Source organism: Phalangium opilio, unplaced genomic scaffold (assembly GCF_054372755.1).
Source record: "Phalangium opilio isolate 3A_F unplaced genomic scaffold, DU_Popi_V2 ptg000225l_1, whole genome shotgun sequence".
In the NCBI taxonomy this organism is placed as follows: Eukaryota; Metazoa; Arthropoda; class Arachnida; order Opiliones; family Phalangiidae; genus Phalangium; species Phalangium opilio.
Genome location: NW_028324219.1, coordinates 197,374 through 263,885, shown reverse-complemented (window position 1 = coordinate 263,885; position 66,512 = coordinate 197,374). Strand labels below are relative to the sequence as shown.

Genomic DNA, 66,512 nt, shown 5'->3' with positions numbered 1-66,512 from the left:
CGGAAAGCAGTGATTCTTGAACGATAAGCCTGAAGACGAAGCCGCTGGAGTTCTACCTTAGTTTTGATAAGGTCCTACACTAAAGCAAACTTTGTTTCTCGATTTATTTTCTAATTTTGGCATTTTAAACTAAGTTTAATAAGTATCACCCAATAAAACACAGCTCGTCAAGGCACACCACTGGTGAGAGAAGCGGAAACTGTCAGTGTCAAAATTTTCTGCAGCTTAACTCTCACACTTCGTTTATTCTATTGAATCTTGTGTACCAGCGTTTCCCACACTACCAGCCTAGCAACGTTCCTCGAACATTATCAAAGTTTTGGTTCAGCCAATAAGCATTCGTATTTCACTAGGCTACGTGACTGTAGCCTGTCAAATACAATTTGTGTTTACAGTAGTGATGCCGCGAATATTGATTTTGCCGAATACCGAATACCGAATATTCGGCCATGCTCTCGGCCGAAGCACCGAATATTCGGGCCTGAGATATGTGCAACTCGCGCGAAACCGGTTATGAGCTGTAACCCGTTTCGCGAAATACGTACATCCCCGCACGGACCGCAATGGGACAGGTCTCATCATGGAAGAAGAAGGGTATGGAATGGTGAGGTGAATAGGCAGACGGCTACGCGAAATGTAGGTCACGTGGGAAAACTCTCCTCTCCTCTCGGCACAAGCTGTAACGCGATTACTGCTCTGCGCAATATTGGCGCGCAAGCAGAGAGAGGGATACACTGTTTAGACATGGAAGAACTCGCGTAGTTCTTCCATGGTTTAGATCCGCTCTCTACCACCTCTGCTACAGCGCGCCTGCGCGGAAGCTTTCAACGTTGGTGATAAACTCGGGAAGGAGGGAATGAAAAGGGAGACGTTACGATTTTTCAACGCGCTTTCTTTAACACTATAGGACCCGTCTATAGCGTCTTAAGGTTTTTGATTCATTTGCGAGTAGATCGTGTCACTATATGCTTTTTTTATTCATCACAACTTAGCACTGGTAGATTATAAATATTAAAGTAAAAATTGTTATTGAAATAAATAATTTTTGAGTAATTTTTCTGTTTTTTTCCTTCATGATTAGAGATTCGGTATTCGGCCGAATACCGAATACGAAAAAAATGGCCGAATAGGCCGAATACCGAATAGTAACCGAATATTCGTGGCATCACTAGTTTACAGCATGTTCAAAGCTAGAGAGCCTTGTCTCCACCTCTATGAATCACTAACCTTCGCCTTGGCTTAACAATATACCCCCGTTACTATTTCAAAGCACCGTAAGGTTTCTTTATTTCCCTCCCTTGTCTCCCTTGCTATTTGTGGATTTATCGATTATGACTTATCCTAAATGATCTTTTCTATCATATGGCGAGTGAATTTTAAACTGGAAATAAAAAATTACTTCTTTGAATTAATAGATTTTATCATTTTTAGCGTGTGCAAAGCTTTGTTTATCGCCAACACATGGCGTAAAAGCCGTTATAGAGAGCGATGGTACAGAAGTTGATGAATGGGACATTTTATCACATTTTAGAAGTGAAACTATTATGATTCTAAATGGAAATTAAATTTACAAATCAAATGCAATTGAACCCTCACCGAAACAATTGAATTCCTCAGAAGTTCAGGTCTCTTCTGATTTTTAGGTATAGAAATTTAAGTGAATTGTTGAAAAAGGGTTTAATTTATTCGGTTTTAAAATTGACATATATATTTTTCTTGCAGACTATTTTTGTTCAAGATGTTTCGGTTGATATATCCAATTTAGATGTTCCTAAGGATGGATACTCTATTATGGCACCTGTTGAACCGGCATCTCCGATTTCATTAATTGCGGAAGATCAAATAAAGATCGTGGTAATGATTATATTTGATTAAACGTTTCATAAGCTATACCGTCTTTTTGATCAAAGACCCATTTGAGACTTGAGGACACCAGAAATGGGGGAAAAACTAAGCTCGCGGCACTATAGTTTTCTATTTACCCTTTTTTATGCAAAACATTTTTAATCACAGGATATCACTGACAATACTGCATCCATCCAAAAAGAGCAAGATCCTCTACACTTGCCGGAGTTTTCAGACTACATTGAAAAAAGATTAAGGTAGAGGGAAAGCCTATAGGGGTTTTTAGAGATCTCGTTGAGGAACTTGCGTATATGGGCTTCTCGGGAAATTCGACATAAGAACAAAACATCAGTACGAAGTTATAGGCAAAATGATGCTTCGAAAATATCCATGCATACACGTTGATTAGAGCAGTCACGTCAGTAAAAACATTTTTTATGAAAATTATGGTATTTTATTTCATTAAGTATTAATTTTTGTAATAGTTTTCTCAGAGGTTTTTAATCGACAAGCTCTCAACAAAAATAAGGCATATTTGGATGCTGGAAAAATTGAGAGAAAGGAGGTTTGAAGAAAGAAGTTCGGAGGTGACCAAACATGGATACAGAAAACGTCGAAAAATTCTTGGCAAAGGAACGTCTTACACTGTTGAAATCGAAACTTCTGAAACTGAGTTGTCGTATGAGGATGCCATTCTTCAAATTCAAGTAGAATTTAGCAAAATTGATAAGGATATTAGTAAGCTGCTCAAACTAACCCGCCAAACATTCACGAAGAGGCGTAACTGGATTGAAAAAGAAACCATTATATTTGAAGACATTGTTGAAAAATTCCCTCATTTTAAGGATGTGCGCTTTGTAAGTGGTTTAAAACCTAAATGCTTAAATGTATAACGCTATTTACTTGGTGAAATACATTGACCATAGCTTGAAGCTGAAATGGATTTACTTCTAAATATAGAAAATTCAAAGAGCACGTTTTGCCAAAACTTTCAAAAACTCTCATCCATTCTAGAGGAATATTTGGAACTGGTAAAAGTGGGAAATTATTAATGACTTATCAATTTTAAATATCTAATTTGCTTAGGATAATGATGCTGAAAAGAATAGAGAAACAGCGCTGATTTTTTACTTGGAAAGTAAAATAAACTCTACACCTCGAACCAAAGGCTCAAAGAAGCCTAGCGATAAAACTAAAAAGAAAAAATCGGCTCTATTCTCGATTATTAATGCTTCAGATGTTAGTATTATCAAACCGTGTTAAGTTAAATATTCCTGCATTAACCCAAGCCTTTACAATCTATGACTTAACTATTTGAACCTATAAGAAAGAAATATTAATACGTGCATAAAGTAATGAATAATTTTTCTCTATAGTTTAAATCATTCGCCCATTATCTATCAATTGTATTATAGAAGGTACGAGCAATTAAATTTTCTTGGGAGTTTGAAACTAAATACGTTCAAAACCTAAACGTTTGACAAAAGAATGCGTTAACAACCTAAACGTTTGCCAAAAGTATGCGTTTAAAAGCTCAACTTACAAAAGCGGAACGTGTTTCAAACCTAAACATTTGAAACTAAATGCGTTTACAACCTATACGTTGGAAGACTAGATGCGTTTCAAACATAAACATTATCAATCTATACGCGTTTGAAACGTAAATATTTCAGCACCAAACGTATATAGGCTGGGCACGTGCTTAAAAATGCGTTGCATTTTCCCGTTTAGGAAAACGTTTAGAAACTAAACGTTTTTTCTGTGTAGTTAAAAATCCGCTAGATGGTGCTACATGACATTTTTAGTTCCTTCAATGTTGTATAGATGGCGCGATTATTTACTTTTAGGGCTTTATGATTAAAAAAAGAGCCAGAAGCGTTGACGTTGTGGATCAGTCTTTGGCGACTTGACTGCTCTCAATCATGCATACGAGGAGGTAGGACAACCCTAAGCGTTTGTACCAAAAACTTTTTGTTTTAGGACCAAATACGGATGGGTCAGTTTAAGGGTTAAAAAAAATGTTCTAGAAGTTTCTCGGGCCAAGTACCAGGATAGTAACTCAAGGTCTTGTTGCTTGGGGTCTAAATCAGCGTGACATTACTCTGGGTTCTTGGAAAGTATTTTAGTTGCTAGGTATTTCATTTTGCACTATGGATATAGGGGTATAGGATAGTTCTAGAAAGTTATGTGTCAACATTGAGGGCTGGTTCCTCATCTATTGTACGAAAGAATTTCTTTTCAGTTTATTTTAAAGGGATAGGTTTAAGTTTAAAGGGCTAATATTATCTTTATAGTGTTAATTTAAGGTATTTCGTTATTAATTTAATGATTAATCGAAAATTTAATTTGATTTTTGAGACAAGATGGTTATAGAATGACTTCATGTTTTTTGAAGCTCTATTTTCCGCCTTCATTAAAAATGGCGGCCTGAAATGCATTAATATATCTCGCTGGACAACGCCGATTTTTTTTGCTACTCTGTGAATACTTAATTTGATTGTTTTGAAAACATTGAAGATGCATTTTTTATTCTAAATATTCAAGTTGGAATTCTCCTGAATATTCAACATAAATTCTTTTCTAAATATTTATTATATAATTTCAGTAAAACTTCATCTGCGAATAAAATACATAAATAAAATAAAATTTCTATCCGAACAACCTTGGAGAAGCTTCAACCTTTGACAGGGTAAGAAAATGGTATTTAACTCTATGCATGGGCGCCCGTTAAATTTCTCATTTCAAGTAAAAATATCCAAGGCGTCTTAGATTATTGTGTATATCTAAGTGTCCCTCTATCCATATAGATTATGAAACGTAAACTTCAAACTACAAAAGAACAGTATCAAATTATTTTAGGGGAAATAGTCAAGGTTAATAATGGAAGGAGACTCAATTTAGTTTTTTTCCAAATTAACGATAGTAAAATTGAGATATTAAATTCTCAATGTCACAAACCAAGGCGATTACCGACTCTATTATAACAGGAAAAGTATGGGCTATTGAGTCTGATTGTTTTCCGATGATCATTGAAACTGCTCTACTCTAAGCTAAAAAATAGATAGAGCAACTTTCATACGATGAGACACGACACAATTGCAAACGCTGTGCTGTTTATCATTTGTAGGGCCTCTCTCTCTCTCTTTTTTGCTCTATGTTCCAAAAACAGCCATCATTTTCAAAAAACAAAATTCTTCAGTAAAAATTAAAGGGATAGTTATCACGTTTAAAATGTGCTGGGAATAAGAAAACTTGCAGAGCAAAGCCGAGAAAGCGGGAAACATGTTAAAATTTTCCACGTCGTAATATTTTTTCGTGTCATAAGAACTTGCGAATAATTTAACCTGTATATATATTATTATAATTCAAACCATTCTCATCGGATATAAATATCCACTTTGAATTGAACAATGTGTCTTCTCAACCATCCTCATGAATTCGCCGTCAAAATATTATTCCCACAATTATATTTTCAGAGCATTTCTCAACATCCAATTCTCAGGCGTCCAAACATTAATTACCGAACGCCAAATAAGTCCTGTTACACCTGTATTTTAGTCATGCCACCTATTTTGCTCCTTAAACTTTCTCAAAGAATATTCTTGAAACACTGTCCATCATTCAATACCGCGGCTTGTCCAACTTTTAATAGCGATTCAAAAGATAACGTCGTCTGCCGTAAAATATCCTTCCAAAGAATTATCCCCAAATATCCACCCGCTGTATTAGCAACTAGAAAATTATAAAAAATCATTAAACATATCCAAATCTCTATCTCAATATTTAGACGTTTACAAACCTCCACCAACAAGCCTCCATTTCTGAACACTGAGTATAATTCATAAGTTCTCATTTCTCATATGTCAGTGTGGAACTAAAAATTCTCGGTTTGGAACATCTTGTTTTTCTGATCGTAATATTTAATACGGAGCTAAGTTGATATAGATAAAATTAATAATCGTTGTTTTAACGTCACGTTTTTTGTCGTAACTTTTTATTTTCTGAACCGATTTACAATTTGAAAACAGTTTTCGATTCTACGTGACAAGACGCGTGCAACGATAGCATTGTTGATACATTTGAAGCATTATTTCGTAACGTCATTTTTGGGGAGCTTTACTATTTTCACTATGGGTATTAGCGCCACAGTGTAATTTTTAATTTTAAAACAATTTTGAGAAGTCAGCCTTTTTAAAAAGTCCTATTATGTTTCTCTAGCTCAAAAAGGAACAAAATGGCAGCCAATGAAAATGTCCAGAAAATTTTGTCCGGGACTGTTCAGTGGTCTTACATTTTTTTTGGGTGTAGCCAATTCCACAACACATAAAGCACCTTTGAATTCTAAAGTACTCCTTTATAGGGCAAATCTCTCACCCCAACTTAACCTTCCCCATCTCAAGTAGACCTTTAAACTTATTCGGAACTACCTCAAAGACAAAATTCATGTTTAGGTTCTTAGAAGCATAACTGAAGAGCAACTTTAGGTCGTCTGTTATAAATGCCCCATTCCCCTGTGCAATGATGGCTGCGACGACTCGCTTTTCTATTAAATCAGGACTAACCTCCTTAACTATTATTTTAGGATTATACCTACTGGAGCTATAAACAATTAATTTATCCTTTAGGACATCCGAGGATTATATGGCCGCCTAGAGTTTCACTAAATTATCTAGAGTCTCTAAGTGGATAAATACCCCGTTTTTCCTACATACCCTAGGAGATGCCTAGATTACCGGGATCAAGCAACTTAATTATATCCTCAGAGGTGGTCACAACAATACTAGTCCGGTCCCATCTATTAGTTTTTCGCTTGCCATAATTACATCGCTACTAGTCCCTTGTACGGACGGGTTCTTCATTCGAATTCGTTATATTAACTAGGGGTTGCTCCTTTGGATAAACTATATAGGGTAAAGTCCTCTAGAACGAACTTAGGCTGCTTAGTTTTCCCTTTGCTTGTTATTGCGGTGTAATTTTTATCTTTATTGTTTTTGTTATTGTTATTGTTGCTTTTTTATCATTGGTATCTACACTATTTTTATTATCCCTAGTTTTTTTAATCTTTAAGCTTTTTTACCCTTGTTACTGTTCCTATTTATATTATTGCTCGGGGTGTTTGACTTTGCAACTGATATGTTTCGCTTTTTCCTAGTAAGAGAGTATAGACCACCGTATACGGACAAGATTGTCCGTATACGATGGTACTTAGTGTAGCTGGGAGGAGGGGGGTCGTTTCATCCCCTCTTTTCTATCTATCTCTTGCCTCTCGCTCTAGATGGTACCGTGCCAGAGGGGGGGAAATATGGTTGGGAGGGGGTTGACGACACTTATCACGTGATGTTGTTGGCGGGAAATTCGAATTTAAAGAGGATTTTTGGTGTATCGTATCGGTATGACGTCACGTGACTTGGTGACGGCGCTCAGTGTCCATTGTGGTATTATTTTGGTGTATCTTTAGGATTTTGTATACATTTAGTGGATGATTTATTGGTAATTCTATAGGTTCAGTAGACCCTTTCTACACCATCCTGTAATGCTATTCTCTGTATGATTTTGAGGTCTCCATGTATGTTCATGTTTCTCTTATATTATAGAACCAGTTTTAATTGAGATAAGGTCTACGTAGTTTATTGAAAAGGGTACAAATTAAGTAGGGGTGTGCGAATACCACTTTTTGGGTATCGAACCAGTTATCGAATACCAAAAAATTTTCCTTATCAAATACCGAATCGAATAGTTTATTCCAAATCGAATACCGAATAGTTGGGCCTTGGTAATTTTTTTCCTTCCCGATTAATCGCGAATAGTTAAGCCTAGTAACCGCGAATATTTAACCCTAATATTCGCGAATACTAGGCCAGCTATTCGCGGTTAATCGGGTAGTAACCCTAATATTCGCCAATAAAATTACAAAGCAAGGAGAAGAACATTTAGAAGCTCCTAAATTTCAAAATACTTCTCCTCATTGGTGGTCAAGTATTTCTTAAAATTTTCCTATGCACTTGCTGGTAGTTTTTGATGGGAGACAAATAAAATTGGGATGACATTTTTTTAAATAAGGTGGGTCTCTCTAGTGCCAAGGACCAAAATACCGAATAGTCAGTTCGGTATTCGATATTCGAATCGAATAGTGAAAATAGGGTTATCGAATACCGAATCGAATTATTCGGTTCGGTATTCGATCGAATTATTCGATTGAAACGGTTAACCGCACACCTCTAAAATTAAGCTACGATGATGTTCTAGGTGTACTCCTGTTTTGTGTATTGGTTATCAAGTTACTGGGTTAGAACGATAGTACATTTTAGTATCATAAACGTGGCAGAAATACGGCTGTTTTTACACAACTTGGTAGCTTGTAATTAGTTAAAATGAACAAATATTACTAAAAAAAACTCAGAACATAAGGATTACATTAGTTTTAATACGATTTGGTAGTTGATGAGTAGTTAAAATGCTGATCCAAACAAAAGTATACACGAATATAGCTTGACTGTCTCATATGTTTTCTATTTAGCACACATTTTAAGTGACATTTTAACCAAAAAAGAATTACATATACCGTAACACATGATTTGTTACAAACCTTGTCAACAACCTTTCTCTCCAGAGTTCGGAAGTGAATTGACTCTCTATAGTTTACAAAATTCCCTTTTGGACACCCAACAGGTATATATTATATGACATTAAGGGGGAGGATGAGGTAGAACTTGATTCATAACAAAAGAATTTATCCCCATCTGTTTCTATTTATACGTAAACACGTTCAAACGTGTCTAAAGGGCTTTTGGGGGGGATGTGTTAGTGCCTCTAGATTCCTTGCATTGCTATCAATTCAATTTATTTTTCATTAATTGGACCACCCACCAGGTTTTATTAAAGGGGGGGCTTAAACCTTTATCCCCATCTAGTTTTTATTTATACGTAAACATGTCCAGGCGTGTCTTAATGGCTTTGGGGGGGGGGGGGGGTTGAACCAGTTGTATTGAATCAATGGAATTTATATTTAGAGTGATTTATAACTCACACAAATGTGTTATGTCCAAATATATGTCATTGAGGGGGGCGGTGACACATTCTATAAGGGGGTTCAAGCATTTAATTGATTACAGGTGGTTGCCCCGAGGGCATTATTAGGACAAGTCTCAACAAGTTTAAGATGTTTCCGTTGCGTCAACAGAAAGGCAATATATCATTAAACTGAAACATTAACCTAAACGTACTATATTTATCAAAATTATCGGCAACGTAATCAAACATTTGTGGAAAACGTAAAACGGTATTGAAAGAAGCATCATTCACAACGCATTTCGTGTTAGAAGTAAAAAACAATCGAAACGTTTTTGATCAACTACGGTACAATTGACCGACACGAAAACGATAATTTAAAATACCTAAAATCCCATAGGAATACATGGGGAAACGAATAATCCACCGAAACGAAAACAGTCATGTACATTGCATTTTAGCAACACGAAACGAGTCATTTGAAAAACATTTCAAATGCTTAAAAACGTTTCGATAAATTTTAGCTAAATTTATCAAAATTACTCTATGTTTCACCAAAAACACTTTTGATTTATTAAAATTCCACCAATTTTTTTCTATTTAAATAAAAATTTGTTACGAGACTTACACGCCCAGGCGCTAAACGAAACAGGCTTGGAAGCCATTTTACTATTCGATTCAAATGGCTTAATTTTATTTTTAGACGCATACAATGTTATTGATTGACCGGCTCCCAGAATAAAATTGAGCCATTTGAATCGAATAGTAAAATGGCTTCCAAGCCTGTTTCGTTTAGCGCCTGGGCGTGTAAGTCTCGTAACAAATTTTTATTTAAATAGAAAAAAATTGGTGGAATTTTAATAAATCAAAAGTGTTTTTGGTGAAACATAGAGTAATTTTGATAAATTTAGCTAAAATTTATCGAAACGTTTTTAAGCATTTGAAATGTTTTTCAAATGACTCGTTTCGTGTTGCTAAAATGCAATGTACATGACTGTTTTCGTTTCGGTGGATTATTCATTTCCCCATGTATTCCTATGGGATTTTAGGAATTTTAAATTATCGTTTTCGTGTCGGTCAATTGTACCGTAGTTGATCAAAAACGTTTCGATTGTTTTTTACTTCTAACACCAAATGCGTTGTGAATGATGCTTCTTTCAATACCGTTTTACGTTTTCCACAAATTTTTGATTACGTTGCCGATAATTTTGATAAATATAGTACGTTTAGGATAATGTTTCAGTTTAATGATATATTGCCTTTCTGTTGACGCAACGGAAACATCTTAAACTTGTTGAGACTTGTCCTAATAATGCCCTCGGGGCAACCACCTGTAATCAATTAAATGATTGAACCCCCTTGTAGGATGTGTCACCGCCCCCCTCAATGACATAAACTTGGACATAACACATTTGTGTGAGTTATAAATCACTCTAAATATAAATTCCATTGATTCAATACAACTGGTTCGACCCCCCCCCCCAAAGCCATTAAGACACGCCTGGACTAGTTTACGTATAAATAAAAACTAGATGGGGATAAAGGTTTAAGCCCCCCCCCCCTTTAATAAAACCTGGTGGGTGGTCCAATTAATGAAAAATATATTACATTGATAGCAATGCAAGGAATCTAGAGGCACTAACACATCCCCCCAAAAGCCCTTTAGACACGTTTGAACGTGTTTACGTATAAATAGAAACAGATGGGGATAAATTCTTTTGATATGAATCAAGTTCTACCTCATCCTCCCCCTTAATGTCATATAATATATACCTGTTGGGTGTCCAAAAGGGAATTTTGTAAACTATAGAGAGTCATTTCACTTCCGAACTCTGGAGAGAAAGGTTGTTGACAAGGTTTGTAACAAATCATGTGTTACGGTATATGTAGTTCTTTTTTGGTTAAAATGTCACTTAAAATGTGTGCTAAATAGAAAACATATGAGACAGTCAAGCTATATTCGTGTATACTTTTGTTTGGATCAGCATTTTAACTACTCATCAACTACCAAATCGTATTAAACTAATGTAATCCTTATGTTCTGAGTTTTTTTTTTAGTAATATTTGTTCATTTTAACTAATTACCAGCTACCATGTTGCGTAAAAACTGCCGTATTTCTGCCACGTTTATGATACTAAAATGTACTATCGTTCTAACCCAGTAACTTGATAACCAATACACAAAACAGGAGTACACCTATAACATCATCGTAGCTTAATTTTAGAGGTGTGCGGTTAACCGTTTCAATCGAATAATTCGATCGAATACCGAACCGAATAATTCGATTCGGTATTCGATAAGCCTATTTTCACTATTCGATTCGAATATCGAATACCGAACTGACTATTCGGTTAAAGTTCGGCTACCATAAATTTTGGTCCTTGGCACTAGAGAGACCCACCTTATTTAAAAAAATATCATCCCAATTTTATTTGTCTCCCATCAAAAACTACCAGCAAGTGCATAGGAAAATTTTAAGAAATACTTGACCACCAATGAGGAGAAGTATTTTGAAATTTAGGAGCTTCTAAATGTTCTTCTCCTTGCTTTGTAATTTTATTGGCGAATATTAGGGTTACTACCCGATTAACCGCGAATAGTTGGCCTAGTATTCGCGAATATTAGGGTTAAATATTCGCGGTTACTAGGCTTAACTATTCGCGATTAATCGGGAAGGAAAAAAATTACCAAGGCCCAACTATTCGGTATTCGATTTGGAATAAACTATTCGATTCGGTATTTGATAAGGAAAATTTTTTGGTATTCGATAACCGGTTCGATACCCAAAAAGTGGTATTCGCACACCCCTACTTAATTTGTACCCTTTTCAATAAACTGCGTAGACCTTATCTCAATTAAAACTGGTTCTATAATAAAAGAGAAACATAAACATACATGGAGACCTCAAAATCATACAGAGAATAGCATTACAGGATGGTGTAGAAAGGGTCTACTGAACCTATAGAATTACCAATAAATCATCCACTAAATGTATACAATATCCTAAAGATACACCAAAATAATACCACAATGGACACTGAGCGCCGTCACCAAGTCACGTGACGTCATACCGATACGATACACCAAAAATCCTCTATAAATTCGAATTTCCCGCCAACAACATCACGTGATAAGTGTCGTCAACCCCCCCAACCATATTTCCCCCCCTCTGGCACGGTACCATCTAGAGCGAGAGGCAAGAGATAGATAGAAAAGAGGGGGATGAAACGACCCCCTCCTCCCAGCTACCCTAAGTACCATCGTATACGGACAATCTTGTCCGTATACGGTGGTCTATACTCTCTCTAGTAAATAATTTAAAATCAGCGTTGTTTGGTGTTTGCAAAACGCATTACTCCTCCATCCCTGGACTATCTAACAAATTAATATATTCTCTAACTATTTCAGATCTGACTTCGGAGGTGGACGTGGCTCTAAAATCACTTAAAAGTGCTACCTGACTCCCTAATTTAGCGATATCTAGGGTTTGCAGCTGAAACACGGTGAAAAGCTCTTCGAAAATCGCGAGTATTTCACCACCTATAATTTTAGGGACCCTTTTCTCGGGGTTCATAATTACCTTTTGTAACCTGCACCTAGCGTCAGCTCTCCGCTTCACTGAATAAGTAAAGAAACGATGAAAGTAGTGGTATTTCACCGGCGGCCGCGAGTGACTACCCACATATGCTACACCTCTCATCTCTCTTCACAGAGTCACACTAGAGTCAAGCTCACCAGGTTTTCTTTCCCCGCTGTTTTGCCATGCCCGTTCCCTTGGCTGTGGTCTCACTAGATAGTAGATAGGGACAGTGGGAATCATGTTAATCCATTCATGCGCGTCACTAATTAGATGACGAGGCATTTGGCTAGTTTCATACTGTCACGCTCCTTGAAGGGAACTACGTAGATTCGCCACTAGATGGTAGGGCTCACCAATTAATGCTCTTTTTTTGGGAAAATTGGGGGGGGGGGGAGTCAATTAGAAAAAGTGCCGAATGGAAAAAAAACAAAAAAAGGTAGAAAAAGTTACAATTTGGACATAGCGTTAAATAAACGGAAATCCAATTAATAATGATGCTTTAACCCGCATCAAAGTTTCCTCTTCATTGGCTCATCGCCGGTCTTGTGACCGTCGTCACACGATTAAACCAAGTCCAGCACCTTAAGGAACCTTGAATCGCGCCCAACGATAGATAACGGAGTTAAGCGTTCGATAAACCAACATGTTCGGACAGGTAACGTTTCGATTGGCTGCACGTCAGCGTTACCACCCGAAAATCAACAGATGTTTTTGTGGTTAGAGCGCAGATCTGGTCGCGCAATGGAGACGAACGGCGGTACTTTTCCATCATTAGCTCGTGAGCCCGATTAAGGTTGGCGGCATCGGCGACTACCTGGACATCCAGGCAGATGGCTTTGGGTCCATCCCTCGCAGCGAGAACGATGTCTGGCTTAAGAATGGAGCCATCCGGGAGGTGATGGTGGGCCCCATCCACACCTTACGGTGTCGCCTCTTAGCGAAGTCGCAGAGACGCGCCACGATTTTAATACGGGCTGCACTGCAGCACATGGGGTAAAGTTTCCTTCGCCGACACACCACCTGGAAGGCGGAAGCCAGCGCGGCAATGGGTAGAACCAGATTTCCCTCTAGTCGTGCGGGCTCGGGTAGGCAAACAATAAATCCTAAGCTTTAAGGCCTGGATATATTCGTTCCCACTCGTGTTACCCCCGCCACTGGTGATCCAAGAATTAGAAGATGGGACCTCTCGGCAGTAGCGGAGGCCTTAACCAATAACCATCAACGGACCGATATAAGAGTTTGGACCGTCGACTGCCGAGAGCTCGATTCTACGAAAATGGGTTTGAAAGAACCTAGAATCAGTTATCCCATGCAACGCAGCATCGTGAGATGTTTGAAGCGATGACAAGCGTGCGAATGTGAGAGAAGGGATCTTCCATCGAAAAGGCGGAATACCCAAACCCCCAGACAGACAGGCGCATGAAAGTACGCCAACGGCACATCGTGGGGCATCCGAAACCAAGATCTAACGTGATGTCTGATCTGCGTGTCGAGCTTTTTTAACAAGCCGATGGTTACACGTCCGAGAACAAGCTCGTGAGTATAACGCGGCAGAAGGTGGAATATGAGCAAAATAAGCCGTTGGTGTGGCTTGAGAGGGGCCTTCCGAAGAAGGACTAATTTGTCTTCCAGGTCAAGTTTACCTACCGACGACAATCCTAAAGGACGAAATTCAACCCTGAGATAAGTCCAACAATCTTCAATCCCAACCGCGCGGAGAGAGGCCCCTGGATCGAAAATGGGGCCCCATCAGTCACCACTTTGCACATGACGGGGAATAAGCCTGTCTCATCATCGTCCAGCTAACTAGCTTGGGGCCACGGTTAAGGGAACGAAATTAGTTCAGACGGATATAACAGGATATAATTCAGAGAGAGTGTTTATTAAGCGTCTGACAGAAAGTTTCACTAAGGGTAAATCGAGATTATTCCTAGGTGTACTATTTCGGGCAGGTCTGTCTGGTAGGTAAATCGCGCACAAAGGGCAGTCTTATAAATAATGAAGAGAATGAGCTTCCCATTGACCACAGAAGCACATATCGTCCTCTCTAAGACTAAACTTGTTCAAATATTTAGGAAATTGCCAGTGCCCACTCATAATCTGTCAGAAAACGCCCGCCATTTCACATAGCGCGTCATTTATACTCGGATATCTTAAAACTTCGGATTTAAAATTTTTATATTTAAATTAAATAACTTAGGCTCTTTGACTTTGATGAAATTATTAGTGTCAAAAAGATCTGTATATTGATATTGATCTTTTGAGAGCTATAGGCCTACAGAAAGTAAATTTTTTAAACTTCGTAAACTTTAAAATTAAGCTACATGTTTTTTTCAGTTTTCATACGGTTTTTTTATCGGCTATCAACGATTTTCTCTCTATTTATTCTCTTTATATTGCCGAGTTCTCAACTTAACTCTAAATTTTGAGAGAAAATAAAATTAAAACGCTTACTATTTAGAATGATGCTCATGTGTGATGATAAAATATTTTTACTAATGTAATTTTGGTGAAAACTAAGATGGGAACTTTTTCAAATAATTGATGTTTTATAATAATGTCTTCAAAACAAAAAATTTTAATATCTGCACTTCAGGCAATTAACTTTCAACACTTATCTTTTACACTTTCCTGTCTTTGTCTGGTAAGACCGATTTTTATTAATTCAATATTGACTCAACGTGTTTCAATGGAAAAATATATTATGCATGACGACAGGGGTGATGGTGTCTAACCCTACTCCACTATAATTCAAGCAGAAAAGTCCAGATAAATATTCCATGTAGAAGAAATCTTTGTATTCCGAGTAGTTTAATAATATGCAAACACAAATTTCCATCGAATTAGTAGCGCAGAAAAAATGGAAAGGCATGAGAGATACTTAAAACGGGAAAAAATAGATTACAACTGGCACTAGTGAGATGAAAAATAGATTAGAACTGGCACTAGTGAGATGAAAATTTCAAATAGAAAATGTACAGAATTTTAGAGTGTTTTGCGCGGCTCTTTGCGGCGTAGAGAAAGTTGTATTATGGAATATAATCTTAAAACAAACATTTTTATATAGTTTGTTATCAATCTGTGATATGGAATTAATAAGGGTCAGTATTTCTACGGAACAAAAAGCTAATAAAGCACCTTACAAAGATCAAACCAATTAGATAACCAATTATTAAATCAAATGGAAAATATCTGTGACTATAGTGATCTCAGCGAAAGTGAGGCCCACCTGAAAAATTTTAGCGAGGTTATGTCTGCAGATAATTTGGAGCTTTGAGTTTTTTCACAATCTTTGTGCAGTCTGTCCTTTCCTACTATGGAGTGATAATTATGCGTTGCTGTATGATACTTCATTATTGCATAAATTTCTAATATATATTTTCCTTTAGGGTTACTATTGAAATTGACGACATGGATTCAAACGTATCAGTAAATGACGCAAATACAAATAAAAATAAGAACACTGTATCTGGAAATAAGTGTTGGAAGAGACAAAAATTCTGCATCTGAAAGTTAAAAGCGCAAGATATTTGATGCCCTAAACTTTACACCAACTAGCGCTTCGGAAATGAGTTCGCTCATTTCATTTGCAAAGGAGAACGTAGAGAAAGAAATTTGCTCCAATTTCCCAGCCTGTGAGTTCATAAGAAAAAATAACCTTATATTTCTCCAGTCAGGCTAAAAGATTTCGACGTTTACCAACGAAAAAAAAGACTCTTCGAATGAAAGTGGAAACTATATTTTTGAAGAGGAAGCAGAAGAAGAGTGACATTCATCTTAAGGAAACTATGTAGCCAAACGATATCATTTATTTTAAACAAAAGGGACCTCAAAATAACAATAAAGCCTAACAGAGGCGAGCTCCTTTCAAAATGTTTTTGTTTTTATGAGTTGTTCAAAAATTTTACAACATTGTAACCGTAAAGTTAAAGTGTAGGAAGGGGGCCTAGCTTCACGATTCAGAAAGAATTTAAATTGAAAAAGAAGACTAAGAAGTTATTTCCCAGGTTCCCGTTTAAATGACTTATTGTCCATGTCATATGTACCAAATGATCCATAGCGGCAGAGAAAATAAAGACGCAGCCCGTAAATGACAGAAAAAATACTTGGGTTTATTGCATTAACAAAACAAAACGTGTCTCGACACTTCGATGACAGGAGAGAGAGAGAGTGTAGTCCACTGAGACTGAGACTATGTGTTTTTTTACAACAATCCGCGCCCCTTATGACGTACCCCTAAAACAGAAGATGCCACTTCGGGAAAAGTTTATCCAAAAAATTAGAGGAATAGAAATGTGACCCTTAAGGCAACACATATTGAAACAATAGCAGACGACGTGTAGGAGGTAGTGCGTGGCTCCATCGTTACATCCTCCAAGGATTATTTAAAATGCCTAAGGATAAAACGCACACGCAGATTTCTATAGTATGGGAATGTTTTCTAGTTGTTCCGAAATTTTAACCCATCCCCCTCTTCTCCACAGACTGTTTTGATGCGTCAAACGGAAAACGAATAGCGATATGGCGCCACCTATCTTATAATCGCGAAAGCATAGACGAAAAAGAAATAGTTTTCGAAAGCATGCCGTATAGTTCTAGTTCGAATTGTTAACGGTCGTTAAGAACATTTAGTTCAAGGATCAAAAATGAGATGAGTTTCTAATTATCATAATTTAATTTTATTAATTGACAAGACCAAGGCTAGAAGTTTATTAATATTATTTGAAGACTAAAGCAATAATCGTTGATTAAAGCAAACATTCAGTTCAAGAATATATGAGGTGAGTTTACATTTGTTTAATAGGCAAGGTTTGAGTAGATCTGCTAGAGCAGACGAGAGTGACAAAACTTTCAAGAACCCGATCACGTGTTGACGCTTCAAAATAAATGGCTTTCCGGTTTGCCGATTGCGCCCGCTAGGTACCGTTTGGAACATCTACCTTCGATATTACCCCTCTGCGTTTTATCCTTAGACATTTTAAATAATCCTTGCATCCCCCAGGGGGATTCGGACTCGTGGGAGTCATGCGGCTCAGGCGACCTCCCTTTGGCCGCAGTCGCGCTTTCCTTCTTGAACGGATGGCGGCGGTGGGCATTGTAGGCCTCGCTACGTTTGGGCCCTTGGCTTAAAACAATTGTTTTCGTGATGACGGCGGCATTGGTAAATCTCTCGTCGGGTACTATGTTCGCCGGGGCAGTCGTTGGTCTAACCGAACCTTCCGCAGGGAGAGGCGTTGCCGACGCGGAACCTCCATTACCACTGTCTTGGGAGACGGTTAGCCGTTCTTCGGGTTTGGTCTTAGCAACAAGAGTCCCAACCCTCTACCACGTCCTCTTGTGGGGAGTGACGCCGCATTGGGTACGGTTCCCTTGGCCCGTCCTCGTCCGTGAGGAACGGCAGTCATAGGGGCCAGAGCCGAGATGTCCGGCACGAGCGACACTGGCGAAATCCGAGGGTCGACAACGAAAACTCCTGAACTTCAGCGGCGGCCTGTGGTGTGCCGCTGCAAATGCCTTGGATTGAGGTGTTGATTGTTCTCGAGGGTCCGTTTGTTCTTCGGCCACTGCGGTGGTTGCTATCTCGAATAAGGGTCCTCTTTGAGGGGCGTTCAAGGCGCGTGCGATGCACGGCGCGAATAATAGTCACTAACATCGAAGGCAGGGGCAGATCATTGCGCGCAATAGGCGCAGTTAAACCAGATCCAGGATGAGGATTGGATGAAACTGGCTTAAAACTTACAGAAAACGATAAAATTACTAACACGTTTTGTTTGGTCTCAATACTAATTTTATTTTATCAGCGATCAATGATTTTCAGTATATTTTATTCTCCTTATAGAGCCGAATACTCAAACCTAACTGTATATTTGTAATAGAAAGCAAAATGCATACCCGTAATGTTTTTAAAGCGATGCAGATATTTCACAATAAAATATTTTTACTAAAGGTATTTTGGTGAAAAAATCGAAGATAAGCATATTTTTTAAATTTTCAATGTTTTATATTCATGTCCACAAAAGTCAAAATTTGAATTTCTGTTACCTCCCTTGTGTACCATTCGACCGAATCCCATTCAACCGAACGCGTTTCCCATTCAACCGAAAACAGCCCAAATGTGCGGTTTTGGGAAAATATATATCAAAATTTAAAAAGCAAACGTTTTCACTTTTTTTGCCCTACAGTTTTCGTTGTATATAAGTATAGATTTATGTTTGAAATGCAAAATTTAATTTTAAGAGTGATTGATAATGGAGAGAATTGCATTGTTTTGGAAAAGGTGGCAGCTAACTATTAGGAGAATATTTTGGAAAAGGTGGCAGCTAACTATTAGGAGAATATTTTGGAAAAGGTGGCAGCTAACTATTAGGAGAATATTTTGGAAAAGGTGGCAGCTAACTATTAGGAGAATATTTTGGAAAAGGTGGCAGCTAATTAGTAGGAGAATGTTTAGAAAAAAAGGTGGCAGCTAACTATTAGGAGAATGTTTAGGAAAAGGTGGCAGCTAACTATTAGGAGAATATTTTGGAAAAGATGGCAGCTAATTAGTAGGAGAATGTTTTGGAAAAGATGGCAGCTAATTAGTAGGAGAATGTTTTGGAAAAGGTGGCTGCTAATTAATAGAAAAATATTTAGGAAAAGGTGGCAACTAATTAATAGGAGAATATTTAGGAAAAGGTGACAACGAATTATTGGAACCACTGTTTTGGAAAAGGTGGCAGCTAACTATTAGGAGAATATTTTAGAAAAGGTGGCAGCTAACTATTAGGAGAATATTTTGGAAAAGGTGGCAGCTAATTAGTAGGAGAATGTTTAGGAAAAGGTGGCAGCTAATTAATAGGATAGTAACCTAACCTAACCTAACCGAACCTGACCTAACCTAACCAAACTTACAATTTCCTTCTCTGGGTTTGAACCCGAGCCTCTGAATTAGAAGCCTGATATTCTACCATGCTGCTGCGGTGATTCGAAATCCTCACAGACATTTAATTAACTAATTCTTTCAAATAAATTCCCATTCAGCAGAAACCCGCCATTGGGCTGGAAATTTAAATATATTCTACATAAAAAACCAAAAAGCGGTTTCGGTCCAAGGGGACTATATCGTTACTTCCGGCAATTATCCCTTACTTTTTCTCATCTTTGTCTGCAAAGACAGTTTTTATTATAATTTAATTGGTATCCATCTGGATTATGCTCTTTCGAAAAAATGGACGTTGAGGGTGGATTTCAAATTAAATGTGCTCAGTAAAGCTAAAATCAATGCTGTAGTGTAGAGCAATAGCGTTAGTTCAATTTATAGTGTAGTTTAGTTTTCGCCGAACATCCTGAATTTTTCAATTTTGCGCCATTTCATGAATTTAGATGATAGTGTAAATTTATTTAAGTGCTAAGTAAAAAAGGCAATTTGAGATTAGACGAACTACTAGTGTAGTTATCATTTTAGTCTTTTACCCTAGTTAAAAGTTATCCATGAATTTTACCCAAAAAAGGTTGTTTTCGGTTCATTCCCCTTTAATTACGCCAAATTAATATGAAATTAACACTTAAATGTGATTCCACAGGAATGGTTTAGCTTATAAAATGAGTTTCAAAAAATAATTTTACCTAATTATCTTTTGCCGAACATTCGCGCCTTAAATGATTTTCTATGATAATGTAAATTTATTTAAGTTTTAAATGAAAAAATCGGTTAGACGAACAACTCGTGTAATTTTATTATGAATTATTTAGTTTCTTTAAAAATTATTCCTGTCTATTCAGAAAATATTGTGGTTTTGCGTTAATATCTCATTAATTATACTTATTTAAGCTGATATTAACGCTGTACCTTGGTTTTAGTCGTGCTTAATTACTTTACAATATGAGTTTGATTTCTTTGAAAAATAATTGGAGTTTTAGTCTTTGCCGACGTGCTTGTATTTTTGCTTTTAAGTATACCTTTAAAAGGGGGAAATTTATGGTTAGTCAGTGATATTTTGGAAAAGGCGGAAATTTGTGGTTAGTCAAAAATATTTTGGAAAAGGCGGCAATTTATGGTTAGTCAGCGATATTTTGGAAAAGGCAGAAGTTTATGATTAGCCAGCAATATTTTGGAAAAGGCGGAAATTTATGGTTATCAGCAGTATTTTGGAAAAGGCGGAAATTTATGGTTAGTCAGCGATATTTTGGAAAAGGCGGAAATTTATGGTTGGTCAGCGATATTTTGGAAAAGGCGGAAATTTATGGTTAGTCAGCGATATTTTGGAAAAGGCGGAAATTTATGGTTAGTCAGCGATATTTTGGATAAGACGGAAATTTATGGTTAGTCAGCGATATTTTGGAAAAGGCGGAAATTTATGGTTAGTCAGCGATATTTTGGAAAAAGCGGAAATTTATGGTCAGTCAGCAATATTTTGGAAAAGGCGAAAATTTATGGTTAGTCGGAAATTTTGGAAAAGGCGGAAATTTATGGTTATCAGTAGTGTTTCGGAAAAGGCGGAAATTTATGGTTAGTCAGCATTATTTTGGAAAAGGCGAAAATTTATGGTTAGTCGGCAATTCATACTATTTTCTCCATCATTGGTTCCGCTTTTCCTCGTAGGGAGAATACTACTATTTTTACTACTATCCTACTAAAAAATTTCCACTGTGAAAAACGACCTCTAAAATAGGAATGACCCCTGAAGGGTTCGTCTCCAAGGTGGGGATTTCGTTCCGTAAGCGGGAGATTTTGTCTCCAGTTTGGGGGGATTTTGTCTCCAGTTTGGGGGATTTTGTCTGCAAATGGGGGGATTTTGTCTTATGCCCATTTGGACGGGGCGAAATTTTTGGAGGGATTATGTCCAGGGGGATTATGGGAGTCACCCCTCTCAACACGTACTCCCTTCAAAATAATTCATTTCGGAAAATGTAATTGTTCTTGAAAAAGCGTAGATATGTAATTTTTCAATTAATTTAAAGGGAAAGGATCGATTAACAGTAAAATCAGTTGATTGAATTTAATATTGATTAAGGATTAAATGGATAAAAATAACTAAAACAATTGCAATATCTGAACTTCAGTCAAATGACCAACCTCACACATATCGTTTTCTTTATCGGCCTTGGTCCAAATTAAGACGGTTTTTATAATAATACTTAAAGTTATGCTACCCTACTACAAGACTTGAAAAAAACTACAAAAAACTTAGCAATTTTGACCTACTAAAAACTCGGATAAGCGAAACAAAACCATATGACCATGGATACCAATAAAATAGGGGCTGTTTCAATGTTATAAAAGTAATGACCAACTATTTACACCTATATAGTAATATAATACTAAGTTATGCTACCCTACCACAAGATTAGAAAAAAAACTAAACAAAAATTTACGTTAATTACGGAATTTAACTAACAACAATAAAAAATTATGAATAGGGGTATCACTTCAAATTACTATTTCAAAACATGCTTTCTAGTATTCCTTCTACAAAACATTACACTTAGCGTTACGTTTAAAATAAAAATGAGTTTCAATTATTGACACCCACGGACTCCCATAATGCGACACTATTTTTAGGCATGGTAATAATAAGAATACATTGGTCGTTTGTCTAGGGGAATTAATATTTAATATTTAAAACAGTGTGGGCATTGATTTCATAATAACAGTTTAACATTAGGCTACTTAAATAATTACTACTGGCGGTTACCCGCGGCGTCGCTCGCGTGTAATAAGAACTTCCATCAAAATGATATAAAGAATGGGTAGATTTTACTGATGACTGATATTTTTGTAGCACCAAAGAGGAGAGAGAGGGGTTACAGAAAATTCCTCACCTCTCTTAACTACCTTAACCTTCAATGCAGTGTTGCCAGGCCCTATTATGTGAGTAAAGTTGGTCATGTACTGACTCAAACTTAACTGCTAGCCTTTCTTTCTGCAATCTCATGAATCACCAATGGCCTGGCAACACTGAGAGGACAGCAAAAAAACCTTTAGTTTAAAATTTGTGGGAAGGGATACATTTTATTATATTATTTTGTTACAAAATATTTCTTTATTTGAGCCCTTCCCCCTAAGCTTGTTACTTGACAGTAGAATTAAGGCTAGGAAATACCTTTCATTGTCCTTTCCCCTGTGCCCTAACACAAACGTATCAATAGGTGAACTTTACTTTCCTCCTTATCAGTGGTAAAAACCCAACAACAAAGTACAGTCCGGTAAAATGACCACGATACTTCAAGTAGCCGGCTATAAAAGCGAAGGACTTGGGCATTTGGGTTCATCTTGACTTTGGTAGTCCTTGTTATCAGTAACAATTCAATCTTATGCCGCTGTGCCATCCAGCTAGTTTAAAAATATTCCGGTGAGATTCAAATGGAGAACATTGAACAATTCGTAAGAACTTTTTTTTTTTAATTTCCAATTTTTTTATATATAAATTATTAGCTATATAGAGTGGCATGTAAACTTGGTAAAATAATGATCCTTATGGCTAGTCATTAGTTGAAAGTAAGATGTTAATCAGGGCCCTTCGTATCAGGGTTATGCCTAAAGAACGCTTTGGCCGTTAAATTCTCTTTCCCTATCAAGTGTCCCTAAATAATATTTTAAAATCTAGTATTTTAATGATAAATTTCTACTTTTTAGTGTCTGAACTGGAACAATTAAGAAGACTTGTTCCGTACGAGATGCTCAACCGCTTAAATCCCGAGGTGGAACCTTTCATACCCGCGTGGATGAGAAAACGTAAGATTTGATCTGGAAGTTGGTTAATTTTACTTCATTATACGAAAAACTAATTTCTTATAATTTCCTGGATTTTAAGTCCAAACTGGGGTGGTTAAATGTACTTAATTGTACGCAAAACTAATTTTAAATCAAATTTGTTTCCGATTCAGGCGTTCGTCAAGCAAGTACGGGCCTCAATCCCGAAAGGCCGGCCTTCGCCCCACGCGGAGTGGCTTTTGGTGTGGCAGGCGATCTTAAACGCAAAGTGAAACGATCATCTCTCGTTCACCAAAAAATTCGTAAGTTTCAAATATTTTAATATAATTTACTGCATTTAAATTGACAGTTTTTGGAATGTGATGTGGTTAAAACTCAGAAGTTAAAAGTACTTAATTGTACGCAAAACTTATTATAAATTAATTTTCTTTCCGATGCAGGCGTTCGTCAATTACGCCCTGTCCTCACCTCCGAAGCGGCGGTCCTCAACCCGGAAAAGGCGGTCCCCAACCCGGAAAAGGCGGTCCCCAACCCGGAAAAGGCGGTCCCCAACCCGGAAAAGGCGGTCCCCAACCCGGAAAAGGCGGTCCCCAACCCGGAAAAGGCGGTTCCCAACCCGGAAAAGGCCGCCCCCAACCCGGAAAAGGCGGTCATCAACCCCGAAAAGGCGGTCATCAACCCGGAAAAGGCGCTCCTCAATCCCAAATCACCAGTCTTCGTATCTACTTCGTGCCCTGGTAGATAAATGTTTTTACCATCGTGATTGGGCATAAAAATAAGCTAGATCTTTGGAAAACTCAGTGCTATGACGTATCTATGTTGTAGTGGTTATCACTTCCGCCTAACACGCGGAAGGTCCCAGATTCGAGCCCTGGTAGATTGTTTTTACCATCGTGATTGGGCATAAAAATAAGCTTGATCTCTTGAAAAACTCACTATTACTACGTATCTATGGTGTAGTGGTTATCACGTCCGCCTAACACGCGGAAGGTCCCAGGTTCGAGCCCTGGTAGATACATGTTTTGACCATCGTGATTGGGCATAAAAATTAGCTAGATCTCTTGGAAAACTCACAATTACTTCGTATGTATGATGTAGTGGTTATCACATCCACTTAACACGCGGAAGGTCCCAGGTTCGAGCCCTGGTCGATACATGTCTTGACCATCGTGATTAAGCAAAAAAATAAGCTAGATCTTTTGTAAAATTCATTGCTCTCACGTATTTATGGGGTAGTGGTTATCACGTCCGCTTCACACGCGTACGGTCCCAGGTTCGAGCCCTGGTAGATACATGTTTTTACCATCGTGATTGGGCATAAAATTAAGTTAGATGTTTTGGAAAACTCGGCGCTATCACTTATCTATGGTGTAGTGGTTATCAAGTCTGCTTCACACGCGAAAGGTCCAAGGCTCGAAACCTGGTAGATACATGTTTTTACCATCGTGATTGGGCATAAAAATAAGCTAGATCTTTTGGAAAAATCAATGCTATCACGTATCTATGGTGTAGTGGTTATCACGTCCGCTTCACACGCGGAAGGTCCCAGATTCGAGCCCTGGTAGATAACTGTTTTTACCATCGTGATTGGGCATAAAAATAAGCTAGATCTTTTGGAAAACTCAATGCTATCATGTATCTATGGTGTAGTGGTTATCACGTCCGCTTCACACGCGAAGCTTCCCAGGTTCGAGCCTTGGTAGATACAAGTTTTTACCTTCGTGATAGCGCATAGAATTAAGCTAGATGTTTTGGAAAACTCGGTGCTATCACGTATCCATGGTGTAGTGGTTATCACGTCCGCCTAACGCGCGAAAGGTCCCAGGTTCGAGCCCTGGTAGATACATGTTTTTACCATCGTGATTGGGCATAAAAATAAGCTAGATGTTTTGGAAAACTCTGTGCTATCACGTACCTTTGGTGTAGTGGTTATCACGTCCGCCTAACACGCGAAAGGTCCCAGGTTCAAGCCCTGGTAGAAAAATGTTTTGACCATCGTGGATTAAGCATAAAAATAAGCTAGATCTTTTGGAAAAGGCATTGCTGTCACGTATTTATTGGGTAGTGATTATCACGTCCGACTAACACACGTAAGGTCCCAGGTTCGAGCCCTGGTAGATACATGTTTTTACCATCGTGATTGGGCATAAAATTAAGCTAGATGTTTTGGAAAACTCAGTGCTATGACGTATCTGTGTTGTAGTGGTTATCACGTCCGCTTCACACGCGTAAGGTCGCAGGTTCGAGCCCTGGTTGATACATGTTTTTACCATTGTGTTTGGGAATAAAGATAAGCTAGATCTCTTGAAAATCTAGCTATTACTACGTAGCTATGGTGTAGTGGTTATCACGTCCGCCTAACAAACGAAAGGTCCCAGGTTGGAGCCCTGGTAGATACATGTTTATACCTCGTGATTGGGCATAAAATTAAGCTAGTTGTTTTTGAAAACTCGGTGCTATCACGTATCTATGGTGTAGTGGTTATCACGTCCGCCTAACGCGCGAAAGGTCCCAGGTTCTAGCCATGGTAGTAACATGGTTTTACCATCGTGATTGGGAATAAAAATAAGCTAGATCTTTTGGAAAACTCATTGCTATCACGTATCTATGGTGTAGTGGTTATCACGTCCGCCTAACACGCGAAAGGTCCCAGGTTCGAGCCCCGGTAGTTACATGGTTTTACCATCGTGATTGGGCATAAAAATAAGCTAGATCTTTGGAAAACTCAATGCTATCACGTATCTATGTTGTAGTGGTAAGCACGTCCGCCTACCACACGGAAAGTCCAGGGTTCGAGCGCTGGTAGATACATGTTTTGACCATCGTGATTTGGCATAAAAATAAGCTAGATGTTTTGGAAAACTGAATGCTACCACGTATCTATGGTGTAGTGGTTATCACGTCCGCTTCACACGCGTAGGGTCCCAGGTTCGAGCCCTGGTAGATACATGTTTTTACCATCGTGATTGGGCATAAAAATAAGCTAGATGTTTTGGAAAACTCTGTGCTATCACGTACCTATGGTGTAGTGGTTATCACGTCCGCCTAACACGCGCAAGATCCCAGGTTCAAGCCCTGGTATATAAATGTTTTGACCATCGTGATTAAGCATAAAAATAAGCTAGATCTTTTGGAAAGGGCATCGCTGTCACGTATTTATTGGGTAGTGGTTATCACGTCCGACTAACACACGAAAGGTCCCAGGTTCGAGCCCTATTAGATACATGTTTTTACCATCGTGATTGGGCATAAAATTAAGCTAGATGTTTTGGAAAACTCGGTGCTATCACGTATCTATGGTGTAGTGGTTATAACGTCCGTCTAACGCGCGAAAGGTCCCAGTTTCTAGCTATGGTAGTTACATGGTTTTACCATCGTGATTGGGAATAAAAATAAGCTAGATCTTTTGGAAAACTCATTGCTATCACGTATCTATGGTGTAGTGGTTATCACGTCCGCTTCACACGCGAAAGGTACCAGGTTCGAGCGCTGGTAGATACATGTTTTTACCATCGTGATTGGGCATAAAATTAAGCAAGATGTTTTGGAAAATTCGGTGCTATCACGTATCTATGGTGTAGTGGTTATCACGTCCGCCTAACACGCGAAAGGTCCCAGGTTCGAGCCCCGGTTGTTACATGGTTTTACCATCGTGATTGGGCATAAAAATAAGCTAGATCTTTTGGAAAACTCATTGCTATCACGTACTTATGGGGTAGTGGTTATCACGTCCGCTTCACACGCGTAAGGTCGCAGGTTCTAGCCCTGGTAGATACATGTTTTTACCATTGTGTTTGGGAATAAAGATAAGCTAGATCTCTTGAAAATCTAGCTATTACTACGTAGCTATGGTGTAGTGGTGATCACGTCCGCCTAACACACGAAAGGTCCCAGGTTGGAGCCCTGGTAGATACATGTTTTTACCATCGTGATTGGGCATAAAAATAAGCTAGATCTTTGGAAAACTCAGTGCTATGACGTATCTGTGTTGTAGTGGTTATCACGTCCGCTTCACACGCGCAAGGTCCCAGGTTCTAGCCATGGTAGATACATGTTTTTACCATCGTGACTGGGAATAAAAATAAGCTAGATCTTTTGGAAAACTCATTGCTATCACGTATTTATGGTGTATTGTTTATCACGTCCGCCTCACACGCGAAAGGTACCAGGTTCGAGCCCTGGTAGATACATGTTTTTACCATCGTCATTGGGCATAAAATTAAGCTAGATGTTTTGGAAAATTCGGTGCTATCACGTATCTATGGTGTAGTGGTTATCAAGTCCGCTTCACACGCGAAAGGTCCCAGGTTCGAGCCCTGGTAGATACATGTTTTTACCATCGTGATTGGGCCTAAAAATAAGCTAGATCTTTTGGAAAACTCAATGCTACCACGTATCTATGGTGTAGTGGTTATCACGTCCGCTTCACACGCGTAGGGTCCCAGGTTCGAGCCCTGGTAGATACATGTTTTTGCCATCGTGATTGGGCATAAAATTAAGCTAGATCTTTTGGAAAACTCAATGCTATCACGTATCTATGGTGTAGTGGTTATCACGTCCGCTTCACACGCGAAGCTTCCCAGGTTCGAGCATTGGTAGAAACAAGTTTTTACCTTCGTGATAGGGCTTAAAAATAAGCTAGATCTTTTGGAAAACTCAGTGCTGTCACGCATCTATGGTGTAGTTGTTATCACTTCCGCCTAACACGCGGAAGGTCCCAGATTCGAGCCCTGGTAGATTGTTTTTACCATCGTGATTGGGCATAAAAATAAGCTTGATCTCTTGAAAAACTCACTATTACTACGTAACTGTTTTGTAGTGGTTATCACGTCCGCCTAACACGCGGAAGGTCCCAGGTTCGAGCCCTGGTAGATACATGTTTTGACCATCTAGATTGGGCATAAAAATAAGCTAGATCTCTTGGAAAACTCAGAATTACTTCTTATGTATGGTGTAGTGGTTTTCACATCCACTTAACACGCGGAAGGTCCCAGGTTCGAGCCCTGGTCGATACATGTCTTGACCATCGTGATTAAGCGTAAAAAAAAGCTAGATCTTTTGTAAAATTCTTTGCTCTCACGTATTTATGGGGTAGTGGTTATCACGTCCGCTTCACACGCGTAAGGTCCCAGGTTCGAGCCCTGGTAGGTACATGTTTTTACCATCGTGATAGGGCATAAAAATAAGCTAGATCTCTTGAAAAACTCAACATTACTACGTATCTATGGTGTAGTGGTTATCACGTCCGCCTAACACGCGGAAGGTCCAAGGTTCGAGCCCTGGTAGATACATGTTTTGACCATCGCGATTGGGCATAAAAAAAAGCTAGATCTCTTGGAAAACTCACAATTACTACTTATCTAAGGTGTAGTGGTTATCACATCATCTTAGCATGCGAAAGGTACCAGGTTCGAGCCCTGGTCGATACATGTTTTGACCATCGTGATTAAGCATAAAAATAAGCTAGATCTTTTGAAAAACTCTATGATATCACTTATCTATGGTGTAGTGGTTATCAAGTCCGCTTCACACGCGAAAGGTCCCAGGTTCGAGCCCTGGTAGATACATGTTTTTACCATCGTGATTGGGAATAAAAATAAGCTAGATCTTTTGGAAAACTCAGTGCTGTCACGTATCTATGGTGTAGTTGTTATCACGCCCGCCTAACACGCGGAAGGTCCCAGATTCGAGCCCTGGTAGGTAACTGTTTTTACCATCGTGATTGGGCATAAAAATAAGCTAGATCCTTTGGAAAACTCAATGCTATCATGTATCTGTGGTGTAGTGGTTATCACATCATGTTAGCATGCGAAAGGTCCCAGGATCGAGCCCTGGTCGATACATGTTTTGACCATCGTGATTAAGCATAACAATATGCTAGATCTTTTGGAAAACTCATTGCTATCACGTATTTATGGGGTAGTGGTTATCACGTCCGCTTCACACGCGTAAGGTCGCATGTTCGAGCCCTGGTAGATACATGTTTTTACCATCGTGTTTGGAAATAAAGATAAGCTAGATCTCTTGAAAATCTAGTTATTACTACGTAGCTATGGTGTAGTTGTTATCACGTCCGCCTTACACACGAAAGGTCCCAGGTTGGAGCCCTGGTAGATACATGTTTTTACCATCGTGATTGGGCATAAAAATAAGCTAGATCTTTGGAAAACTCAGTGCTATGACGTATCTATGTTATAGTGGTTATCACTTCCGCCTAACACGCGGAAGGTCCCAGATTCGAGCCCTGGTAGATTGTTTTTACCATCGTGATTGGGCATAAAAATAAGCTTGATCTCTTGAAAAACTCACTATTACTACGTAACTGTTTTGTAGTGGTTATCACGTCCGCCTAACACGCGGAAGGTCCCAGGTTCGAGCCCTGGTAGATACATGTTTTGACCATCTAGATTGGGCATAAAAATAAGCTAGATCTCTTGGAAAACTCACAATTACTTCTTATGTATGGTGTAGTGGTTTTCACATCCACTTAACACGCGGAAGGTCCCAGGTTCGAGCCCTGGTCGATACATGTCTTGACCATCGTGATTAAGCATAAAAATAAGCTAGATCTTTTGTAAAATTCTTTGCTCTCACGTATTTATGGGGTAGTGGTTATCACGTCCGCTTCACACGCGTAAGGTCCCAGGTTCGAGCCCTGGTAGATACATGTTTTTACCTACGTGATAGGGCATAAAAATAAGCTAGATCTTTTGGAAAACTCAGTGCTGTTACGTATCTATGGTGCAGTTGTTATCACGTCCGCCTAACACGCGGAAGGTCCCAGATTCGAGCCCTGGTAGATAACTGTTTTTCCATCGTGATTGGGCGTAAAAATCAGCTAGACCTCTTGAAAAACTCAATATTACTACGTATCTATGGTGTAGTGGTTATCACGTCCGCCTAACACGCGGAAGGTCAAAGGTTCGAGCCCTGGTAGATACATGTTTTGACCATCGCGATTGGGCATAAAAATAAGCTAGATCTCTTGGAAAACTCACAATTACTACTTATCTAAGGTGTAGTGGTTATCACATCATCTTAGCATGCGAAAGGTACCAGGTTCGAGCCCTGGTCGATACATGTTTTGACCATCGTGATTAAGCATAAAAATAAGCTAGATCTTTTGGAAAACTCATTGCTATCACGTACTTATGGGGAAGTGGTTATCACGTCCGCTTCACACGCGTAAGGTCGCAGGTTCGAGCCCTGGTAGATACATGTTTTTACCATTGTGTTTGGGAATAAAGATAAGCTAGATCTCTTGAAAATCTAGCTATTTCTACGTAGCTATGGTGTAGTGGTTATCACGTCCGCCTAACACACGAAAGGTCCCAGGTTGGAGCCCTGGTAGATACATGTTTTTACCATCGTGATTGGGCATAAAAATAAGCTAGATCTTTGGAAAACTCAGTGCTATGACGTATCTGTGTTGTAGTGGTTATCACGTCCGCTTCACACGCGTAAGGTCGCAGGTTTGAGCCCTGGTAGATACATGTTTTTACCATCGTGTTTGGGCATAAAATTAAGCTAGATGTTTTGGAAAACTCGGTGCTATCACGTATCTATGGTGTAGTGGTTATCACGTCCGCCTAACGCGCGAAAGGTCCCAGGTTCTAGCCCTGGTAGATACATGTTTTTACCATCGTGATTGGGCATAAAATTAAGCTAGATGTTTTGGAAAATTCGGTGCTATCACGTATCTATGGTGTAGTGGTTATCACGTCCGCCTAACACGCGAAAGATCCCAGGTTCGAGCCCCGGTAGTTACATGGTTTTACCATCGTAATTGGGCATAAAAATAAGCTAGATCTTTTGGAAAACTCTATGATATCACTTATCTATGGTGTAGTGGTTATCACGTCCGACTAACACACGAAAGGTCCCAGGTTCGAGCCCTGGTAGATACATGTTTTTACCATCGTGATTGGGCATAAAATTAAGCTAGATGTTCTGGAAAACTCGGTGCTATCACGTATCTATGGTGTAGTTGTTATCACGTCCGCCTAACACGCGGAAGGTCCCAGATTCGAGCGCTGGTAGGTAACTGTATTTACCATCGTGATTGGGCATAAAAATCAGCTAGATCTCTTGAAAAACTCAATATTACTACGTATCTATGGTGTAGTGGTTATCACGTCCGCCTAACACGCGGAAGGTCCAAGGTTCGAGCCCTGGTAGATACATGTTTTGACCATCGCGATTGGGCATAAAAATAAGCTAGATCTCTTGGAAAACTCACAATTACTACGTATCTATGGTGTAGTGGTTATCACATCATCCTAGCATGCGAAAGGTCCCAGGTTCGAGCCCTGGTCGATACATGTTTTGACCATCGTGATTAAATGTATGTATTCGCGCAACACCCTTGTTTGGCATCCACTAATAAATATTTACATTTTTCTGTCGAATTATGTCTAAGTTCACTTGCTCTTAATAAATATTTACATTTTTCTGTCGAATTATGTCTAAGTTCACTTGCTCTTTTTAGAAAGTCAGAATATTTCAAATATTCAATATTGATCTCTCAACACGGGTCTAGTAAATAATCCCCCTGGACATAATCCCCCCGGACAAAATCCCCCTATTTTGGATTTGCCAAGACTTTTCCCTCCGACTTTAGACGTGTTTGTACAAAATCCCCCCAGAGAAAACGTACAGGACAAAGTACCCCAAAAGGAAAACTGTTCAACAAAATCCTACCGAAAGGATCATTTTATTGAAAATCCCCCAGATAATAGGCATTTAGAAGTGAAGGTAAACGGAAGCCCAAATCCAAAGATTATCTTTAATACTAATGCAAAAGTATAATTCACAAGAGTGAAAGGTATTGCAAACAATGTTCCTAAACCAAAAGAAGTAAACTACTGATTTTGTTTGAACTTATTTCCAAAATTCCAATATTTTGGAAAAGGCGGCAATTTATGGTTAGTCAGAAATATTTTGGAAAAGGCGAAAATTTATGGTTAGTCAGCGATATTTTGGAAAAGGCGGAAATTTATGTTTAGTCAGCAATATTTTGGAAAAGGGGGAAATTTATGGTTAGTCAGTGATATTTTGGAAAAGGCGGAAATTTGTGGTTAGTCAAAAATATTTTGGAAAAGGCGGCAATTTATGGTTAGTCAGCGATATTTTGGAAAAGGCAGAAATTTATGATTAGTCAGCAATATTTTGGAAAAGGCGGAAATTTATGGTTATCAGCAGTATTTTGGAAAAGGCGGAAATTTATGGTTAGTCAGCGATATTTTGGAAAAGGCGGAAATTTATGGTTGGTCAGCGATATTTTGGAAAAGGCGGAAATTTATGGTTAGTCAGCGATATTTTGGAAAAGGCGGAAATTTATGGTTAGTCAGCTATATTTTGGATAAGACGGAAATTTATGGTTAGTCAGCGATATTTTGGAAAAGGCGGAAATTTATGGTTAGTCAGCGATATTTTGGAAAAGGCGGAAATTTATGGTCAGTCAGCAATATTTTGGAAAAGGCGAAAATTTATGGTTAGTCGGAAATATTTTGGAAAAGGCGGAAATTTATGGTTATCAGTAGTATTTCGGAAAAGGCGGAAATTTATGGTTAGTCAGCATTATTTTGGAAAAGGCGAAAATTTATGGTTAGTCGGCAATTCATACTATTTTCTCCATCATTGGTTCCGCTTTTCCTCGTAGGGGGAATACTACTATTTTTACTACTATCCTACTAAAAAAATTTCCACTGTGAAAAACGACCTCTAAAATAGGAATGACCCCTGAAGGGTTCGTCTCCAAGGTGGGGATTTCGTTCCGTAAGCGGGGGATTTTGTCTCCAGTTTGGGGGGATTTTGTCTCCAGTTTGGGGGATTTTGTCTGCAAATGGGGGGATTTTGTCTTATGCCCATTTGGACGGGGCGAAATTTTTGGAGGGATTATGTCCAGGGGGATTATGGGAGTCACCCCTCTCAACACGTACTCCCTTCAAAATAATTCATTTCGGAAAATGTAATTGTTCTTGAAAAAGCGTAGATATGTAATTTTTCAATTAATTTAAAGGGAAAGGATCGATTAACAGTAAAATCAGTTGATTGAATTTAATATTGATTAAGGATTAAATGGATAAAAATAACTAAAACAATTGCAATATCTGAACTTCAGTCAAATGACCAACCTCACACATATCGTTTTCTTTATCGGCCTTGGTCCAAATTAAGACGGTTTTTATAATAATACTTAAAGTTATGCTACCCTACTACAAGACTTGAAAAAAACTACAAAAAACTTAGCAATTTTGACCTACTAAAAACTCGGATAAGCGAAACAAAACCATATGACCATGGATACCAATAAAATAGGGGCTGTTTCAATGTTATAAAAGTAATGACCAACTATTTACACCTATATAGTAATATAATACTAAGTTATGCTACCCTACCACAAGATTAGAAAAAAAACTAAACAAAAATTTACGTTAATTACGTAATTTAACTAACAACAATAAAAAATTATGAATAGGGGTATCACTTCAAATTACTATTTCAAAACATGCTTTCTAGTATTCCTTCTACAAAACATTACACTTAGCGTTACGTTTAAAATAAAAATGAGTTTCAATTATTGACACCCACGGACTCCCATAATGCGACACTATTTTTAGGCATGGTAATAATAAGAATACATTGGTCGTTTGTCTAGGGGAATTTATATTTAATATTTAAAACAGTGTGGGCATTGATTTCATAATAACAGTTTAACATTAGGCTACTTAAATAATTACTACTGGCGGTTACCCGCGGCGTCGCTCGCGTGTAATAAGAACTTCCATCAAAATGATATAAAGAATGGGTAGATTTTACTGATGACTGATATTTTTGTAGCACCAAAGAGGAGAGAGAGGGGTTACAGAAAATTCCTCACCTCTCTTAACTACCTTAACCTTCAATGCAGTGTTGCCAGGCCCTATTATGTGAGTAAAGTTGGTCATGTACTGATTCAAACTTAACTGCTAGCCTTTCTTTCTGCAATCTCATGAATCACCAATGGCCTGGCAACACTGAGAGGACAGCAAAAAAAACCTTTAGTTTAAAATTTGTGGGAAGGGATACATTTTATTATATTGTTTTGTTACAAAATATTTCTTTATTTGAGCCCTTCCCCCTAAGCTTGTTACTTGACAGTAGAATTAAGGCTAGGAAATACCTTTCATTGTCCTTTCCCCTGTGCCCTAACACAAACGTATCAATAGGTGAACTTTACTTTCCTCCTTATCAGTGGTAAAAACCCAACAACAAAAGTACAGTCCGGTAAAATGACCACGATACTTCAAGTAGCCGGCTATAAAAGCGAAGGACTTGGGCATTTGGGTTCATCTTGACTTTGGTAGTCCTTGTTATCAGTAACAATTCAATCTTAAGCCGCTGTGCCATCCAGCTAGTTTAAAAATATTCCGGTGAGATTCAAATGGAGAACATGGAACAATTCGTAAGAACTTTTTTTTTTAATTTCCAATTTTTTTATATATAAATTATTAGCTATATAGAGTGGCATGTAAACTTGGTAAAATAATGATCCTTATGGCTAGTCATTAGTTGAAAGTAAGATGTTAATCAGGGCCCTTCGTATCAGGGTTATGCCTAAAGAACGCTTTGGCCGTTAAATTCTCTTTCCCTATCAAGTGTCCCTAAATAATATTTTAAAATCTAGTATTTTAATGATAAATTTCTACTTTTTAGTGTCTGAACTGGAACAATTAAGAAGACTTGTTCCGTACGAGATGCTCAACCGCTTAAATCCCGAGGTGGAACCTTTCATACCCGCGTGGATGAGAAAACGTAAGATTTGGCTAGTCATTAGTTGAAAGTACGTAAGATGTTAATCAGGGCCCTTCGTATCAGGGTTGTGCCTAAAGAACGCTTTGGCCGTTAAATTCTCTTTCCCTATCAAGTGTCCCTAAATAATATTTTAAAATCTAGTATTTTAATGATAAATTTCTACTTTTTAGTGTCTGAACTGGAACAATTAAGAAGACTTGTTCCGTACGAGATGCTCAACCGCTTAAATCCCGAGGTGGAACCTTTCATACCCGCGTGGATGAGAAAACGTAAGATTTGATCTGGAAGTTGGTTAATTTTACTTCATTATACGAAAAACTAATTTCTTATAATTTCCTGGATTTTAAGTCCAAACTGGGGTGGTTAAATGTACTTAATTGTACGCAAAACTAATTTTAAATCAAATTTGTTTCCGATTCAGGCGTTCGTCAAGCAAGTACGGGCCTCAATCCCGAAAGGCCGGCCTTCGCCCCACGCGGAGTGGCTTTTGGTGTGGCAGGCGATCTTAAACGCAAAGTGAAACGATCATCTCTCGTTCACCAAAAAATTCGTAAGTTTCAAATATTTTAACATAATTTACTGCATTTAAATTGACAGTTTTTGGAATGTGATGTGGTTAAAACTCAGAAGTTAAAAGTACTTAATTGTACGCAAAACTTATTATAAATTAATTTTCTTTCCGATGCAGGCGTTCGTCAATTACGCCCTGTCCTCACCTCCGAAGCGGCGGTCCTCAACCCGGAAAAGGCGGTCCCCAACCCAGAAAAGGCGGTTCCCAACCCGGAAAAGGCGGTCCCCAACCCGGAAAAGGCGGTTCCCAACCCGGAAAAGGCCGCCCCCAACCCGGAAAAGGCGGTCATCAACCCCGAAAAGGCGGTCATCAACCCGGAAAAGGCGCTCCTCAATCCCAAATCACCAGTCTTCGTATCTACTTCGTGCCCTGGTAGATAAATGTTTTTACCATCGTGATTGGGCATAAAAATAAGCTAGATCTTTGGAAAACTCAGTGCTATGACGTATCTATGTTGTAGTGGTTATCACTTCCGCCTAACACGCGGAAGGTCCCAGATTCGAGCCCTGGTAGATTGTTTTTACCATCGTGATGGGCATAAAAATAAGCTTGATCACTTGAAAAACTCACTATTACTACGTATCTATGGTGTAGTGGTTATCACGTCCGCCTAATACGCCGAAGGTCCCAGGTTCGAGCCCTGGTAGATACATGTTTTGACCATCGTGATTGGGCATAAAACTTAGCTAGATCTCTTGGAAAACTCACAATTACTTCGTATGTATGATGTAGTGGTTATCACATCCACTTAACACGCGGAAGGTCCCAGGTTCGAGACATGGTCGATACATGTCTTGACCATCGTGATTAAGCATAAAATAAGCTAGATCTTTTGTAAAATTCTTTGCTCTCACGTATTTATGGGGTAGTGGTTATCACGTCCGCTTCACACGCGTACGGTCCCAGGTTCGAGCCCTGGTAGATACATGTTTTTACCATCGTGATTGGGCATAAAATTAAGTTAGATGTTTTGGAAAACTCGGCGCTATCACTTATCTATGGTGTAGTGGTTATCAAGTCTGCTTCACACGCGAAAGGTCAAAGGTTCGAACCCTGGTAGATACATGTTTTTACCATCGTGATTGGGCATAAAAATAAGCTAGATCTTTTGGAAAAATCAATGCTATCACGTATCTATGGTGTAGTGGTTATCACGTCCGCTTCACACGCGGAAGGTCCCAGATTCGAGCCCTGGTAGATAACTGTTTTTACCATCGTGATTGGGCATAAAAATAAGCTAGATCTTTTGGAAAACTCAATGCTATCATGTATCTATGGTGTAGTGGTTATCACGTCCGCTTCACACGCGAAGCTTCCCAGGTTCGAGCCTTGGTAGATACAAGTTTTTACCTTCGTGATAGGGCATAGAATTAAGCTAGATGTTTTGGAAAACTCGGTGCAATCACGTATCCATGGTGTAGTGGTTATCACGTCCGCCTAACGCGCGAAAGGTCCCAGGTTCGAGCCCTGGTAGATACATGTTTTTACCATCGTGATTGGGCATAAAAATAAGCTAGATGTTTTGGAAAACTCTGTGCTATCACGTACCTTTGGTGTAGTGGTTATCACGTCCGCCTAATACGCGAAAGGTCCCAGGTTCGAGCCCTGGTAGATAAATGTTTTTACCATCGTGATTGGGCATAAAATTAAGCTAGATGTTTTGGAAAACTCGGTGCTATCACGTATCTATGGTGTCTTGGTTATCAAGTCTGCTTCACACGCGAAAGGTCCCAGGTTCGAACCCTGGAAGATACATGTTTTTACCATCGTGATTGGGCATAAAAATAAGCTAGATCTTTTGGAAAACTCAATGCTATCACGTACCTATGGTGTAGTGGTTATCACGTCCGCCTAACACGCGCAAGGTCCCAGGTTCAAGCCCTGGTAGATAAATGTTCTGACCATCGTGATTAAGCATAAAAATAAGCTAGATCTTTTTGAAAGGGCATTGCTGTCACGTATTTATTGGGTAGTGGTTATCACGTCCGACTATCACACGTAAGGTCCCAGGTTCGAGCCCTGGTAGATACATTTTTTTACCATCGTGATTGGGCATAAAATTAAGCTAGATGTTTTGGAAAACTCATTGCTATGACGTATCTGTGTTGTAGTGGTTATCACGTCCGCTTCACACGCGTAAGGTCGCAGGTTCGAGCCCTGGTTGATACATGTTTTTACCATTGTGTTTGGGAATAAAGATAAGCTAGATCTCTTGAAAATCTAGCTATTACTACGTAGCTATGGTGTAGTGGTTATCACGTCCACCTAACAAACGAAAGGTCCCAGGTTGGAGCCCTGGTAGATACATGTTTTTACCATCGCGATTGGGCATAAAATTAAGCTAGTTGTTTTTGAAAATTCGGTGCTATCACGTATCTATGGTGTAGTGGTTATCACGTCCGCCTAACACGCGAAAGGTCCCAGGTTCGAGCCCCGGTTTTTACATGGTTTTACCATCGTGATTGGGCATAAAAATAAGCTAGATCTTTTGGAAAACTCATTGCTATCACGTACTTATGGGGTAGTGGTTATCACGTCAGCCTAACGCGCGAAAGGTCCCAGGTTCTAGACATGGTAGTAACATGGTTTTACCATCGTGATTGGGAATAAAAATAAGCTAGATCTTTTGGAAAACTCATTGCTATCACGTATCTATGGTGTAGTGGTTATCACTTCCGCCTAACACGCGAAAGGTCCCAGGTTCGAGCCCCGGTAGTTACATGGTTTTACCATCGTGATTGGGCATAAAAATAAGCTAGATCTTTTGGAAAACTCAATGCTATTACGTATCTATGTTGTAGTGGTAAGCACGTCCGCCTACCACACGGAAAGTCCAGGATTCGAGCGCTGGTAGATACATGTTTTGACCATCGTGATTTGGCATAAAAATAAGCTAGATCTTTTGGAAAACTCAATGCTACCACGTATCTATGGTGTAGTGGTTATCACGTCCGCTTCACACGCGTAGGGTCCCAGGTTCGAGCCCTGGTAGATACATGTTTTTACCATCGTGATTGGGCATAAAAATAAGCTAGATGTTTTGGAAAACTCTGTGCTATCACGTACCTATGGTGTAGTGGTTATCACGTCCGCCTAACACGCGCAAGGTCCCAGGTTCAAGCCCTTGTATATAAATGTTTTGACCATCGTGATTAAGCATAAAAATAAGCTAGATCTTTTGGAAAGGGCATCGCTGTCACGTATTTATTGGGTAGTGGTTATCACGTCCGACTAACACACGAAAGGTCCCAGGTTCGAGCCCTATTAGATACATGTTTTTACCATCGTGATTGGGCATAAAATTAAGCTAGATGTTTTGGAAAACTCGGTGCTATCACGTATCTATGGTGTAGTGGTTATAACGTCCGTCTAACGCGCGAAAGGTCCCAGTTTCTAGCTATGGTAGTTACATGGTTTTACCATCGTGATTGGGAATAAAAATAAGCTAGATCTTTTGGAAAACTCATTGGTATCACGTATCTATGGTGTAGTGGTTATCACGTCCGCTTCACACACGAAAGGTACCAGGTTCGAGCGCTGGTAGATACATGTTTTTACCATCGTGATTGGGCATAAAATTAAGCAAGATGTTTTGGAAAATTCGGTGCTATCACGTATCTATGGTGTAGTGGTTATCACGTCCGCCTAACACGCGAAAGGTCCCAGGTTCTAGCCCCGGTTTTTACATGGTTTTACCATCGTGATTGGGCATAAAAATAAGCTAGATCTTTTGGAAAACTCATTGCTATCACGTACTTATGGGGTAGTGGTTATAATGTCCGCTTCACACGCGTAAGGTCGCAGGTTCGAGCCCTCGTAGATACATGTTTTTACCATTGTGTTTGGGAATAAAGATAAGCTAGATCTCTTGAAAATCTAGCTATTACTACGTAGCTATGGTGTAGTGGTGATCACGTCCGCCTAACACGCGAAAGGTCCCAGGTTCGAGCCCCGGTAGTTACATGGTTTTACCATCGTGATTGGGCATAAAAATAAACTAGATCTTTTGGAAAACTCAACGCTATTACGTATCTATGTTGTAGTGGTAAGCACGTCCGCCTACCACACGGAAAGTCCAGGATTCGAGCGCTGGTAGATACATGTTTTGACCATCGTGATTTGGCATAAAAATAAGCTAGATGTTTTGGAAAACTCTGTGCTATCACGTATCTATGGTGTAGTGGTTATCACGTCCGCCTAACACGCGCAAGGTCCCAGGTTCAAGCCCTGGTATATAAATGTTTTGACCATCGTGATTAAGCATAAAAATAAGCTAGATCTTTTGGAAAGGGCATCGCTCTCACGTATTTATTGGGTAGTGGTTATCACGTCCGACTAACACACGAAAGGTCCCAGGTTCGAGCCCTATTAGATACATGTTTTTACCATCGTGATTGGGCATAAAATTAAGCTAGATGTTTTGGAAAACTCGGTGCTATCACGTATCTATGGTGCAGTGGTTATAACGTCCGTCTAACGCGCGAAAGGTCCCAGTTTCTAGCTATGGTAGTTACATGGTTTTACCATCGTGATTGGGAATAAAAATAAGCTAGATCTTTTGGAAAACTCATTGCTATCACGTATCTATGGTGTAGTGGTTATCACGTCCGCTTCGCACGCGAAAGGTACCAGGTTCGAGCGCTGGTAGATACATGTTTTTACCATCGTGATTGGGCATAAAATTAAGCAAGATGTTTTGGAAAATTCGGTGCTATCACGTATCTATGGTGTAGTGGTTATCACGTCCGCCTAACACGCGAAAGGTCCCAGGTTCGAGCCCCGGTTTTTACATGGTTTTACCATCGTGATTGGGCATAAAAATAAGCTAGATCTTTTGGAAAACTCATTGCTATCACGTACTTATGGGGTAGTGGTTATCACGTCCGCTTCACACGCGTAAGGTCGCAGGTTCGAGCCCTGGTAGATACATGTTTTTACCATTGTGTTTGGGAATAAAGATAAGCTAGATCTCTTGAAAATCTAGCTATTACTACGTAGCTATGGTGTAGTGGTGATCACGTCCGCCTAACACGCGAAAGGTCCCAGGTTCGAGCCCCGGTAGTTACATGGTTTTACCATCGTGATTGGGCATAAAAATAAGCTAGATCTCTTGAAAATCTAGCTATTACTACGTAGCTATGGTGTAGTGGTGATCACGTCCGCCTAACACGCGAAAGGTCCCAGGTTCGAGCCCCGGTAGTTACATGGTTTTACCATCGTGATTGGGCATAAAAATAAGCTAGATCTTTTGGAAAACTCAATGCTATTACGTATCTATGTTGTAGTGGTAAGCACGTCCGCCTACCACACGGAAAGTCCAGGATTCGACCGCTGGTAGATACATGTTTTAACCATCGTGATTTGGCATAAAAATAAGCTAGATCTTTTCGAAAACTCAATGCTACCACGTATCTATGGTGTAGTGGTTATCACGTCCGCTTCACACGCGTAGGGTCCCAGGTTCGAGCCCTGGTAGATACATGTTTTTACCATCGTGATTGGGCATAAAAATAAGCTAGATGTTTTGGAAAACTCTGTGCTATCACGTACCTATGGTGTATTGGTTATCACGTCCGCCTAACACGCGCAAGGTCCCAGGTTCAAGCCCTGGTATATAAATGTTTTGACCATCGTGATTAAGCATAAAAATAAGCTAGATCTTTTGGAAAGGGCATCGCTGTCACGTATTTATTGGGTAGTGGTTATAACGTCCGTCTAACGCGCGAAAGGTCCCAGTTTCTAGCTATGGTAGTTACATGGTTTTACCATCGTGATTGGGAATAAAAATAAGCTAGATCTTTTGGAAAACTCATTGCTATCACGTATCTATGGTGTAGTGGTTATCACGTCCGCTTCGCACGCGAAAGGTACCAGGTTCGAGCGCTGGTAGATACATGTTTTTACCATCGTGATTGGGCATAAAATTAAGCAAGATGTTTTGGAAAATTCGGTGCTATCACGTATCTATGGTGTAGTGGTTATCACGTCCGCCTAACACGCGAAAGGTCCCAGGTTCGAGCCCCGGTTTTTAAATGGTTTTACCATCGTGATTGGGCATAAAAATAAGCTAGATCTTTTGGAAAACTCATTGCTATCACGTACTTATGGGGTAGTGGTTATCACGTCCGCTTCACACGCGTAAGGTCGCAGGTTCGAGCCCTGGTAGATACATGTTTTTACCATTGTGTTTGGGAATAAAGATAAGCTAGATCTCTTGAAAATCTAGCTATTACTACGTAGCTATGGTGTAGTGGTGATCACGTCCGCCTAACACGCGAAAGGTCCCAGGTTCGAGCCCCGGTAGTTACATGGTTTTACCATCGTGATTGGGCATAAAAATAAGCTAGATCTTTTGGAAAACTCAATGCTATTACGTATCTATGTTGTAGTGGTAAGCACGTCCGCCTACCACACGGAAAGTCCAGGATTCGACCGCTGGTAGATACATGTTTTAACCATCGTGATTTGGCATAAAAATAAGCTAGATCTTTTCGAAAACTCAATGCTACCACGTATCTATGGTGTAGTGGTTATCACGTCCGCTTCACACGCGTAGGGTCCCAGGTTCGAGCCCTGGTAGATACATGTTTTTACCATCGTGATTGGGCATAAAAATAAGCTAGATGTTTTGGAAAACTCTGTGCTATCACGTACCTATGGTGTATTGGTTATCACGTCCGCCTAACACGCGCAAGGTCCCAGGTTCAAGCCCTGGTATATAAATGTTTTGACCATCGTGATTAAGCATAAAAATAAGCTAGATCTTTTGGAAAGGGCATCGCTGTCACGTATTTATTGGGTAGTGGTTATAACGTCCGTCTAACGCGCGAAAGGTCCCAGTTTCTAGCTATGGTAGTTACATGGTTTTACCATCGTGATTGGGAATAAAAATAAGCTAGATCTTTTGGAAAACTCATTGCTATCACGTATCTATGGTGTAGTGGTTATCACGTCCGCTTCGCACGCGAAAGGTACCAGGTTCGAGCGCTGGTAGATACATGTTTTTACCATCGTGATTGGGCATAAAATTAAGCAAGATGTTTTGGAAAATTCGGTGCTATCACGTATCTATGGTGTAGTGGTTATCACGTCCGCCTAACACGCGAAAGGTCCCAGGTTCGAGCCCCGGTTTTTAAATGGTTTTACCATCGTGATTGGGCATAAAAATAAGCTAGATCTTTTGGAAAACTCATTGCTATCACGTACTTATGGGGTAGTGGTTATCACGTCCGCTTCACACGCGTAAGGTCGCAGGTTCGAGCCCTGGTAGATACATGTTTTTACCATTGTGTTTGGGAATAAAGATAAGCTAGATCTCTTGAAAATCTAGCTATTACTACGTAGCTATGGTGTAGTGGTGATCACGTCCGCCTAACACGCGAAAGGTCCCAGGTTCGAGCCCCGGTAGTTACATGGTTTTACCATCGTGATTGGGCATAAAAATAAGCTAGATCTTTTGGAAAACTCAATGCTATTACGTATCTATGTTGTAGTGGTAAGCACGTCCGCCTACCACACGGAAAGTCCAGGATTCGAGCGCTGGTAGATACATGTTTTGACCATCGTGATTTGGCATAAAAATAAGCTAGATCTTTTCGAAAGCTCAATGCTACCACGTATCTATGGTGTAGTGGTTATCACGTCCGCTTCACACGCGTAGGGTCCCAGGTTCGAGCCCTTGTAGATACATGTTTTTACCATCGTGATTGGGCATAAAAATAAGCTAGATGTTTTGGAAAACTCTGTGCTATCACGTACCTATGGTGTAGTGGTTATCACGTCCGCCTAACACGCGCAAGGTCCTAGGTTCAAGCCCTGGTATATAAATGTTTTGACCATCGTGATTAAGCATAAAAATAAGCTAGATCTTTTGGAAAGGGCATCGCTGTCACGTATTTATTGGGTAGTGGTTATCACGTCCGACTAACACACGAAAGGTCCCAGGTTCGAGCCCTATTAGATACATGTTTTTACCATCGTGATGGGCATAAAATTAAGCTAGATGTTTTGGAAAACTCGGTGCTATCACGTATCTATGGTGTAGTGGTTATAACGTCCGTCTAACGCGCGAAAGGTCCCAGTTTCTAGCTATGGTAGTTACATGGTTTTACCATCGTGATTGGGAATAAAAATAAGCTAGATCTTTTGGAAAACTCATTGCTATCACGTATCTATGGTGTAGTGGTTGTCACGTCCGCTTCACACGCGAAAGGTACCAGGTTCGAGCGCTGGTAGATACATGTTTTTACCATCGTGATTGGGCATAAAATTAAGCAAGATGTTTTGGAAAATTCGGTGCTATCACGTATCTATGGTGTAGTGGTTATCACGTCCGCCTAACACGCGAAAGGTCCCAGGTTCGAGCCCCGGTTTTTACATGGTTTTACCATCGTGATTGGGCATAAAAATAAGCTAGATCTTTTGGAAAACTCATTGCTATCACGTACTTATGGGGTAGTGGTTATCACGTCCGCTTCACACGCGTAAGGTCGCAGGTTCGAGCCCTGGTAAATACATGTTTTTACCATTGTGTTTGGGAATAAAGATAAGCTAGATCTCTTGAAAATCTAGCTATTACTACGTAGCTATGGTGTAGTGGTGATCACGTCCGCCTAACACACGAAAGGTCCCAGGTTGGAGGCCTGGTAGATACATGTTTTTACCATCGTGATTGGGCATAAAAATAAGCTAGATCTTTGGAAAACTCGGTGCTATGACGTATCTGTGTTGTAGTGGTTATCACGTCCGCTTCACACGCGTAAGGTCCCAGGTTCTAGCCATGGTAGATACATGTTTTTACCATCGTGATTGGGAATAAAAATAAGCTAGATCTTTTGGAAAACTCATTGCTATCACGTATCTATGGTGTATTGGTTATCACGTCCGCTTCACACGCGAAAGGTACCAGGTTCGAGCCCTGGTAGATACATGTTTTTACCATCGTGATTGGGCATAAAATTAAGCTAGATGTTTTGGAAAATTCGGTGCTATCACGTATCTATGGTGTAGTGGTAAGCACGTCCGCCTACCACATGGAAGGTCCAGGGTTCGAGCGCGGGTAGATACATGTTTTGACCATCGTGATTTGGCATAAAAATAAGCTAGATCTTTTGGAAAACTCAATGCTACCACGTATCTATGGTGTATTGGTTATCACGTCCGCTTCACACGCGTAGGGTCCCAGGTTCGAGCCCTGGTAGATACATGTTTTTGCCATCGTGATTGGGCATAAAATTAAGCTAGATGTTTTGGAAAACTCGGTGCTATCACGTATCTATGGTGTAGTGGTTGTCACGTCCGCTTCACACGCGAAGCTTCCCAGGTTCGAGCATTGGTAGATACAAGTTTTTACCTTCGTGATAGGGCATAAAAATAAGCTAGAACTTTTGGAAAACTCAGTGCTGTCACGTATCTATGGTGTAGTTGTTATCACGTCCGCTTAACACGCGGAAGGTCCCAGATTCGAGCCCTGGTAGATAACTGTTTTTACCATCGTGATTGGGCATAAAAATAAGCTAGATCTCTTGAAAAACTCAATATTACTACGTATCTATGGTGTAGTGGTTATCACATCATCTTAGCACGCGAAAGGTCCCAGGTTCGAGCCCTGGTCGATACATGTTTTGACCATCGTGATTAAGCATAAAAATATGCTAGATCTTTTGGAAAACTCATTGCTATCACGTATTTATGGGGTAGTGGATATCAAGTCCGCTTCACACGCGTATGGTCCCAGGTTCGAGCCCTGGTAGATACATGTTTTTACCATCGTGATTGGGCATAAAATTAAGTTAGATGTTTTGGAAAACTCGGCGCTATCACTTATCTATGGTGTAGTGGTTATCAAGTCTGCTTCACACGCGAAAGGTCCCAGGTTCGAACCCTGGTAGATACATGTTTTTACCATCGTGATTGGGCATAAAAATAAGCTAGATCTTTTGGAAAACTCAATGCTATCACGTATCTATTGTGTAGTGGTTATCACGTCCGCTTCACAAGCGAAGCTTCCCAGGTTCGAGCCTTGGTAGAAACAAGTTTTTACCTTCGTGATAGGGCATAAAAATAAGCTAGATCTTTTGGAAAACTCATTGCTATCACGTACTTATGGGGAAGTGGTTATCACGTACGCTTCACACGCGTAAGGTCGCAGGTTCGAGCCCTGGTAGATACATGTTTTTACGATTGTGTTTGGTAATAAAGATAAGCTAGATCTCTTGAAAATCTAGCTATTACTACGTAGCTATGGTGTAGTGGTTATCACGTCCGCCTAACAAAGAAAGGTCCCAGGTTGGAGCCCTGGTAGATACATGTTTTTACCATCGTGATTGGGCATAAAATTAAGCTAGATGTTTTGGAAAACTCGGTGCTATCACGTATCTATGGTGTAGTGGTTATCACGTCCGCCTAACGCGCGAAAGGTCCCAGGTTCTAGCCCTGGTCGATACATTTTTTGACCATCGTGATTAAGCATAAAAAAAAGCTAGATCTTTTGGAAAGGGTATCGCTGTCACGTATTTATTGGGTAGTGGTTATCACGTCCGACTAACACACGAAAGGTCCCAGGTTCGAGCCCTATTAGATACATGTTTTTACCATCGTGATGGGCATAAAATTAAGCTAGATGTTTTGGAAAACTCGGTGCTATCACGTATCTATGGTGTAGTGGTTATAACGTCCGTCTAACGCGCGAAAGGTCCCAGTTTCTAGCTATGGTAGTTACATGGTTTTACCATCGTGATTGGGAATAAAAATAAGCTAGATCTTTTGGAAAACTCATTGCTATCACGTATCTATGGTGTAGTGGTTGTCACGTCCGCTTCACATGCGAAAGGTACCAGGTTCGAGCGCTGGTAGATACATGTTTTTACCATCGTGATTGGGCATAAAATTAAGCAAGATGTTTTGGAAAATTCGGTGCTATCACGTATCTATGGTGTAGTGGTTATCACGTCCGCCTAACACGCGAAAGGTCCCAGGTTCGAGCCCCGGTTTTTACATGGTTTTACCATCGTGATTGGGCATAAAAATAAGCTAGATCTTTTGGAAAACTCATTGCTATCACGTACTTATGGGGTAGTGGTTATCACGTCCGCTTCACACGCGTAAGGTCGCAGGTTCGAGCCCTGGTAGATACATGTTTTTACCATTGTGTTTGGGAATAAAGATAAGCTAGATCTCTTGAAAATCTAGCTATTACTACGTAGCTATGGTGTAGTGGTGATCACGTCCGCCTAACACACGAAAGGTCCCAGGTTGGAGGCCTGGTAGATACATGTTTTTACCATCGTGATTGGGCATAAAAATAAGCTAGATCTTTGGAAAACTCGGTGCTATGACGTATCTGTGTTGTAGTGGTTATCACGTCCGCTTCACACGCGTAAGGTCCCAGGTTCTAGCCATGGTAGATACATGTTTTTACCATCGTGATTGGGAATAAAAATAAGCTAGATCTTTTGGAAAACTCATTGCTATCACGTATCTATGGTGTATTGGTTATCACGTCCGCTTCAGACGCGAAAGGTACCAGGTTCGAGCCCTGGTAGATACATGTTTTTACCATCGTGATTGGGCATAAAATTAAGCTAGATGTTTTGGAAAATTCGGTGCTATCACGTATCTATGGTGTAGTGGTAAGCACGTCCGCCTACCACATGGAAGGTCCAGGGTTCGAGCGCGGGTAGATACATGTTTTGACCATCGTGATTTGGCATAAAAATAAGCTAGATCTTTTGGAAAACTCAATGCTACCACGTATCTATGGTGTAGTGGTTATCACGTCCGCTTCACACGCGTAGGGTCCCAGGTTCGAGCCCTGGTAGATACATGTTTTTGCCATCGTGATTGGGCATAAAATTAAGCTAGATGTTTTGGAAAACTCGGTGCTATCACGTATCTATGGTGTAGTGGTTGTCACGTCCGCTTCACACGGGAAGCTTCCCAGGTTCGAGCATTGGTAGATACAAGTTTTTACCTTCGTGATAGGGCATAAAAATAAGCTAGATCTTTTGGAAAACTCAGTGCTGTCACGTATCTATGGTGTAGTTGTTATCACGTCCGCTTAACACGCGGAAGGTCCCAGATTCGAGCCCTGGTAGATAACTGTTTTTACCATCGTGATTGGGCATAAAAATAAGCTAGATCTCTTGAAAAACTCAATATTACTACGTATCTATGGTGTAGTGGTTATCACATCATCTTAGCACGCGAAAGGTCCCAGGTTCGAGCCCTGGTCGATACATGTTTTGACCATCGTGATTAAGCATAAAAATATGCTAGATCTTTTGGAAAACTCATTGCTATCACGTATTTATGGGGTAGTGGATATCAAGTCCGCTTCACACGCGTATGGTCCCAGGTTCGAGCCCTGGTAGATACATGTTTTTACCATCGTGATTGGGCATAAAAATAAGCTAGATCTTTTGGAAAACTCAATGCTATCACGTATCTATTGTGTAGTGGTTATCACGTCCGCTTCACAAGCGAAGCTTCCCAGGTTCGAGCCTTGGTAGAAACAAGTTTTTACCTTCGTGATAGGGCATAAAAATAAGCTAGATCTTTTGGAAAACTCATTGCTATCACGTACTTATGGGGAAGTGGTTATCACGTACGCTTCACACGCGTAAGGTCGCAGGTTCGAGCCCTGGTAGATACATGTTTTTACCATTGTGTTTGGTAATAAAGATAAGCTAGATCTCTTGAAAATCTAGCTATTACTACGTAGCTATGGTGTAGTGGTTATCACGTCCGCCTAACAAAGAAAGGTCCCAGGTTGGAGCCCTGGTAGATACATGTTTTTACCATCGTGATTGGGCATAAAATTAAGCTAGATGTTTTGGAAAACTCGGTGCTATCACGTATCTATGGTGTAGTGGTTATCACGTCCGCCTAACGCGCGAAAGGTCCCAGGTTCTAGCCCTGGTCGATACATTTTTTGACCATCGTGATTAAGCATAAAAATATGCTAGATCTTTTGGAAAACTCATTGCTATCACGTATGTATGGGGTAGTGGATATCAAGTCCGCTTCACACGCGTATGGTCCCAGGTTCGAGCCCTGGTAGATACATGTTTTTACCATCGTGATTGGGCATAAAATTAAGTTAGATGTTTTGGAAAACTCGGCGCTATCACTTATCTATGGTGTAGTGGTTATCAAGTCTGCTTCACACGCGAAAGGTCCCAGGTTCGAACCCTGGTAGATACATGTTATACCATCGTGATTGGGCATAAAAATAAGCTAGATCTTTTGGAAAACTCAATGCTATCACGTATCTATTGTGTAGTGGTTATCACGTCCGCTTCACACGCGAAGCTTCCCAGGTTCGAGCCTTGGTAGAAACAAGTTTTTACCTTCGTGATAGGGCATAAAAATAAGCTAGATCTTTTGGAAAACTCATTGCTATCACGTACTTATGGGGAAGTGGTTATCACGTACGCTTCACACGCGTAAGGTCGCAGGTTCGAGCCCTGGTAGATACATGTTTTTACCATTGTGTTTGGTAATAAAGATAAGCTAGATCTCTTGAAAATCTAGCTATTACTACGTAGCTATGGTGTAGTGGTTATCACGTCCGCCTAACAAAGAAAGGTCCCAGGTTGGAGCCCTGGTAGATACAGGTTTTTACCATCGTGATTGGGCATAAAATTAAGCTAGATGTTTTGGAAAACTCGGTGCTATCACGTATCTATGGTGTAGTGGTTATCACGTCCGCCTAACGCGCGAAAGGTCCCAGGTTCTAGCCATGGTAGATACATGTTTTTACCATCGTGATTGGGAATAAAATTAAGCTAGATCTTTTGGAAAACTCATTGCTATCACGTATCTATGGTGTAGTGGTTATCACGTCCGCTTCACACGCGAAAGGTACCAGGTTCGAGCACTGGTAGATACATGTTTTTACCATCGTGATTGGGCATAAAATTAAGCTAGATGTTTTGGAAAACTCTGTGCTATCACGTACCTATGGTGTAGTGGTTATCACGTCCGCCTAACACGCGCAAGGTCCCAGGTTCAAGCCCGGGTAGATAAATGTTTTGACCATCGTGATTAAGCATAAAAATAAGCCAGATCTTTTGGAAAAGGCATTGCTGTCACGTATTTATTGGGTAGTGGTTATCACGTCCGACTAACACACGAAAGGTCCCAGGTTCGAGCCCTGGTCGATACATGTCATGACCATCGTGATTAAGCATAAAAATAAGCTAGATCTTTTGGAAAACTCAGTGCTATCACGTATCTATGGTGTAGTGGTTATCACGTCCTCTTTACACGCGAAGCTTTCCAGGTTCGAGGCTTGGTAGATACAAGTTTTTACCTTCGTGATAGGGCATAAAAATAAGCTAGATCTTTTGGAAAACTCAGTGCTGTCACGTATCTATGGTGTAGTTGTTATCACGTCCGCCTAACACGCGGAAGGTACCAGATTCGAGCCCTGGTAGATACATGTTTTGACCATCGCGATTGGGCATAAAAATAAGCTAGATCTCTTGGAAAACACACAATTAGTACGTATCTATGGTGTAGTGGTTATCACATCATCTTAACACGCGAAAGGTCTCAGGTTCGAGCCCTGGTCGATACATGTTTTGACCATCGTGATTAAGCATAAAAATAAGCTAGATCTTTTGGAAAACTCATTGCTATCACGTATTTATGGGGTAGTGGTTATCACGTCCGCTTCACACGCGTAAGGTCGCAGGTTCGAACCCTGGTAGATACATGTTTTTGCCATTGTGTTTGCGAATAAAGATAAGCTAGATCTCTTGAAAATCTAGCTATTACTACGTAGCTATGATGTAGTGGTTATCACGTCCGCCTAACACACGAAAGGTCCCAGGTTGGAGCCCTGGTAGATACATGTTTTTATCATCGTGATTGGACCTTAAAATAAGCTAGATCTTTGGAAAACTCAGTGCTATGACGTATCTATGTTGTAGTGGTTATCATTTCCGCCTAACACGCGGAAGGTCCCAGATTCGAGCCCTGGTAGATACATGTTTTGACCATCGTGATTGGGCATAAAAATAAGCTAGATCTCTTGGAAAGCTCACAATTTCTTCGTGTGTATGGTGTAGTGGTTATCACATCCACTTAACACGCGGAAGGTCCAAGGTTCGAGCCCTGGTCGATACGTGTCATGACCATCGTGATTAAGCATAAAAATAAGCTAGATCTTTTGGAAAACTCAGTGCTATCACGTATCTATGGTGTAGTGGATATCAAGTCCGCTTCACACGCGTATGGTCCCAGGTTCGAGCCCTGGTAGATACATGTTTTTACCATCGTGATTGGGCATAAAATTAAGTTAGATGTTTTGGAAAACTCGGCGCTATCACTTATCTATGGTGTAGTGGTTATCAAGTCTGCTTCACACGCGAAAGGTCCCAGGTTCGAACCCTGGTAGATACATGTTTTTACCATCGTGATTGGGCATAAAAATAAGCTAGATCTTTTGGAAAACTCAATGCTATCACGTATCTATTGTGTAGTGGTTATCACGTCCGCTTCACACGCGAAGCTTCCCAGGTTCGAGCCTTGGTAGAAACAAGTTTTTACCTTCGTGATAGGGCATAAAAATAAGCTAGATCTTTTGGAAAACTCATTGCTATCACGTACTTATGGGGAAGTGGTTATCACGTACGCTTCACACGCGTAAGGTCGCAGGTTCGAGCCCTGGTAGATACATGTTTTTACCATTGTGTTTGGTAATAAAGATAAGCTAGATCTCTTGAAAATCTAGCTATTACTACGTAGCTATGGTGTAGTGGTTATCACGTCCGCCTAACAAAGAAAGGTCCCAGGTTGGAGCCCTGGTAGATACATGTTTTTACCATCGTGATTGGGCATAAAATTAAGCTAGATGTTTTGGAAAACTCGGTGCTATCACGTATCTATGGTGTAGTGGTTATCACGTCCGCCTAACGCGCGAAAGGTCCCAGGTTCTAGCCCTGGTCGATACATTTTTTGACCATCGTGATTAAGCATAAAAATATGCTAGATCTTTTGGAAAACTCATTGCTATCACGTATTTATGGGGTAGTGGATATCAAGTCCGCTTCACACGCGTATGGTCCCAGGTTCGAGCCCTGGTAGATACATGTTTTTACCATCGTGATTGGGCATAAAATTAAGTTAGATGTTTTGGAAAACTCGGCGCTATCTATGGTGTAGTGGTTATCAAGTCTGCTTCACACGCGAAAGGTCCCAGGTTCGAACCCTGGTAGATACATGTTTTTACCATCGTGATTGGGCATAAAAATAAGCTAGATCTTTTGGAAAACTCAATGCTATCACGTATCTATTGTGTAGTGGTTATCACGTCCGCTTCACACGCGAAGCTTCCCAGGTTCGAGCCTTGGTAGAAACAAGTTTTTACCTTCGTGATAGGGCATAAAAATAAGCTAGATCTTTTGGAAAACTCATTGCTATCACGTACTTATGGGGAAGTGGTTATCACGTACGCTTCACACGCGTAAGGTCGCAGGTTCGAGCCCTGGTAGATACATGTTTTTACCATTGTGTTTGGTAATAAAGATAAGCTAGATCTCTTGAAAATCTAGCTATTACTACGTAGCTATGGTGTAGTGGTTATCACGTCCGCCTAACAAAGAAAGGTCCCAGGTTGGAGCCCTGGTAGATACATGTTTTTACCATCGTGATTGGGCATAAAATTAAGCTAGATGTTTTGGAAAACTCGGTGCTATCACGTATCTATGGTGTAGTGGTTATCACGTCCGCCTAACGCGCGAAAGGTCCCAGGTTCTAGCCATGGTAGATACATGTTTTTACCATCGTGATTGGGAATAAAAATAAGCTAGATCTTTTGGAAAACTCATTGCTATCACGTATCTATGGTGTAGTGGTTATCACGTCCGCTTCACACGCGAAAGGTACCAGGTTCGAGCCCTGGTAGATACATGTTTTTACCATCGTGATTGGGCATAAAATTAAGCTAGATGTTTTGGAAAACTCTGTGCTATCACGTACCTATGGTGTAGTGGTTATCACGTCCGCCTAACACGCGCAAGGTCCCAGGTTCAAGCCCGGGTAGATAAATGTTTTGACCATCGTGATTAAGCATAAAAATAAGCCAGATCTTTTGGAAAAGGCATTGCTGTCACGTATTTATTGGGTAGTGGTTATCACGTCCGACTAACACACGAAAGGTCCCAGGTTCGAGCCCTGGTCGATACATGTCATGACCATCGTGATTAAGCATAAAAATAAGCTAGATCTTTTGGAAAACTCAGTGCTATCACGTATCTATGGTGTAGTGGTTATCACGTCCGCTTCACACGCGAAGCTTCCCAGGTTCGAGGCTTGGTAGATACAAGTTTTTACCTTCGTGATAGGGCATAAAAATAAGCTAGATCTTTTGGAAAACACACAATTAGTACGTATCTATGGTGTAGTGGTTATCACATCATCTTAACACGCGAAAGGTCTCAGGTTCGAGCCCTGGTCGATACATGTTTTGACCATCGTGATTAAGCATAAAAATAAGCTAGATCTTTTGGAAAACTCATTGCTATCACGTATTTATGGGGTAGTGGTTATCACGTCCGCTTCACACGCGTAAGGTCGCAGGTTCGAACCCTGGTAGATACATGTTTTTGCCATTGTGTTTGCGAATAAAGATAAGCTAGATCTCTTGAAAATCTAGCTATTACTACGTAGCTATGATGTAGTGGTTATCACGTCCGCCTAACACACGAAAGGTCCCAGGTTGGAGCCCTGGTAGATACATGTTTTTATCATCGTGATTGGACCTTAAAATAAGCTAGATCTTTGGAAAACTCAGTGCTATGACGTATCTATGTTGTAGTGGTTATCATTTCCGCCTAACACGCGGAAGGTCCCAGATTCGAGCCCTGGTAGATACATGTTTTGACCATCGTGATTGGGCATAAAAATAAGCTAGATCTCTTGGAAAGCTCACAATTTCTTCGTGTGTATGGTGTAGTGGTTATCACATCCACTTAACACGCGGAAGGTCCAAGGTTCGAGCCCTGGTCGATACATGTCATGACCATCGTGATTAAGCATAAAAATAAGCTAGATCTTTTGGAAAACTCAGTGCTATCACGTATCTATGGTGTAGTGGATATCAAGTCCGCTTCACACGCGTATGGTCCCAGGTTCGAGCCCTGGTAGATACATGTTTTTACCATCGTGATTGGGCATAAAATTAAGTTAGATGTTTTGGAAAACTCGGCGCTATCACTTATCTATGGTGTAGTGGTTATCAAGTCTGCTTCACACGCGAAAGGTCCCAGGTTCGAACCCTGGTAGATACATGTTTTTACCATCGTGATTGGGCATAAAAATAAGCTAGATCTTTTGGAAAACTCAATGCTATCACGTATCTATTGTGTAGTGGTTATCACGTCCGCTTCACACGCGAAGCTTCCCAGGTTCGAGCCTTGGTAGAAACAAGTTTTTACCTTCGTGATAGGGCATAAAAATAAGCTAGATCTTTTGGAAAACTCATTGCTATCACGTACTTATGGGGAAGTGGTTATCACGTACGCTTCACACGCGTAAGGTCGCAGGTTCGAGCCCTGGTAGATACATGTTTTTACCATTGTGTTTGGTAATAAAGATAAGCTAGATCTCTTGAAAATCTAGCTATTACTACGTAGCTATGGTGTAGTGGTTATCACGTCTGCCTAACAAAGAAAGGTCCCAGGTTGGAGCCCTGGTAGATACATGTTTTTACCATCGTGATTGGGCATAAAATTAAGCTAGATGTTTTGGAAAACTCGGTGCTATCACGTATCTATGGTGTAGTGGTTATCACGTCCGCCTAACGCGCGAAAGGTCCCAGGTTCTAGCCCTGGTCGATACATTTTTTGACCATCGTGATTAAGCATAAAAATATGCTAGATCTTTTGGAAAACTCATTGCTATCACGTATTTATGGGGTAGTGGATATCAAGTCCGCTTCACACGCGTATGGTCCCAGGTTCGAGCCCTGGTAGATACATGTTTTTACCATCGTGATTGGGCATAAAATTAAGTTAGATGTTTTGGAAAACTCGGCGCTATCTATGGTGTAGTGGTTATCAAGTCTGCTTCACACGCGAAAGGTCCCAGGTTCGAACCCTGGTAGATACATGTTTTTACCATCGTGATTGGGCATAAAAATAAGCTAGATCTTTTGGAAAACTCAATGCTATCACGTATCTATTGTGTAGTGGTTATCACGTCCGCTTCACACGCGAAGCTTCCCAGGTTCGAGCCTTGGTAGAAACAAGTTTTTACCTTCGTGATAGGGCATAAAAATAAGCTAGATCTTTTGGAAAACTCATTGCTATCACGTACTTATGGGGAAGTGGTTATCACGTACGCTTCACACGCGTAAGGTCGCAGGTTCGAGCCCTGGTAGATACATGTTTTTACCATTGTGTTTGGTAATAAAGATAAGCTAGATCTCTCGAAAATCTAGCTATTACTACGTAGCTATGGTGTAGTGGTTATCACGTCCGCCTAACAAAGAAAGGTCCCAGGTTGGAGCCCTGGTAGATACATGTTTTTACCATCGTGATTGGGCATAAAATTAAGCTAGATGTTTTGGAAAACTCGGTGCTATCACGTATCTATGGTGTAGTGGTTATCACGTCCGCCTAACGCGCGAAAGGTCCCAGGTTCTAGCCATGGTAGATACATGTTTTTACCATCGTGATTGGGAATAAAAATAAGCTAGATCTTTTGGAAAACTCATTGCTATCACGTATCTATGGTGTAGTGGTTATCACGTCCGCTTCACACGCGAAAGGTACCAGGTTCGAGCCCTGGTAGATACATGTTTTTACCATCGTGATTGGGCATAAAATTAAGCTAGATGTTTTGGAAAACTCTGTGCTATCACGTACCTATGGTGTAGTGGTTATCACGTCCGCCTAACACGCGCAAGGTCCCAGGTTCAAGCCCGGGTAGATAAATGTTTTGACCATCGTGATTAAGCATAAAAATAAGCCAGATCTTTTGGAAAAGGCATTGCTGTCACGTATTTATTGGGTAGTGGTTATCACGTCCGACTAACACACGAAAGGTCCCAGGTTCGAGCCCTGGTCGATACATGTCATGACCATCGTGATTAAGCATAAAAATAAGCTAGATCTTTTGGAAAACTCAGTGCTATCACGTATCTATGGTGTAGTGGTTATCACGTCCGCTTCACACGCGAAGCTTCCCAGGTTCGAGGCTTGGTAGATACAAGTTTTTACCTTCGTGATAGGGCATAAAAATAAGCTAGATCTTTTGGAAAACTCAGTGCTGTCACGTATCTATGGTGTAGTTGTTATCACGTCCGCCTAACACGCGGAAGGTCCCAGATTCGAGCCCTGGTAGATACATGTTTTGACCATCGCGATTGGGCATAAAAATAAGCTAGATCTCTTGGAAAACACACAATTAGTACGTATCTATGGTGTAGTGGTTATCACATCATCTTAACACGCGAAAGGTCTCAGGTTCGAGCCCTGGTCGATACATGTTTTGACCATCGTGATTAAGCATAAAAATAAGCTAGATCTTTTGGAAAACTCATTGCTATCACGTATTTATGGGGTAGTGGTTATCACGTCCGCTTCACACGCGTAAGGTCGCAGGTTCGAACCCTGGTAGATACATGTTTTTGCCATTGTGTTTGCGAATAAAGATAAGCTAGATCTCTTGAAAATCTAGCTATTACTACGTAGCTATGATGTAGTGGTTATCACGTCCGCCTAACACACGAAAGGTCCCAGGTTGGAGCCCTGGTAGATACATGTTTTTATCATCGTGATTGGACCTTAAAATAAGCTAGATCTTTGGAAAACTCAGTGCTATGACGTATCTATGTTGTAGTGGTTATCATTTCCGCCTAACACGCGGAAGGTCCCAGATTCGAGCCCTGGTAGATACATGTTTTGACCATCGTGATTGGGCATAAAAATAAGCTAGATCTCTTGGAAAGCTCACAATTTCTTCGTGTGTATGGTGTAGTGGTTATCACATCCACTTAACACGCGGAAGGTCCAAGGTTCGAGCCCTGGTCGATACATGTCATGACCATCGTGATTAAGCATAAAAATAAGCTAGATCTTTTGGAAAACTCAGTGCTATCACGTATCTATGGTGTAGTGGTTATCACGTCCGCTTCACACGCGAAGCTTCCCAGGTTCGAGCCTTGGTAGATACAAGTTTTTACCTTCGTGATAGGGCATAAAAATAAGCTAGATCTTTTGGAAAACTCAGTGCTGTCACGTATCTATGGTGTAGTTGTTATCACGTCCGCCTAACACGCGGAAGGTCCCAGATTCGAGCCCTGGTAGATAATTGTTTTTACCATCGTGATTGGGCATAAAAATAAGTTAGATGTTTTGGAAAACTCGGCGCTATCACTTATCTATGGTGTAGTGGTTATCAAGTCTGCTTCACACGCGAAAGGTCCCAGGTTCGAACCCTGGTAGATACATGTTTTTACCATCGTGATTGGGCATAAAAATAAGCTAGATCTTTTGGAAAACTCAGTGCTATCACGTATCTATGGTGCAGTGGTTATCACGTCCGCTTCACACGCGAAGCTTCCCAGGTTCGAGCCTTGGTAGATACAAGTTTTTACCTTCGTGATAGGGCATAAAAATAAGCTAGATCTTTTGGAAAACTCAGTGCTGTCACGTATCTATGGTGTAGTTGTTATCACGTCCGCCTAACACGCGGAAGGTCCCAGATTCGAGCCCTGGTAGATACATGTTTTGACCATCGCGATTGGGCATAAAAATAAGCTAGATCTCTTGGAAAACACACAATTACTACGTATCTATGGTGTAGTGGTTATCACATCATCTTAACACGCGAAAGGTCTCAGGTTCGAGCCCTGGTCGATACATGTTTTGACCATCGTGATTAAGCATAAAAATAAGCTAGATCTTTTGGAAAACTCATTGCTATCACGTATTTATGGGGTAGTGGTTATCACGTCCGCTTCACACGCGTAAGGTCTCAGGTTCGAGCCCTGGTCGATACATGTTTTGACCATCGTGATTAAGCATAAAAATAAGCTAGATCTTTTGGAAAACTCATTGCTATCACGTATTTATGGGGTAGTGGTTATCACGTCCGCGTCACACGCGTAAGGTCGCAGGTTCGAACTCTGGCAGATACATGTTTTTGCCATTGTGTTTGGGAATAAAGATAAGCTAGATCTCTTGAAAATCTAGCTATTACTACGTAGCTATGATGTAGTGGTTATCACGTCCGCCTAACACACGAAAGGTCCCAGGTTGGAGCCCTGGTAGATACATGTTTTTATCATCGTGATTGGACCTTAAAATAAGCTAGATCTTTGGAAAACTCAGTGCTATGACGTATCTATGTTGTAGTGGTTATCACTTCCGCCTTACACGCGGAAGGTCCCAGATTCGAGCCCTGGTAGATACATGTTTTGACCATCGTGATTGGGCATAAAAATAAGCTAGATCTCTTGGAAAGCTCACAATTACTTCGTATGTATGGTGTAGTGGTTATCACATCCACTTAACACGCGGAATGTCCAAGGTTCGAGCCCTGGTCGATACAAAACTCAGTGCTATCACGTATCTATGGTGTAGTGGTTATCACGTCCGCTTCACACGCGAAGCTTCCCAGGTTCGAGCCTTGGTAGATACAAGTTTTTACCTTCGTGATAGGGCATAAAAATAAGCTAGATCTTTTGGAAAACTCAGTGCTATCACGTATCTATGGTGTAGTGGTTATCACGTCCGCTTCACACGCGAAGCTTCCCAGGTTTGAGCCTTGGTAGATACAAGTTTTTACCTTCGTGATAGGGCATAAAAATAAGCTAGATCTTTTGGAAAACTCATTGCTGTCATGTATCTATGGTGTAGTGGTTATCACATCATCTTAGCATGCGAAAGGTCCCAGGTTCGAGCCCTGGTCGATATATGTTTTGACCATCGTGATTAAGCATAAAAATATGCTAGATCTTTTGGAAAACTCATTGCTATCACGTATTTATGGGGTAGTGGTTATCATGTCCACTTCACACGCGTAAGGTCGCATGTTCGAGCCCTGGTAGATACATGTTTTTACCATCGTGTTTGGAAATAAAGATAAGCTAGATCTCTTGAAAATCTAGTTATTACTACGTAGCTATGGTGTAGTGGTTATCACATCTGCCTTACACACGAAAGATCCCAGGTTGGAGCCCTGGTAGATACATGTTTTTACCATCGTGATTGGGCATAAAAATAAGCTAGATCTTTGGAAAACTCAGTGCTATGACGTATCTATGTTGTAGTGGTTATCACTTCCGCCTAACACGCGGAAGGTCCCAGATTCGAGCCCTGATAGATTGTTTTTACCATCGTGATTGGGCATAAAAATAAGCTTGATCTCTTGAAAAACTCGCTATTACTACGTATCTATGGTGTAGTGGTTATCACGTCCGCCTAACACGCGGAAGGTCCCAGGTTCGAGCCCTGGTAGATACATGTTTTGACCATCGTGATTGGGCATAAAAATAAGCTAGATCTCTTGGAAAACTCACAATTACTTCGTATGTATGGTGTAGTGGTTATCACATCCACTTGACACGCGGAAGGTCCCAGGTTCGAGCCCTGGTCGATACATGTCTTGACCATAGTGATTAAGCATAAAAATAAGCTAGATCTTTTGTAAAATTCTTTGCTCTCACGTATTTATGGGGTAGTGGTTATCACGTCCGCTTCACACGCGTAAGGTCCCAGGTTCGAGCCCTGGTAGATACATGTTTTGACCATCGTGATTGGGCATAAAAATAAGCTAGATCTCTTGGAAAACTCACAATTACTTCGTATGTATGGTGTAGTGGTTATCACATCCACTTGACACGCGGAAGGTCCCAGGTTCGAGCCCTGGTCGATACATGTCTTGACCATAGTGATTAAGCATAAAAATAAGCTAGATCTTTTGTAAAATTCTTTGCTCTCACGTATTTATTGGGTAGTGGTTATCACGTCCGCTTCACACGCGTAAGGTCCCAGGTTCGAGCCCTTGTAGATACATGTTTTTACCATCGTGATTGGGCATAAAAATAAGCTAGATCTTTTGGAAAACTCAGTGCTATCACGTATCTATGGTGTAGTGGTTATCGCGTCCGCCTAACACGAGGAAGGTCCCAGGTTCGAGCCCTGGTAGATACATGTTTTGACCATCGCGATTGGACATAAAAATAAGCTAGATCTCTTGGAAAACACACAATTAGTACGTATCTATGGTGTAGTGCATAATGTAAAGGAGTGTGAAATGAGGAGATATATCGGCAGGGCTAAAATTGAGGCAAGGGATTTTAAGAGGTAGGGGGTGGAGACCATCAGAACCTGGGGATTTATTAACATTCAAATGGGACAAAAGGCGTTGAATATCGGCAGGGTCGCAAGTGAATTGGCTAATAGTTAGTGGCGGTATAACAGCGGGGATGGTGGCAGCAGAGATAGGAGGGGTAGGAGTGGTGAGTCGAACTGTGGCCGCTAAAGAGGCCTTGAGCAGTGAGGCGCTCTCAGTGATTGTGGATGTAAGTGAACCATCGGGATATTTGAGTTGAATAACTTTGTAGCGGCATTTGCGAAAACCGTTAATGGTGGAGTAGAAGGCCCTGGGGTTAGTACGTATTAGAGAGACCAGTGAACGCTCGTGACGACGCTGACTATTCCTGTAGTGAGTCGTGTGAGCGTTTCCGGCTTTATTATAGTTAAGACGAAGGCGAGCTAAGGTAGTGGTCGACACGGCGCGGGATTTCGCTTTGTAGTACCGGTGCCAGGCTTTAGTTTTAAAAAGTAGACCTCCCTGAGTCCGGTCAGCAAGTGGCAATGTAGGACGAGGTTTGGTAAGGGGGGAAAATTGGCGCACGCCCGAGCGCAGTAGAGCGAGGAAGGCCGAATAATTTGAATCAGGGTCACCTTGGCAGAGCACTAAGGACCAATCAACAGTGGAAAGAAAGCTGTTGAACGAGGCATAATCAGTTTTGAAAAAATTTGGCTTTGGGACATGTATAGGCTCGGAGGCTGAGAGGGCAACGTTAAACAGAATGGTACCGTGGTCACTCGTACCTATTGGGGGTAGTAATGTGGGAGTGTGTGCTACATTAGGGTCAGTAACAAAAATAAGATCAAGGGTATTGTCAGTACAGTGGGCACCACCATCACGCGTAGGAAAATCAACTATTTGCGTCAAAGAAGATTGCAGGGCGGTATCACAGAATAGTTTGCTAGCCCTACACGCACCGGGCGTAGTAACAAAGGTAGTCCAGTCAACGCGTGGGTCACCGAGGAACAGTAAATAATACTTATGGTTATCACAGAACGCGGTTAATTTTATGAGGAACATAACCAGGGAATCGTGATTATTATAAGCCATATTAGGCGAACGGTAGACTGGGCAGATAACTAGTTTATAATTCGGTTGGGTTAAGAGCACCGACAGTATGTCAAGACCTTGAATATTCGGGGAAAAGTTGTCCAGGCCTCGATCACAGTGGGTTAAAACCGTAACAGTAAGGGTAGAGAGGAGATACAGAGCGACACCACCATAAGGACGTGTTAGTCGATCCTGCCGGTATTTAGTGAAACCGGGTATTGAGTATTCACTGTCGAGGACATCTGGTGACCACCAGGTTTCAGTGATGGCGACAAGAGAGAGTTTGTGCGTAGAGGCGAGTGACAAGTTCTGCTAGTTTGTATCGTGTGAGACTGCGAACGTTGGCCAGCAGAGCGATTGAACTTGTTGAGAGGTGTAAAGGCACGGTAGAAATAGCGGGCAAGGGGGCACCTGGTGATATCGAGGAGTCATAGCACCGGAGATAAGTATGTAAGGCTGGACTAAAGGGAGACGCACTCGCATTGAGGTTACTGAGTCGTAAAGGGCGACATGACGGGAAATGCCAGTGACGGAGTATGCCCGAGGGGAGGAGGAAATGGCATGGGCGGGCGCGGAAATGGCATATGCGGACGTAGAAGTGGCATGTGATGAGGCCATGAAGCGGCTGAAGAGTGCGTTGGGGCAAGAGGTGCCATGGAGGGGCTAGGCGTTGTCACAGGGATGTTATTCGGGTGAGATAGCAGAGGTCGGTACTTTCGGTACAGTAGTAATAGGAGCACGCGATTGCGACGTTGGTGTGGGCCGCGGAGGGGACGAGGTGAAGGCACGGAAAGGCTTTTTGACCACTTTGCAGTTTCTGACAATGAGATCATTCTCGCCACTCGCAGTACGGCGCGCAAGTTCAGTCCGGGCGGCAGCCAGTTTAGTAATACGAAAGTGATGAAAAATCTGCCCCTTGTGACCTGGGGAGAACAAGATGACCTTGACGGGCCTGGGGCGCGCTCCATCAGGGGGAGGTGTACGGCCCAAACGAAAGAACCGAACGAAGGAGTTGATGTTGCAATCGGCCATGAGGGAAAAAACTTGGCTTGAGTGATCTTCCGGATCAACTTCAGGCAGCCTAAATATAAGAACATTGCAGTGGCGGTTGACCACAGAGACAGTTTCCTCCTGTACTGGATTTACAAGGCTGGATAGCACGGCAGGGGAGGTGGCAACATCTGGTAGGGAGGCAATATGTTCAGAAAATTGGGTAGACAGAGAAGCTAGGGAATCTTGGTGAGTTTTGAGATCTGGCGTGATGGTAGTAAGAACCGATTTAGTGATGGTATCGGTTTGAGAGGTAAAATTGCTTGAGAGAGTGGTAAGTGAGGCATCAATCCGTTTAAAGTCAGTAGAGAGGGTCATTACGTCAATACCCAATTTCGCCGCATTGTCCGAGAGTTGTTCAACTGTTGCTTGGAGAGTTGAGATCAAAGAACGCAATGTGGCCAGTTCGCGAGACTGATCACAGTGAGAGCAAGGCGGCGAGGTGACAGTTGAGAGTGCGAGTTGAGAGTTCTGGCAAGTAGGACAGACAAAGACCTGATAGGTCAGTGAGTCGGAGACCGATGGGGAACGTGAGGGGGTAAGAGTGACATTGAGAGAGTTCGGTGAGGACTTTGATTGTGGCTGTGAAGGCACACTCGTTTTACACTTGGTGGGGGTACGTGGTAGAGTAGGCATGGTTGTAGAACATAAGAAACTCAGAAGCACTGGTAGCACATAGAAAACACTCCGAGGCAGGGAAACACGCAGAAGAGCGGCACTAAACCTGACTCTAGGCTACATACCGCTGTTAACAAGCCCACGAGGCGGCCGAGGCTTAGCAAGTCTGACCGAAAGGGGATCTAAAAAAAACAGTCAAAAGTCTGGTCCTAAACCACTTTAGGGCAAATATACGGAATATTGAGTTAAAGAATTCTTAAAAAAGAGCGTTCACGCATAAGGAACTCAAAATTTAAACCCGAGAAAGGCAAATAAAGCAGGAACGCGAGCTTAACGCGGCTTTGGAGCAGACGAATTTTCTCGCACTTTTACCATATATTTGAGACCCAATATGCAAATAAAGATAAATTCTCCACGAGAAAATCTACTATTAGATGACGAAGAAGATGGTTATAATAGCAGTCGCAGCATAGTTTCTGAAGACCTAGGCCAGGAAGTGCCGAACTCGTTGGACATAGATTTCAAAACGGAGGACGATTGCGTTATCAAGAAGCCGAAAGTACAATATTACGAAGACCTGACAAAAGGTTTCTCAGATGAAGAAGCAGATGATTCTGATTCAAATCATTCCGACATTTTCCTCTTGGATAAAAAAAAAGACAGAGTCATTAGAGATCACAACTATCACAAAGAAGTTTAGCAACTGAGCTTAGATGATGTAATTTGCCTAATCCAGTCAAAAATCGACATTAGCCAAACTACGGTAATTAACGTTAGAAGAAGGAGTGTTTTGGATGGTGGCTTGAGAGCTTTGAGGCGAGAAAATTTTAAACCCGAAGCCAAAATATCTGTTCGTTTTGTCGATAAATTTCAAATTTCGGAAGCAGCTGTTGATGCTGGAGGTCCAAAACGAGACTTTCTTTTCCTCTTACTAAAGCAGTTGGCCAATTCCTCAGTTTTTATTGGTCCAGAACATGAAAAGAGAATAAACCTCGACGCATCAGCCAAAAGAAGTAACATGTATTATTTTGCGGGAGTTATCGCTAGTCTCGCCGTTGCGCATGTCGGAATAGGATTAAGATGCTTGGCTTTCAGCACGTTTCAATCCATCACACTTGAAAGCCGCTTTCTGAAACCTACGGTAAAGGACATAATGGATTATGACGTCAAAGAACTGGTTTTAAAATTGAAAAATAGTCAAACGTTAGAAGTTCTTGAGAAAACTGACAAGTTAGATAATCTTAGATTTTTAGCAGGAAGCACTAAGCATATCACAAAAGTTGAAGATAAAAACCAAATTGTAGAAGATATTGTTTATTTCTACGTAATAACGAGATGCAGTGAGGTCCTTAATAAGTTCATTGAAGGCTTGAAAACCCTGGATGTTTATAATTTTCTCGTTGAAAATCCTGATGCTGGAAAAAAATTAATGTGTTTTGAAGACGTTCCTCTTACCACCGGGACATTCATTGCTCTTTTCAGAGATATTGAATATTCAGAAAAATATTCAAACAAGTACGAAAATGAAACTAGAGCTGTGGAATATTTCAACGAGTTCCTTACCGAATGCGAAGATGGAATAGCCGACATGTCTTTGGGCAGACTTCTGCAGTTTATTTCTGGTTTTGACTTCATACCTCCGTTGGGGTTTGATTTTCCCCCTTCCATTAAATTCATCCACCCGGAAGCGCATGCCACCAATGACATGAAATGCCTGCCTTTGGCTTGCGCTTGTTCCTTAACATTATATCTTCATACGGGGTGTGACACCTACGAAAAGTTCAATGACGATTTCATTTACGGAAAAACTAACACCCAGGGTTTTTGGACGAATTTAATGTTAAATATTAAATAGCCATTTTGGTCTAAACCGATTTATGGTGGAATTCATAAATTGAGTTGCGTCCGACGTTTATGAATTTAACCTTTAAAAGAATATTTCATTTTTTTCTTCTTCTTCTTTTGGTATTTCCTTCCCTAGTTCATCTAAAGCTTTTATTCATATTCATATGAAAAACTAAACGGAAGGGATTTTATTTTTAATAATGGCGATTTTTCTGCTGGTTCTCTTGTAAGTCCCACCGAACCAATTCAATGATAAAGATCAAGTACCACTTAGAATGCCAAATAACCATTTTAGTCTAAGGCGATGGAAAAGGATATTTGACTTTTTTTCATAAAACATTCCTTTCATAGTTTATTAAAAGCGCTTATTCATAAATTCATATAAAAACCACGCTCGTTTCCAAATACCAATTTTTATTGGCTAATTCATAAAAAGTGCTTCTCTTGTAAGCCCGAAAAACGTATTAATTTTGTCTTATATTATGTATGCTCGTTCGTTGTAACCAATTATCTAAATAAAACATTCGATATGCTGTTTTTATTAGATCCCCTATATACATAAGTAGATAATATCTTCTCAATATTTCCAGTAGCCTGTAGGCCTACTTTTAGGGATAATAGTATATTGATATTGCGGTCGTAAACCCTCTTGTTATTCTTTAAAACCACCACCACTATCCTAAAGAGTTCGTTTCGATACTTTCGATCGAACCTTCATCCTGATGGAGACCGGGAATCTGGACCACGCTTAAGTCGACTAAGAGAACCCCGAGGATGACACACTTGCCTTATACCCGAACCGAGACTAAGGACCAACTCGATTAAGAAGTCCCAGCGCTGGTCGCCACCTTACTCAAAGAGGAAAAACCTAGCCGCCGGAAAAAACCCATCAATGGTTGCAGTACAGTCATTTCACGCCAGCCCATCTACACAACTTGGACTCGAATAGACTTTCGTCAATTGTCACCGCTCGCAGCCTGAAGTGATTTCGCTCTTTAAACGCCTAATCAGTTAATAGGATAAATGTAATAGTAATTAGCATTAAGAAGATACCTCGTAGTGTAGAATTAGGAGACCTCGCATCGGTCAAATTAACCATACTGCATGAAATAGTATATATTATTATTATTACGGTTAACAACTATTTTGGGGGATAAATGTTCACTAGTTACTGTCGAGGACATTTATTTATTTGTTAGTTGTAACAACCATCTTAGTTAATTTAAAGGCTAATAGAATGCCAAGGCTTGTAGATGGTGCATGGGGTATTTTTGTTGTATTGGATTGCCATTATTCTCGCATTTATTTCCCGCAACAAAGCTCAGTCCCATTTGCCGCTTTGGGGTTAACATTTGCTATTTCGAATTAGTAGTATAGTTCAGTTGATGGAATTACATTAAAATATTACATCTACGGGCGTTTATTAATGAGGTAAGCAGTGCATAGAAACTATAAACGTTAACGACAGCCTATTTCTTTTACAGTAGCCCATTTACTGATTTTAAAAGTGGAAATAAAGCTTGTTGCAACAAGCGCGATATTGTTAAATGGGTGCCTATTTCTGACACAATAAACTGTATTTTTATGCTACGGGGCTGTTGGTTCTACAGTTCAATGGGAATTTAATTTCCATTCATTGGAACAGAAATCCACAAGCTTCTGATTAGGATAATGTCAGTTTTGTTCCTCTGTTCAATGAGATTTAGGCATACTTTCTGTCCCTTGGACACGTTTTTGTTTGAAGCCGGAATTTGCAATGTTAATATGGGCTTTAGCCTGAATCCCAATGGTATATATTTCGGAATATACATGTTTATAATATGAATGTTGCCCGATTAATCGTGCGTGGTTGACAGATAAGTGATTCTAATAACTGTGATTCCCCTGGTGCTTAACAAATTTACGATTTCAAGTTGATGCTGAAAAAAAAATGGGATGTCATAAGATGAATAATGGAATCAATCGGCGCGGTTTTTTTACCTTCCGTGAAATATTCTTTCTCTTTTTTCTACCACAAGTGTATAGATTTAAAAAAAAAGTACACGTCATTAAGAATTCCCTGCCTTGGCTGTAGACGACATGTAAACTGAGAAACAAACTACCCTCCGCTCAACTACCTACAGGA

The 66,512-nt window shown here is 40.5% G+C and overlaps 2 protein-coding genes and 32 non-coding genes across 34 annotated transcripts; 33 read left to right on the top strand and 1 right to left on the bottom strand.

Moving 5' to 3' along the window:
* The first annotated feature begins 24,072 nt into the window (after nucleotides 1-24,072).
* Nucleotides 24,073-24,145, top strand: TRNAV-AAC (transfer RNA valine (anticodon AAC)). Its single transcript has one exon. It is a non-coding gene; the product is annotated as a tRNA-Val (tRNA).
* A 203-nt stretch (nucleotides 24,146-24,348) lies between these two features.
* On the top strand, nucleotides 24,349-24,421 carry TRNAV-CAC (transfer RNA valine (anticodon CAC)). The gene has a single exon. It is a non-coding gene; the product is annotated as a tRNA-Val (tRNA).
* A 203-nt stretch (nucleotides 24,422-24,624) lies between these two features.
* TRNAV-CAC (transfer RNA valine (anticodon CAC)) lies at nucleotides 24,625-24,698 on the top strand. Its single transcript has one exon. It is a non-coding gene; the product is annotated as a tRNA-Val (tRNA).
* Nucleotides 24,699-26,003: 1,305 nt separating this feature from the next.
* On the top strand, nucleotides 26,004-26,076 carry TRNAV-CAC (transfer RNA valine (anticodon CAC)). Its single transcript has one exon. It is a non-coding gene; the product is annotated as a tRNA-Val (tRNA).
* Nucleotides 26,077-27,382: 1,306 nt separating this feature from the next.
* On the top strand, nucleotides 27,383-27,455 carry TRNAV-CAC (transfer RNA valine (anticodon CAC)). The gene has a single exon. It is a non-coding gene; the product is annotated as a tRNA-Val (tRNA).
* Nucleotides 27,456-27,520: 65 nt separating this feature from the next.
* On the top strand, nucleotides 27,521-27,593 carry TRNAV-CAC (transfer RNA valine (anticodon CAC)). Its single transcript has one exon. It is a non-coding gene; the product is annotated as a tRNA-Val (tRNA).
* A 614-nt stretch (nucleotides 27,594-28,207) lies between these two features.
* On the top strand, nucleotides 28,208-28,280 carry TRNAV-CAC (transfer RNA valine (anticodon CAC)). Its single transcript has one exon. It is a non-coding gene; the product is annotated as a tRNA-Val (tRNA).
* A 65-nt stretch (nucleotides 28,281-28,345) lies between these two features.
* TRNAV-AAC (transfer RNA valine (anticodon AAC)) lies at nucleotides 28,346-28,418 on the top strand. The gene has a single exon. It is a non-coding gene; the product is annotated as a tRNA-Val (tRNA).
* A 1,303-nt stretch (nucleotides 28,419-29,721) lies between these two features.
* TRNAV-CAC (transfer RNA valine (anticodon CAC)) lies at nucleotides 29,722-29,794 on the top strand. Its single transcript has one exon. It is a non-coding gene; the product is annotated as a tRNA-Val (tRNA).
* Nucleotides 29,795-31,237: 1,443 nt separating this feature from the next.
* On the top strand, nucleotides 31,238-31,310 carry TRNAV-AAC (transfer RNA valine (anticodon AAC)). The gene has a single exon. It is a non-coding gene; the product is annotated as a tRNA-Val (tRNA).
* Nucleotides 31,311-36,073: 4,763 nt separating this feature from the next.
* Nucleotides 36,074-36,146, top strand: TRNAI-AAU (transfer RNA isoleucine (anticodon AAU)). Its single transcript has one exon. It is a non-coding gene; the product is annotated as a tRNA-Ile (tRNA).
* Nucleotides 36,147-36,348: 202 nt separating this feature from the next.
* TRNAV-CAC (transfer RNA valine (anticodon CAC)) lies at nucleotides 36,349-36,421 on the top strand. Its single transcript has one exon. It is a non-coding gene; the product is annotated as a tRNA-Val (tRNA).
* Nucleotides 36,422-36,624: 203 nt separating this feature from the next.
* On the top strand, nucleotides 36,625-36,698 carry TRNAV-CAC (transfer RNA valine (anticodon CAC)). The gene has a single exon. It is a non-coding gene; the product is annotated as a tRNA-Val (tRNA).
* A 1,720-nt stretch (nucleotides 36,699-38,418) lies between these two features.
* Nucleotides 38,419-38,491, top strand: TRNAV-CAC (transfer RNA valine (anticodon CAC)). Its single transcript has one exon. It is a non-coding gene; the product is annotated as a tRNA-Val (tRNA).
* Nucleotides 38,492-40,074: 1,583 nt separating this feature from the next.
* Nucleotides 40,075-40,147, top strand: TRNAA-CGC (transfer RNA alanine (anticodon CGC)). The gene has a single exon. It is a non-coding gene; the product is annotated as a tRNA-Ala (tRNA).
* A 755-nt stretch (nucleotides 40,148-40,902) lies between these two features.
* Nucleotides 40,903-40,975, top strand: TRNAV-CAC (transfer RNA valine (anticodon CAC)). Its single transcript has one exon. It is a non-coding gene; the product is annotated as a tRNA-Val (tRNA).
* Nucleotides 40,976-41,316: 341 nt separating this feature from the next.
* Nucleotides 41,317-41,389, top strand: TRNAA-CGC (transfer RNA alanine (anticodon CGC)). Its single transcript has one exon. It is a non-coding gene; the product is annotated as a tRNA-Ala (tRNA).
* Nucleotides 41,390-42,006: 617 nt separating this feature from the next.
* TRNAV-CAC (transfer RNA valine (anticodon CAC)) lies at nucleotides 42,007-42,079 on the top strand. The gene has a single exon. It is a non-coding gene; the product is annotated as a tRNA-Val (tRNA).
* A 341-nt stretch (nucleotides 42,080-42,420) lies between these two features.
* TRNAA-CGC (transfer RNA alanine (anticodon CGC)) lies at nucleotides 42,421-42,493 on the top strand. Its single transcript has one exon. It is a non-coding gene; the product is annotated as a tRNA-Ala (tRNA).
* Nucleotides 42,494-43,110: 617 nt separating this feature from the next.
* On the top strand, nucleotides 43,111-43,183 carry TRNAV-CAC (transfer RNA valine (anticodon CAC)). The gene has a single exon. It is a non-coding gene; the product is annotated as a tRNA-Val (tRNA).
* A 1,167-nt stretch (nucleotides 43,184-44,350) lies between these two features.
* On the top strand, nucleotides 44,351-44,423 carry TRNAV-CAC (transfer RNA valine (anticodon CAC)). Its single transcript has one exon. It is a non-coding gene; the product is annotated as a tRNA-Val (tRNA).
* A 203-nt stretch (nucleotides 44,424-44,626) lies between these two features.
* On the top strand, nucleotides 44,627-44,699 carry TRNAV-CAC (transfer RNA valine (anticodon CAC)). The gene has a single exon. It is a non-coding gene; the product is annotated as a tRNA-Val (tRNA).
* A 2,270-nt stretch (nucleotides 44,700-46,969) lies between these two features.
* Nucleotides 46,970-47,042, top strand: TRNAL-CAG (transfer RNA leucine (anticodon CAG)). Its single transcript has one exon. It is a non-coding gene; the product is annotated as a tRNA-Leu (tRNA).
* Nucleotides 47,043-47,245: 203 nt separating this feature from the next.
* Nucleotides 47,246-47,318, top strand: TRNAV-CAC (transfer RNA valine (anticodon CAC)). The gene has a single exon. It is a non-coding gene; the product is annotated as a tRNA-Val (tRNA).
* A 3,373-nt stretch (nucleotides 47,319-50,691) lies between these two features.
* Nucleotides 50,692-50,764, top strand: TRNAV-CAC (transfer RNA valine (anticodon CAC)). Its single transcript has one exon. It is a non-coding gene; the product is annotated as a tRNA-Val (tRNA).
* Nucleotides 50,765-52,338: 1,574 nt separating this feature from the next.
* TRNAV-CAC (transfer RNA valine (anticodon CAC)) lies at nucleotides 52,339-52,411 on the top strand. The gene has a single exon. It is a non-coding gene; the product is annotated as a tRNA-Val (tRNA).
* Nucleotides 52,412-53,579: 1,168 nt separating this feature from the next.
* TRNAV-CAC (transfer RNA valine (anticodon CAC)) lies at nucleotides 53,580-53,652 on the top strand. The gene has a single exon. It is a non-coding gene; the product is annotated as a tRNA-Val (tRNA).
* A 1,574-nt stretch (nucleotides 53,653-55,226) lies between these two features.
* On the top strand, nucleotides 55,227-55,299 carry TRNAV-CAC (transfer RNA valine (anticodon CAC)). The gene has a single exon. It is a non-coding gene; the product is annotated as a tRNA-Val (tRNA).
* A 3,599-nt stretch (nucleotides 55,300-58,898) lies between these two features.
* TRNAV-AAC (transfer RNA valine (anticodon AAC)) lies at nucleotides 58,899-58,971 on the top strand. The gene has a single exon. It is a non-coding gene; the product is annotated as a tRNA-Val (tRNA).
* A 65-nt stretch (nucleotides 58,972-59,036) lies between these two features.
* On the top strand, nucleotides 59,037-59,109 carry TRNAV-GAC (transfer RNA valine (anticodon GAC)). Its single transcript has one exon. It is a non-coding gene; the product is annotated as a tRNA-Val (tRNA).
* Nucleotides 59,110-59,174: 65 nt separating this feature from the next.
* TRNAV-CAC (transfer RNA valine (anticodon CAC)) lies at nucleotides 59,175-59,247 on the top strand. Its single transcript has one exon. It is a non-coding gene; the product is annotated as a tRNA-Val (tRNA).
* A 65-nt stretch (nucleotides 59,248-59,312) lies between these two features.
* TRNAV-GAC (transfer RNA valine (anticodon GAC)) lies at nucleotides 59,313-59,385 on the top strand. The gene has a single exon. It is a non-coding gene; the product is annotated as a tRNA-Val (tRNA).
* A 334-nt stretch (nucleotides 59,386-59,719) lies between these two features.
* LOC149614065 (uncharacterized) lies at nucleotides 59,720-61,492 on the bottom strand. The gene is made up of 2 exons (XM_089857822.1): nucleotides 61,352-61,492; nucleotides 59,720-61,066 (listed from the first exon to the last, which is right to left on the bottom strand). Exons 1-2 carry the CDS (start codon nucleotides 61,490-61,492, stop codon nucleotides 59,720-59,722), a joined length of 1,488 nt encoding a protein of 495 aa, XP_089713948.1.
* Nucleotides 61,493-63,971: 2,479 nt separating this feature from the next.
* On the top strand, nucleotides 63,972-64,397 carry LOC149614064 (G2/M phase-specific E3 ubiquitin-protein ligase-like). Its single transcript, XM_089857821.1, has one exon. The coding sequence runs from the start codon at nucleotides 63,972-63,974 to the stop codon at nucleotides 64,395-64,397; it is 426 nt and encodes a 141-aa protein (XP_089713947.1).
* The last annotated feature ends 2,115 nt before the right edge of the window (nucleotides 64,398-66,512 follow it).

Coding starts and splice junctions, on each gene's coding strand:
- LOC149614065 (XM_089857822.1), bottom strand. CDS start 61,492: ATGGCCTCATCACATGCCACTTCTACGTCCGCATATGCCATTTCCGCG. Junction 61,067..61,351: donor ACTCAGTAACCTCAATGCGA/GTGCGTCTCCCT, acceptor AAATACCGGCAG/GATCGACTAACACGTCCTTA.
- LOC149614064 (XM_089857821.1), top strand. CDS start 63,972: ATGTGTTTTGAAGACGTTCCTCTTACCACCGGGACATTCATTGCTCTT.